Source organism: Sprattus sprattus (genome assembly GCF_963457725.1).
Source record: "Sprattus sprattus genome assembly, chromosome: 14".
Classification (NCBI taxonomy): domain Eukaryota; kingdom Metazoa; phylum Chordata; class Actinopteri; order Clupeiformes; family Clupeidae; genus Sprattus; species Sprattus sprattus.
Window position 1 is genome coordinate 16,867,365 of NC_137912.1, and position 72,089 is coordinate 16,939,453.

The 72,089-nt window shown below is 41.5% G+C and overlaps 2 protein-coding genes across 2 annotated transcripts; one reads left to right on the forward strand and one right to left on the reverse strand.

Annotated features, from left to right (window-relative positions):
- Positions 1–9,526: 9,526 nt before the first annotated feature.
- atp23 (ATP23 metallopeptidase and ATP synthase assembly factor homolog) lies at positions 9,527–13,113 on the reverse strand. The gene is made up of 6 exons (XM_080851025.1): positions 12,907–13,113; positions 12,589–12,634; positions 12,425–12,506; positions 12,116–12,253; positions 11,637–11,720; positions 9,527–11,099 (listed from the first exon to the last, which is right to left on the reverse strand). The coding sequence occupies exons 1-6, from the start codon at positions 13,055–13,057 to the stop codon at positions 10,896–10,898; spliced, it is 705 nt and encodes a 234-aa protein (XP_080707151.1). The 5' UTR covers positions 13,058–13,113; the 3' UTR covers positions 9,527–10,895.
- Positions 13,114–15,877: 2,764 nt separating this feature from the next.
- tdrd9 (tudor domain containing 9) lies at positions 15,878–57,942 on the forward strand (the record flags this gene model as incomplete). Its single annotated transcript, XM_080851646.1, has 35 exons — positions 15,878–15,993; positions 16,621–16,688; positions 18,099–18,172; positions 18,482–18,703; positions 21,891–22,013; positions 23,062–23,142; positions 23,734–23,898; positions 25,348–25,451; positions 25,759–25,881; positions 26,788–26,872; positions 26,990–27,047; positions 29,457–29,561; positions 30,095–30,192; positions 30,342–30,473; positions 30,837–30,996; positions 33,694–33,757; positions 34,447–34,510; positions 35,117–35,161; positions 37,013–37,066; positions 37,676–37,792; positions 38,193–38,300; positions 39,706–39,806; positions 41,644–41,814; positions 44,157–44,265; positions 44,804–45,034; positions 50,926–51,015; positions 51,487–51,747; positions 52,483–52,644; positions 54,282–54,352; positions 55,011–55,120; positions 55,338–55,434; positions 55,768–55,906; positions 56,912–57,030; positions 57,312–57,384; positions 57,844–57,942. The coding sequence occupies 35 exons, from the start codon at positions 15,878–15,880 to the stop codon at positions 57,940–57,942; spliced, it is 3,999 nt and encodes a 1,332-aa protein (XP_080707772.1).
- Between the last annotated feature and the right edge of the window lie 14,147 nt (positions 57,943–72,089).

The window sequence follows — 72,089 nt, forward strand, 5'->3', positions numbered from 1 at the left end:
ACACACACACACACACACACACACACACACACACACACACACACACACACACACACACACACACACACATTCACACACACATCACACTCAGATTGGGTTGTTCTGCACCAATCTAATAGACATCTGCCAGATAACCCAGAACATTGATACTGCAAATAAGGTCCATTAGGCAAATGAAATGAGACTACGGCGTTTTGCCTACATTGTGCATATGTGAAGGAATGTACTGATTTTTATGTGATTGTAGAACGTTAAAATGATGTTCTTGTGTGGGTAACAAAAGTAAATGTAACAATTTCTAAAACCTGTCACATTAACAGTAAAACCCCCCACACCAAATCAGCAAAACTATAAAACCATTCTCAGCCTTTGAATCAGTTTTCAATTTCACAAAATACTTTTTGCAGAACATTACATAGATAGTTCACTTTCTATTGATCAGACTTTGAACACTTGTGTGCCTTTTAAAGTCACTGCCCAGTTCCAGTTCCAAAGGTGGATATTGGCTGTGATGTTGAAGTGGTGCTGTGACAAGACCCAAAGAGAAGGCTGGGTACAGTCACACAGTCCCTTTTTGCACCTTGTAAAATGGGTCCATTTCTTTATTTAAATACTTCTTAAACAGCCTACTATTACATAAACATATTTAGCTTTTACTGTTACAACCCTCTGCACCGTAAACGGTCTAGCATTAAGGTGTTGAATAATAATATTTCAGTCCGCTGTAATACACTTTTTTAGCAAACAATTTTGTCTTTTGTACATCCTAGCACTGAAAAAGCAAAGGGTGCACTGTCTATATGTAATGCTTTGGTGTTTTCAAAAGTCGTGAGACATGCCTGTGTGGCCTCCATTGACTTTCAAAATCCATTGACTTAAATGCATTTTATGCCAACAAATCCAGCTCTTTTAGTCAATACCACCACTCTCATGTCCAGTGAGTCTTTTAAATTGGTGTGTTTATATATTCAGTATATTGTAACCAGTTTTGTCAGATTAATCTGTGAGGTGCACTGCTACACAGTTTCTGCAAAAGCCTTTCGTCTAACAAAGACAGGAGTGTTGGTGATTGAAATATTTAACCTTATGAATAGTTGTGTTTAGCATTTGACACAAAAGTTTAATTTTGAAAAAGGATTGTTGTGTTTAGAATGCAATGTTTCTTTTTTGCAGGTTATTTGTGCTGTTTTGTATTTTGTGTGTGAAGTTTTGTGAATTGTGTGTAGAGCTTTGAAAAAAAGAGACCTAGCTTCAGAAAACATGTGCAAGCAGTTGTTGCAAAACTGAAAATGTTCAGTGAATTTTGAGGGTGAAAAAAAAAATCTAAATTGTTTAGACGGAATGATTTAGCCGGTACGATTTAAGACTGAGCAGTATAAATCCCATGTCTGCAGTGCAGATGTGTTTTCTCACAATGAAAACATCAGACAAACACACAATCCTCCAGACCATACCATTGGCATGAGCCAACATGGCAACTGAGCTGTTTTCAGCTTTGAAAGGAATAACATAATGCAGTGAACGTGCGTGAGGGAGGTGGCAAAGGCCATATTACGGCAACAGGAATTTTGCGAGGGTTAGTTTGTGTGTGGATTTGTGTGTATGTTTGTGTGGTTGCGTGTGTGAGAGAAAGAGAGAGAGAGAGAGAGTAAGAGAGAGAAAGGGACAGGTGGTGTGAATGCATGTGTTTGTGCTTATGTTTGTGTGCGTGTGTGTGTGTGTGTTAAAGAGAGAGAGAGAGAGAGAGAGAGAGAGAGAGTGTGTGTGTGTGTGTGTGTGTGTATGTGTTTATGTGAGAATGTGTGTGTGTGTGTGTGTGAGAGAGAGAGAGAGATAGTGTGTGTGTTTTTGTATGTGCTCACGGGTGTTGGCAGGGATCTTACGGCCAAACACACATGAAAGAGGAGTAATCAGACACCTCACTAGTGCTCTTCAACTCAAACAGCACCAACATCACACATCCAGGGAGGGAATGGGCTTTTAGTGGGGGGCAATAGGGGTATCTATGGGGGGGGGGTCACCTGGTTTGGGCACAGTCAAAATTCCACTCTTCCTTTAGAACACAACAGCCTCCTACAGACTGATTCAGTGCTTTTAGGTCTCTGTAGCTCACAGGCTAGGCACAGTGGGAAGGTTAAAGGGTATTGTGACATTGGACACTGTTGCTTGCTTAAGATCTGAGGCGACCAAATGACCACTGATACTGGAGAGAGGGGGTCTGTATGTAGATTTGCAGTAATAAGCTGTACTGCTCTAAATAATGACTCTATTATTTGAATATTATATATGGTAATGATGATCAAACTATTATTTTGTAAAGTGGTGAGCAGCAACATTTGAGCAATCTAATGACTGTACTACAGATTTTACATTCTTTAATAAAACAAACTTTGGCTTTGACATTTAAGAATTCTACAAAATATCACAATCAGCCTTGATATTTGACACACTGACTGCAGACACCATCTCTCATTATGGTGAGGTGCGTATTTCATGCTGTGAAACATTTACAACTATGCATACTTCACATTGCATGCACCTTAAAATATAAAAATGAGCTGTCTTTTGTGTAGCATGTAGTGGGGATTAAATGATTTCTCTGCATCTCTGCCTTTTTGTCCACAAGCGTCTTGTTTGCACTTTTGTGTGTCTCGGCGGTGCATGTGTCCACCTGTGTTTAGTAGCCCATCTATACAGTACAGGTCACCACGCTCATTCTATCAGACGTCAGGAGTGTGACACCACATTCTGTGCCCTGTGAAAAGTATGATCCTCTTCTGGAGGGATCACAGGCCTCCCTGTTTTTAAGGCACTGATAGTATGAAGTTCCATTTTGCCACATATTCCGACACCCCTTGATGGAGTGATATGTCATTTGATTTAACAGTGCTATCACATGTTTATATCTACTGTACTTAGGTCTGCACAAAAACACACACACACACACACACACTCACTCACACAGAAAGACGCAGAGAGATAGATGATGCTAATACGTTTCACAATACATTTATTTGCCCAAATTGAACAAATTCCATTGCCACCTTCAGTTACTTCAGATATAAATGATTTTTTTTTTTTTTAAGTCAAGCCCATCCACGAGAAACTGTCGACTGCGACGAGAGGTTTATGGCAGGTATGCAGGAACTGGCTGCCGGCTGCTGACAGCGGAGGCGCATTCATTGCCCCTACATGCACATGTTCCAGCCTGAAGTGTTGTGGAAACACTGAGCCGCGCAGGCGGCTAATATTTATTGTTGGGTTTTGTGTTACAGTGCAGACTTACGACTTCACCGGACGCCTCTGCATCGGCTCTGACCGTGCCCTAGTAGGCTAAGTAAAGGAGTGGGGAATCCCAGCGTTCCCTATGGGCCACTGCTTTTTAGAAAAGATTTGCTAAGATCAGGTGGCTTTTCAGCACTGCATCGATGATTGATCGGTCTGATTCTTTGAAGCCCTGCCGTTTTTCTTCCTTCTTTGAAAAGCTTTATTCTCCACTGCCAAAAAAAACAAAGAGTACAGTTGAGACCCTGGAGACATCATCCGAGATGTACGTTTTTTCTTTCTCTAGGCAGCCCACCCAGAAGAGCGTTGCCTTCGATATTTAATAAAGTACACAGTTCTCTTCTTGGTAGGTTTATCGGATCATTGCCAAGTTACATATACCATCCCGAAGACATCTCCCTTCCAACCCCCAGCACTCACAGACACGCACATTCCCTCCCGCACCAATCCTAATTAGTGTGATCCAATTGGAAATCAGAGCGAAGAGTTAAACAGAAATGTTCCAATGTGCAGTTAATTTAGACAGCCATCACACTCTTTTTCATAACAAAGATTTTCTAATGTTTTCCAGACGGCCTGGAAAGAGCCAGGGCCTGCAACGGCTCCATCAGCACGTTAGATAATGTCTTGGCAGCGCGGCGTGGATTTCTGAAACATAAATAAAATTATTAAAGAGCCATGCTGGCGCTGGCCCTAGCGGGACCCACGGCGCCGCCTGCTGGATCGGCACACATAGGCCTACTATAAAAAAAGGACACGTACAATTTTTGCCGCTCCTTAAGAAACGAGAACAAAGAGAGCTAAAGCACAAGAAACAAAATAATCCAGAGGAAATGTGTGCGTGTGTGTGTTCGTGTGTGTGTGCAGCGTGTGTGTGTGTGTGTGTGTGTCTGTGTGTGTGTGTGTGTGTGTGTGTGTGTGTGTGTTTGTGTGTGTGTGTGCGTGTGGAGGGGGTGGGGGTTGGGGGTTTAGGGGCAGAGGCAATATGGGCTACATCAATCCTGTCCTGAATTACTGTCATTATTGTAATGACTTTGTAATGTTTGCTTTCCGGGGGCCAATAATTGTTACCAAACCTGGTGTTCAAAGTGCAGGTGGACAAACAGCTCCAACAGAGAGGCAAAACCAAGAGGGGGGAATGGGAGCACCACTTTCGATGATAGTGGGGTTGGGGCTTCATTAGCGGTCCTGGTCCTGGGGCTTTCACTGATCGTATCCACTCTGGGGGGAATGGGACGGGAGGGAGGGCTCTGTTCCTCAGCTCCCCCCTTCAAACAAAAAACTTTCAGGGAAGATATCTCCCTCCACAGGCCCCTGTGTGGTTCACTGGGGCCTTTCTGGACTATAAATCTGTTGCTGTGCAGAGACCAATAATCCCTACTCACTCTCTCACACACACACACACACACACACACAAGGAGAGAGAGAGAGAGGGAAAGAGAGAGCGAGAGAGAGAGAGAGAAAGAGAGCGAGAGAGAGAAAGAGAGCGAGAGAGAGAGATCTCCAGCAAAGTAAAGCCACAAAGATGAGTCGGTGGGGGATCCTATCTCAGCACAGACAGTATCATATATTACAGACACACCATTTCTACTTGTTTTAGAGAGTAAAGATACTTACTTAGAGAGTAAAGATAGTTCAATCTCCTCTTTGCTTCTCTAATGATTTTACTGAAAGTGCTGAGCTACTACTGTGCCACACTGAGGTACAGAGATGTAACCCTGACAGACAGACAGAAAGAAGGATCGGAAGATAGATAAAAAGATAGATAGATCACTTTTTTCTAGATTGGTTGATGAAAACCAGTACAAGTACACTATGGCAAAACATTTTCCAAGTGCTGAGAGTTTGTTTGGATGGCAGGCTCTACTTTAAATCTGTATGTAAAAGCCATGTTTGGTGATGTGACATTTTGTACACTGCTGCAACCTTGCATGACGTTGCTGTACGCAACTCCACCAGCCAGTGACCCGCATTAAACCCTACGCTCCATAAAGTCCAGATGACTGCACCACCCATACCTCCACCTCCACCTCCCCTACACGTGTGCTGAGAGAAAGCATGTGTTGGAGTTCCAGGCTCTCACAGAAACGGTGGAGATAACCTACGTCAGCCCCACGCCTCACAGTTCAAAATGTAATTTGGAACATATAAGTAATACTATAAAGAGATGATACGAAAACGTCCAAGTCTTTGTGACTACCTCTTGATTGCAGGGCACTATTGTCGAGCAGATTCCTGTCCTCAACAAAGCATTTCTGTCTTTCGTTCCTTTCCTGTTCTCCTTTCTTTGATTCTGTCTTTCCTTCCTTCCATCTGTTTTTTTTTCCTTTCAGACCCCAGATGGTCTTTTGGAGCCTCGCTCTTCAAAGTCAGTTCAGACAGGCTCGCATCAAAAGGACAGATTCCATGGCTTTCAAAGTGTTGTAATTACCAGACGGCAAACACATATGCTGGCCATATTGCATGTGTCATTCCACAGTGCACGTTTTCAATCAAACTACCACAGGAACATTGATTCTTTGACACCCTCAAAAAGCTGCTTAGACAGAATAGGGAACAAAAAAAGAAGTTTGACATTAAACTGTTTATTAAGTGAAAGAAACTTGTTTTCCGTTCCAGAGGGAGAAATCCTCCCTGCCGTAAAGGAGAGTAATTTAAGAGCATAAAAAATAATTTGATCACATTTAAGTATGGGACTTTAAACCATGTTTACAAAAAAAATCTGAATTTAACCATATTTTAAATGCTTTCATAAAATGTCCCTTCAGAGATTCGGGCATGACATCTTTTGGCGTCACAGATATTTATTTAAGTTTTTCTCAACAGCATAAGAATACTGCTCTTGATGGAGGGTCCTCCATGTCTGTTTCTCATTTGTTTTGGCACATGCTCAGAGGTAGTAAAAAAACAATTCAGACTCAAGGCTTCAGCGAGCCAACTGCATAACACACAACATGAACAACCCGGATAAGGACGGGATGGTGGGGGTGAGAGGAAAAGGGTGGAGGGGGAGAGAGAGAGAGAGAGTGAGAGAAAGAAATAGAAAGAGAGGGGGCTGCCTGTAAAGAGGGAGAGAAAGAGGGAAAGCAAGGGAGGCTGAGTGAGGGTGAGGGAGAGAAGGAAGGAGGGAGAGGATGAGGGTGAGAGAAAGAGAGAGCAAGAGGGCAATCAAGGGGGTTGGGTGGGAGAGAAGGGGGGAGAAAAGTGAAGAGTGAAAGAGAGAGGCAAGGAGGAAAGAAGAATAAGGGGATAGGATTCGACAAAAAAGAAGAGAGAGAGAAAGAGAAAGAGAGAGGAGCGTGTAGGGAGGGAAGAAAAAGTTAATAGGAAGGGGTGAAATAGAAAGGCATGGAGAAGAAAGAGAGAGAAAGGGAGGAAATTGGGGAGAAAGGGAGAGAGAGCAAGGGAGTGGGGGGATAATTCCTGGTGAAAAAGTCACAACCCAGTGTTTGGCCACATGTGGCCTGTACGTGCTTCTCCCTCCCTGGGCCTGAGCCTGGGCCTGCGCCTGTCTCTGATGGAGCGCTGCTTTGAAACCGTTTCCATGCACTCGCCAGGCAAACTTGCAAACATCTGCATTTTCCATTAGAAGTGGTTTCTGACTGCTGTGTGTGTTTTTTTCAGAGGTGGGGTTTGGAGAAGAGAGGAGGGGTGGAGTGCAGTGGAGTGTGTGTGTGTGTGGGGGGGGGGGGATGTGAAGAGTAGTTTGACGGGGAAGAACCAGACAGAGAGAGAGAGAGAGAGAGAGAGATAGAGAGAGAGAGAGAAACCTTAAGGCAGTCACTCAGCTGTGTTGAGTCTACTCTGACAAAAAGATATACATGAAGACAAAACTATATAAATCAAGATAAAGGTAAAAATATTAATTAATTTAGAATTAAGCTGTTCTGTCATTTTCGTGACCAGCATCTTGGCTTTGGCTTGGCTTGGCTTGAGACGGTCAGATTGTCCTGTAATCAGTTAAATGTTTACTTAAAAGTCTATTGTTTCCCAGAGGAGGAACAGCCTTATCAATGGATGACTAAGCACTTCAACAAATATTTGATCAAGCTCTGATTGTTTAGTCTCCGTAGTCTATCAGTGTGGACACATGCGTCCAATTTCCGATTTCAGTCCGATTTAAATTGGATATTGGACACATGTGACTCCCCAGAACTAGATTCATTGTGTCCAGCTTGAGTCCGACTGGACTCCGATGTAAACCCCTGGACACACGATTCAATTCCGCTGGGAATTGGACTGGGCGCGCATGTGTCTCTCGAAACTAGATTGAAATTGGACAACAACAACTTTTGCACGTGCTTGAGATCGTGCCCACAGACATATACATGCATCCTATATATGTCTATGATATGATAATCGCTGCTAGACGCTCAGTTCTTGTGCTCCCTCTCATTCACGTTGAAATACTGAAAGCGAAACTGAAACTTATAAACTGCAACGCAACTGTTTGGGACTGAATGCGCTAATTCAGTGAACAAATATTTTCATATTACTTTTTCACCAGTTGTTAGTCATGTAATCCTTTCATATCGATGTGAATCAATCAATACTAATACAAATTTAACTGTGGTGTGTTTTTGTTTCATTTCACAACGTATTTACTGTATAATCAACGGTAGCAGATGTAAACATTCCGCATTTGATTTTTTTTTTTTTTTTTCCTGTAAGCAGAAAAATAGAACTTAATTTGGTTTCCTTCATCTCCACAGGAGGCTTCCCCCAACAACCCCCCACTTGATTGTTCGCACCGAAGGACGTTTTTTTTTTCTCCCCCTTCTCCCTCCTTCTTCCACAAACCAATAACCTTGTTGAACAAGTGGGAGACTGCGTGGTGCCGCAGCCAACAGCCCCAACCAAATTCCCACAATCCAGTCTGCTAATCTTTAGCCGCTCTAATTGGGTAATCAAGTCGACTCGCCTCCAGAGTGCACATGAGGTGTGATGACCTTTCTGGAAAAAGGCACGGGTTTTCCCCCCAACTCCCTCATGCCTGCCTGGGACAAGGGCACAGCTTTCTCAGCCCTGTCCCAATGTGCTTAGAAAGCGCTATATTTCTTTAACTTAAAGGTCCACTTTGTGGCAAGAAAACGCACCATCTTAACACTAATTCAAACTATTGTGTTTTTGAGAGGTGCTGCACGTGTTGCTATCATTGCTATTACGTATTAACAGACTTTGTGGTAAGATTGACAATTCAAAGTTACAGTGACAATTCAAAGTTACAGGGCCTTGTACTGTGCCTTGTACTGTGCCATGTACTTCAACAGTGATCCCTGGCACCTTCACCAATGGGGATGCTACTGGCTGCAGTCAAATACAAACCGAATGGTCAGAACTTCTTTCTCCTTCTGGTAATGTCACCATCTAGTGGTGAAGTGCTCAAGCGCCTGTCCCCATCATAAGATAAATAGGAAATTAGTGGGTCATTTTTTACATACGAAGATAAAAAAAGACATGAACAAATTCACATAGAATTCCTGACACTGCAAACCACTGTTTGTTTATTCATGCCTCCTCAATCACTTCTTTACTATATTTAAACTCACAATCAAGTGTTCTTTTAACAAACAGTTGAATTCAGACTATTGACTGCTTAATTCGATTTAGTATGTTGACTTGAACTTTTTTAACTGTGTATATCAATCAGCACTCAGCATAATGTATCCTATGAAGCAGGCATTTCTAGAAGCACTATTAGTCCTGACCATGGAGCTCTTTTGTGACATTGAAACCATTTATTCTGGATAAAAACATTGTGATTTTGCCCTTCTGTTATTTTTTTCCACTGTGTATATCAAGCAGTTGTCAGCATAGAAGCCATGAATTTGGCACTTCCCGAGACATAGTGCAGCTGGGGCTGTTGTCCTCTTCTGACTGCCCTTCCGCAGGCGCCGAGCAGCTAATCCCCACCCTCGCGTAGCATAGGTTAAGCCTCAGCTCCTCTCCTCCGTTTCTCCATGAAGAGAGCGAGGGCACAGTGGCGTGACAGAGTCCAGACACCAGAGGCCCTTCACAGTCTCCACAAGGATTCCACAGGGACCAGAGGTCACTCTTTCAACTGCCATGCAAGACAGCTGATGGATTTCTGATCAAAATGTAGCCATGCCTAAGTCATATGTGCCGGGGGGGGGGGGGGGGGGGGGAGGGACTTGCTCAGTACTTTTTAATGTCACTGTCATACTTTTGCAGAAATTTAACACACATCACAAGTAACATCTAACTTTTATTTGCTCTGAAAATGCTCAAACTACATCATTATTTTCAACCCTCTGTTCTTTTAAAAATGAATTTAGACAAGCTACGTTACAGACTAGATCTCCCTAATGATTTTATCCTTTATACTTAACTTATACATAATTGTAGGAGTGCTCTGCCAATTGTTAGTCAAGTGCTTAGTTTCATTCGAGGGTACTTGTGTCATAGCTTATATGAGCGTGCTATTCATCTCTTTGAACAGATGAGTGGAGTACTTGTAAACCTTATCTGCAGGGACCACTACAAATAATTGTAATGCTGATTCTTCAGGGAAAGAACAAAATACTTCTTACCGACATAGATTTTACATCAAAACGTCCTTTTGCATTGCAGTGTATACCATCTTTAGGTTAGTATAACAGTTTTCCATTTGAAACAACAGCACGGGTGCCAACTGAAAAGGCACATCACTGTCTGGACTGCTAACAGAGCAAGGCCAGGAGCTCATTTGTATCAATGCTGCCATCTAGTGGTCAATATTGGAGCCAATTTAAGGACCAAAAATGCCAGACAAATCAACTGCTGGTAAATCTGATGGCACAATTTAGTCATCGAATTCCACTGAGTTTTATTAATTTAAGCTATTTAGAATCTAACTGACCTGACCCCTGTACAACTCAATACATGGTCTTCAGTTGACATAAACATCTGCACTGGTAAGTTGCACAATCGTATTTTAATAAACACTCCATTGAAAAAGAAGACCCACATTAATGCATTTAATTTCAACACGAGTTGACGCTATAAAATTGCCTCTATTAACAATATATTTCTTTTAAATCAAGAATGTGGTTAGAGAGAGAGACAAAAACGAGAGTGAGGGACCGGTCCACATGGTCACCGGTATCCGGTCTAATGAAGAACCGATTTGTTCTTGTCTTATGCCAGCACATGGCCTATAAAACATCACCCCTGCCTTTTTCATTAACTCCACAGGCCACATTACAGAGGTAAGTTCTTTCATTGTCTGCAGTTGTCAGGCGTGGTTCACTGATTCTTTATAAAGAAAATTCATACCATTACAGCTTAAGGACCAGCAAGATACTTTTTCAAACACTTCAGCTTCATGGAAAAAAGTCCCTTTTTTCATTAATCAACAAAAAACCTTGAAATATACTGCACATTTAAAATGTTCACTTTCATTGCCAACTGACTTAAAACGGAGAAATGACTCCACTGGTTCTTTCCATTGAAGAGGATGCTAAGCAGTGCTCATCAATATAGCTTCAGACAGTAAGCACTCTCCTTGGAGGGAGGTAGCAGCAGCCGACACGATGCAACTTACGCACCCTACAAAAGCACCAAATGGAATTGAGATCATCAGTCCACCGCTATAGGCTTCACAGAGTATGTTATAAGTTGGCGTAATACCGATCCCGGCTCTCGTAATGCCGATTGGCAAACTTGGCATCTTTCTTGCTGTGTGGGATGCGTTCGAAGGGGGCGTGGTCATTGAAGCAGCTGACAAAGACCTCGTCCACCACTTTCTCCGCCTCCTCGCGACTCACCTTCCGCACAGCCAGGATGGAGCGCAGGGCCCGTCCACGAACACATTCCTAGGGGACAGGGAGACACGTCAACGGTTACAGCTAACAAGATGTCCCAATGTAGGAAAATATAATCAGAAGCCAAGGGAACTAAGTCATTTTTGCAGAGTGTGAAGCAAAGTTCTCCTCCAAGTCCAATATTTTCACATCAGAACAGCAGACACTAATTAATTTACTCTACATTACTTTTTTAATTCACTCTATTTCCAACTCTAGTTCTTTTATCCTATACTGGTCGGACTATGTTTCTTTATGTGAAAAGGACAAAACACACACAAATTGACATTAGAGGTAAGGGGCCATCTTTGCTAGACTAGTAATGGTTTTCACTTATTTGGTAAGATGCAGTGATTTTCCAAAGCAATATATAAGCAAGTGACTTTGACATAACATGCAAACTAACATTATTTCACAACAATTTAGATACTTGCATCTGCCCTCAATTTTATACACACACACACACACACACACACACACACACACACACACACACACACACAGCCAGTGTTTCCACTGATACATTCATGTTAGCTTGTAAAACTTTACCTGGTGGTGCTGTTTGAGGCCAAAGTTGAGCCTGGACAGTTCGTTGCTGAAAGAGCAATCTCCACTAAGATTAGCTGCCCGGATCTGAGAAGGGCAACAACAACACAGTGTTTAACGGGCCTGTCACATCATGCATCACCCTGCATCTTCCATTGCTTCAATATAATGGCATTACGGTCTTCTTAAAAGAATATACAGATGTACTTTTGGATCGTCCACCACGCCATACAGATGCCTACATTTCAACATGACAATATGTTTCATGATAAACAGTTAGTGTAGCCAAGTGAACATAACAGTTATATTATATATATATAGTTAGAAACACAGAGTAAAGACTACTTAGTTGTGAGGTGTCTAATAATATTAACTGTTTGCGTTTGTGGCCATTCAAAAGCCACATGAAAATTGGAATGAGACATTAAACTTCACAACTCACATGATGAGGTTAAAGCCAAATTCAAAGAAAAAATGTTCACCTCTGAGCAAGCTAGGTGTTTGAAATTGTTGAACCAGTCAACATGTGCTCGACAGTGGTCAAAGGCATGAATGAGCTCGTGGGTTACCACTCTGTTCATGTGGGCCTGCTGGTGAATGTTGTTCTGGCACAAGACTATCTAGAGAAAGAGACAGAGAGACAGAGAGAGAGAGAGAGAGATTTTATGATGTTTGTCAGCGCCAACACATATATTCCCCTGTGAGGTAATTACATCACAGCGGTGACATTCTTCATTGCAATTCAATAACTTTTCATTCGTCTTATTCCAGAGTATTAGCCATGCTTTTACCTGCGACGATGTTGCGTCAAAACCTCCGCTGACAGCACCATCGCAGTCCTCACAGGAAAAATGTCGGTCTTTAAACACCTGGCTGATTGGAGAAAACCATATTTGCCACTGATGCACAACATCTAGAATTGATATGAATTGACAACAGAGCAAGCTATACGTACCACCCTGCATTTTTCATTGCTCCCAGTAGAAGTTTAGCGTATGGACCTGTTAGAAAAAGTGGCGTTCAATTCACCTTGATATCAACCAATAACATTAGCTAAAACATTTCCCCTGGCTAACATTGTGGTTAGCTTTACAGCTTTTATAAATCATGCCATATTTCAAATGAGCAAAGTACTATTTTTTATATCTATTCCCGAACATGCTCCAAACAGTCATGCACATGCTACTGTAGTACAGTACGACTGACAGACGTGGAACCTGCAGAAACATCAAAACTAGCAAACTAGCTAGCTAGCTGAGATAGCTTCACATACTTGTTTCCAAGGCGAGATGGAGCATGACCTGACACTTATGATTAAAAGTGAACAAGGTTGCTCCTATCGAGTCTTTTCTGTATTTGGGAGCATTTCTCTCGGGGAATAAATTGTAGCCATAGTCATCCTCTTGTTGTTTACTTTGATCCATTTATATTGTCCAGCTAGATAGCTGCGCTACATTAGTCAGTCAGACAGCAAGCTAGCAGTAGGTCATTCTGTGTTTTGTAAACCACGTGGGCACCACTACGTCAGAGGTTAAAGGCAAAGTTTCCTTTCTTAACCCTTTGTTGAACACTAGGCCGTATCCTTTGTGTACATGGGTTTAGCTTTCGACCTCTAAAAGGCTCTTTGAGATTCTAGCATTATTGTGAGTTTACTAGTATGTGAACATTCAGAAAAAAAAATACTTTGAGGAGTGTATCATTACGGTATAATACATATGTGTAGTCACAGAGCAAAGAAAACCATGTCCCAGTACACAGACAGTGTCTAAAAGGCAACTAGTTATTTATGAACTGTGTTCATTAGAATCCTCTCCATGTTCTTATCGTCCAACATATCCCCTCAATATGCATCTGTCAATTCTGATGAATCCTGATAGGTATTCCACATAGGCGACATGTCTACAAACCGGGGGGAAATAAACTCTAAGGTAATTAAGACTAAGTGTTAACTCTGAGTTAATTAAGACTAAGTGGTAAACTTCCTATGTTGGAGCCCTTTGGTTTCATTCTCTTAACAAACCAAAGCCATAGGGTTTATCACTTACTTTGTTTTAACTTAGTTTGCTTGGTCCTTAAACCAAGTTGGAATACCCCAGAGAGGAACACCTTCACTCTGCCTTTAAACTTTAAAGATAATTTAGAACCACTCAGTACTAAAATGTTGAAATTACCACTTTTAATGGTTGTGTGGCATGATTTTCTTGTGTGTTTGATTTTCTGCTCAGAATGAGTGAGGGTTGAGACCCATTGGTTCCTAGAGCAGAGGATTTCTTCTTCCAACACCAATGTTACAAAAGGATTCAGATTTAAACACTATGCAACAATTTAACACTTTTTGAGGTATGGTTTTATTGGCAACCAGTTTTGGTACAATTGTCAAATTCATTTTGATAGCATATGGTCATGTGAAAGACAGATAAACACATATGTCTTCCCCACTAGCCATCCAAGATATGCCCTATGTAGTTCTGTGTAACGGGCTGGAACACCCTGCAAAAACGGAAGAAAAGCTTTCACACCCATGGCATTGCCATCTATACTGCCAAAAGACACCAGTTCGTTTGTTGGCAAGCTTCTATCAGTGTCAGCTGGGTTGTTGGTGGTGTTTGCATGCATTTTCGGTAGTTAGCTTACTAGTTTTGGAACAGAACTCTGTATTGCTGCTTTAATTTATTTTGCTGAATAACTGTTCATGGTTCTGTTCAATAACTGTGTGTGTGGAGGGAGCGAATAATTGTGAGAAAATCATAAGGCACACAAGAGATTAGGGGGCATCGAAACTACTTGTATATGTACATTAGTTATAAAATGCTCTAGTTCCAACAGGTGTAATGATTCTGTAGCCTTTTGGATTTAGAGCCCAATTTTAGAATACATTTGCACTATGTGTTGTATGGCAAGATGGTAATGTACAGTCATGGCCAAAAGTTTGAGAATGACACAAATATGCATTTTCACAAAGTTTGCTGCTTCAGTGTCTTTAGATATTTTTGTCAGATGTTACTATGGAAGGCTGAAGCATAATTACAAACATTTAATGAATGTCACTGGCTTTTATTGGCAATTACAAGAAGTTAATGCAAAAAGTCAATATGTGCAGTTTTTGCTTTCTTTTTCAAGACCTCTGCAATCCGCCCTGGCATGCTGTCAATTAACTTCTGGGCCACATCCTGACTGATGGCGGCCCATTCTTGCATAATCAATGCTTGGAGTTTGTCAGAAATAGTTTTTTTTTGTTTGTCCACCCGCCTCTTGAGGATTGACCACAAGTTCTCAATGGGATTAAGGTCTGGGGAGTTTCCTGGCCAATGGACCCAAAATATCAATGTTTTGTTCCCCGAGCCACTTAGTTATCACTTTTGCCTTATGGCAAGGTGCTCCATCATGCTGGGAAAGGCATTGTTCATCACCAAACTGTTCCTGGATGGTTGGGAGAAGTTGCTCTCGGAGCACCTTGCCATAAAGCAAAAATGATAACTAGTGGCTCGGGGAACAAAACATTGATATTTTGGGTCCATTGGCCAGGAAACTCCCCAGACCTTAATCCCATTGAGCATTTGTGGTCAATCCTCAAGAGGCGGGTGGACAAACAAAAAAAAACTACTTCTGACAAACTCCAAGCATTGATTATGCAAGAATGGGTCGCCATCAGTCAGGATGTGGCCCAGAAGTTAATTGACAGCATGCCAGGGCGGATTGCAGAGGTTTGCATTAACTTCATGTAATTGCCAATAAAAGCCAGTGACACTTAATAAATGTTTGTAATTATACTTCAGTTTTCCATAGTAACATCTGACAAAAATATCTAAAGACACTGAAGCAGCAAACTTTGTGAAAATGCATATTTGTGTCATTCTCAAAACTTTTGGCCACGACTGTATACGCTTAAGGAGTATTAACAAAAATGAACCAGCAGATGGCGATAGCTTGCTAAATACCTTTCAGGTAGGCCCACTTGAACATTTTTGCGTTTAAGGCCAACTTTGTTCAGTTTTACAGAGGAGAATTTAGAATATATGTCACATCAGTTGAATCTTAATGGGATATGTACAACTAAATGTATGTTTAAATCCATTTGTCCCCCTTTCATAATCCCACCACCTGCCTGTTGCTGCATCAGGTCAAAGGGTAAACTGCACAGTTGAGGTGGCTGCCATCGGAGGACAGTCAAGACAGTTGGAAACAGATTAGGGGGCTTAAAGAAAGCAGTAGTTGTAGTATTACAAACAGTGAAATATTTAAAAATGAAAAAAGCAGTGACCGCTGGCCAGATTGCAGATTGGTTCGCTATCGGAACACAGTCTGCCAAACAAAATGCTGAAAAGGAAAAGAGAGAATCCAGCACAGAAGCTAATGCTAGGTAACGGTAATTTTGATTACTCATTAGATCATGTTAGGTAGCCTTACCTTAAAATATCAGTAATAACACACGCCGAATAATATGCCACGTGAACCAATAGTCAAAGTTAAATTAAGATAAAATAAGAATTCGAAATGTTGGATGAGGTTTTGAAATCCATAGGTTAAAAAAATGATAAACCTGTCGACGTAACAATTGTCTTCATCTGGTTTTGAAACATCGACCACGTGCTAATTTCACCAACCCTGTGATAACGTTAGCTCGGTAAAAAAACAATTTATCTTGCTATTAATTGCCATGTTAAGGTCATAATACGGTTTTAATGATGGTATCTAAATAAATGTGGGCGAATTGGTGTTTGCTGAACTATGGTTGTGTCAGTAAGGGTACACAGGTGTGCGATGCCAGGTGGATTATGTGAGCTACTAACGTTAAAGGTATAGGGTAACCTTGGCTATCGGAAGAAATTCGATTTTAATAAGCTAAATATTGCAATATGTACCAGGTGCCTGGTAGTCATTAAAAAAAATGAATTTACAAGGTGTCAAATTATAATGTGTGACTTGTATAATGAGTAATGAAAGTGTGGCAAAACCTGGTAATGGTAACTCTGGTATGTGTGTGCAGCCCTGGTGACCATGAAGAGAGGAATCATTCGGAATGCTTTGATGGAGTGAGGAGACTAAGACTTGACAGTAAGTTAACAGCACAACATGCACTGGTGCAGATTTAATTTTTAAAGAGAATGGATATTTCACTTAACTTACTGTACAGTCCTCCTGGCAAACACAAGTTATTATTGACCATATATGCACATCAGTTACTATTCAGACATTTTTGCTGCTTTAACTGCGGTGGAGGATTTATCTCTGGGGATTGGTATTGCATCCTATACCAAGGTGACGTGCAGCCTTCGATCTACTGATCCAATAAACCTTTTTATCAATTTCGGCAAAACTTGGTTTAATTTGGACTAAATTAATTTGAAGTGGTAAACCTCCTAATAGAAGCGCCCTACGGCTTTGATTTGCTAGGATAATGAAGTCATAGGACTCTTCTATTAGAAGGTGTACCACTTATTCTGTTTCTAGGGTTAATTTCACCAGGTTTGTCACTAAACCATGTTCTCGGAATACCCTCCTAGCCCTAGAAATGGGAAACCGACATAATGACTGGACCCAGCAATAAACAGATATTGCCAATCAAAACGGTGCGTTGGGAGCATGTAAGGGAAGGGTGTAATGTTATTGGCTTTTGAGCACAAACCCCAACAACTTTTTGCTAAACCGAATCGTGGTATGCATCTTTAATTAGCATGACCGTTGCTCTCCTATGCACTCGCACTGTGTTGTGTTTAAACATGGACCCAATGCTAAGAGACGTAGAGCATCCCTATGTGAGGTGGCAGGAGGGGCTGAGGTTACTGAAGTGTAGTCTATTAATCTGTGCAAAGGCCATGATGGAGATGGGGAAATAGGGTCTTCTGTCTGTGGCTCTATGCCAGGGGTTTTCAACCAGTGGTCCGTGAAGGCATTGCAGGGGTCCCTGACTATGCAATTTAACAATGTAGTTTCACTTCTTTTTTTTTAACAAGTAATCCTCAGATGCTTCTTAGTCAGAATGTTGGTCCCTGGGTCACAATCAGTTGAAAACACCTGCTCTATGCCATGGATACGCTAAACTGTGTCACTGACTCAGGGGAAAGGGGTTTATAACCTGTTTGCTGGGACTGCCGATCTGGGACTGAAGTCTCATTATTACACTGGTTAAATATGAAGAGCAACCAGAGAGCCAATCAATTCTATGAAAAATTCAATCAATGAAGTTATGTGACAGATGTAACCAATTACAATGAAGATGTTAAAGGAAATGTATAATCAATGTTTGTGTGTGTAATTCTGTTTTGGGGTATAAAAGATGATGTAGGGCTATTTATTTATATCACTGCTTCTTACCATTGTACTGGTAAGGCTTTGATCTAGTGTCTGCCGAGCTGTAATAAACTAAACTGATGACGCCCTGTGCTTCAAACTCTTGAAAAAGTTGGAAATAGCCATAAAACCCAGCTTTGTTGAAGGCTAGCCTTTCGTCTTTTTAATGCCTAGGTTCATCTGACCCCCCGCCCGTCCTGACCAGCGTTGAGTATCCTTCCCTACCAATCACCAAGGACAGACATGAGGTATATAAAATAAGACTGTTTTGTGACACAATTAAACTTGGTGGCAAATACTGTGTGTGTTTGTTCCCTAGCTTTGTCTTAAAGGGAATAACTCCATGGTGATTGACACATTTTCCAGAGTTTCTGTGTTGTATAGAGAATAACTTTGTGTAGATTGTTGTTTATGTGTATAGCCGCCTTCACCTCTACTAGTGTATAACTCGTTGGTGACTGTCAGTGTGTGTGTGTGTCCCAGCTTAGTCTCTTAAAGAGAATAACTCCGTTGTGTGTGTGTGTGTGTGTGTGTGTGTGTGTGTGTGTGTTCCACAGCTTGTGTCTCTAATAGAGAATAACTCAGTTGTGATAATCCGCGGGGCCACGGGTAGTGGGAAGACCACCCAGCTGCCTCAGTTTGTCCTGGACTACTACAATGAGAGGCATGTGCCCTGCAACCTGGTTGTCACTCAGCCCCGCAAAATTGGCGCCTCCAGCATTGCCCGCTGGGTTGCACGCCAGCGCAAGTGTGCCCTGGGTAGTCTGGTGGGCTATCAGGTATGACACAGTCTGCAGTTTTGGAGGTTGTCTTATTCTTACAGATGTCCCACATAGGGATGTCACAAGAACCGATACTTACGGTACCTTTCGGTACTAAAATAACAAAACACCGACAATACCCATTTTTTTAAAGCACCGTAGGTACCGTGATGCCCGGTGCCAGCTGTTAGAATTGGTGCTGCGCTTCTTCTGGAACTGACGGGGGCAGTATACGCTTCGGTGTTCCGGTCGAAGTTTTGTCATGTTTTTCACACGCAGATCTGCCATTTACTATTGTAAACGATGAAACTAGTGGAGGTGGCCAGGTCTGAAGTTTTGCCAGACTGGAAATGGCGTATCGTATCAGGCTCATTTTGGAGGATAATTATCATATCTGGCAACACTGGGTAAGCGGTCGACCAATGAGCGCACGCGCAAAAAGGTGGAACGTAACGGAGATACCCTTTCCAAAAGACGTAATATTAGTTTGTGAGACACACAAATATCCGATGAGGCTAAATACTGGACACTTTCGAAAAGAGGATATGTTCGGGTAAAACAGGACGTCTAGTCACCCTACTTTTGAACATTATGCAAACGATGCTACCGTGTTCTTCAGACCAAGGGAGATAGTACTTTCAATTTAGCAAAGCACCTGAAAGACAGTCATCTGTATTTGTTTAAAGAACTCAAGGATAGTTCTGATTCATATTAACAACATCCAAATAATGCCGTTTTTTAAATCTGTCATATAGGGCTGGGCGATATGACGATATATATCGTGAGGACGATAGAAACGTGTCTATCGTGACCTTTCTCCTCTATCGTTTCTATCGTGATAAACTTATTTTTTCACTATTACAGCTAATATACATTTTAATATAATTTCACATCCTAATATAACATTTTGCTTTTCTTATTATGCAAACTCTAAGTTTATACAACTGTAAAAAAAGAATATTAAGATACATTTTAGAGAACGTGGTTTTGCGACACGACACCGCTTTACATTACGCTGCTTTGCATCATACGCTTGCGACATGATTGACGGTGAGAGCCCGCGAAATTTAATTCTGGTTTAAAAAAAAAATGAATAATGGACGCGCTGCAGGAAGGTGTAACTGTTACCACAGCCGCTGTTATACAATTGGGCATCGACACCCATTGCTAATGACAGCGTCATTACTTTATTGCAGCAGTGAAAATCAAGACATTACAGACGTGCAAATGCTGGGGTGGCCCATTCAAATCAACGGAACTTTTTTGAACATTTTGGAGAGCCGTATAATACGAGTATAAATATAGCCATTTATTAGCAGATTCTGTTCCATTTTTCTCAATGATGGTCAAATAGTTGTAGTTTAAGATGCACTATTTCGTTAGTTTAGATTTCTTTTCAGTATTTCAAAAGTGAAGGAGCTGTGGGAGCACAAGAACAGTGAGCATCTAGCAGCGATTATCATAGACATAGCATATGTGTATATGTCTTTGGCGTTTATAGCTTAACTATCTAGATTCTAAGTAGCATGGAGGTTTTTTTTGGTACTCCACGTAGATCATAAACCCTTGAAGATAAAAATGAAATTGGTTGGGAAATGTAAACGCTAATATGCTTTTTATCCAGATAAAACGCAGCTCCATCGTTTACTTGCGTTTGTTTACAGGACCATCTTCACTGTTGCACCAACGGGCTGAAGCGGTCAATGGGGCGTATGTGTAATGGCCAACTTCTTAATTTTCTTATTTTTATACGTGGCCATATAAGAAAATGTTTTTCTCATCATTATTGCTATAGCATATGAACAAACATTGAAAAGAAAGTTTTTTAATTAAATTAAACTTGATTTATCTTCTGAAAGTAGGCCTACATTAAAGAACCACTAAAAGTCACAAGCACTGGACTAAATGTCATGCACTTTGTTTTAATCTTACTATTTAAAGATTCAATGGAAACGTTCAGTACAATCTGCGTAATTGTGGTACAGGTCGTGATGGATCACACTTTTAAGTACACCCCTATCCAGTAAAGCAAGAGGGCATATCGTGATATATATCGCTATCGTGATATAAAATAATCCATATCGTGATATATGTTTTTTTCCATATCGCCCAGCCCTACTGTCATATTGAAATACATGGTACATGATGTTTAAAATGATGGGCACCTGTGTTACAATGGCTAATGTTATGTACATAGTTTAGGTAAGCTATGCTGTAGTTTTAAAGTTAGCCTATAGCCTACCTTGTTTAGAATTAGATAGAGAAAGAGAGCATGTATCTTGCAAGTATCATGACTAAACTAGGGAAATTCACAGAATGTCCTAGTTTAATATAGTTACACATACATATGCAATTGGTTTGACAACACGATTACCCAATTTATTAATTGATTTCGATGCCATAGGCTCAATGTAGCCGATGTATAAGACGATTTGCGAGTGACCGCTGGAATTTCGCCGCAACCACACTGAACATTTCGATTTATTTTGTATTAAATACGTCCTTTAAGAAGCTCAAAACTCATGTTCATCCTGTTAGCTGAATGATTGCACTGTTATATCCACGGTTTTGTTGTGCACTGTTGTTGTTTTTGCACAGTACCTTTTGAAAAGATGCCTGAAAGTCTGGAATGTGTCTGGGGTCACTAGTTGTTGCACTTTAACCCTTAATTGCACTTTATTATGTTGTGCTATGCTATATTGCACATGTGTTGTATGTCTTATGACATTTAGCTATTTTCACATATTTTAATAAAGAAGTTCATGTTTCAAGTTCAAGTACATGGATCTTGGAAAATCCTTTTTTTTTTTTTTTTACAGTGGTATCGAAATTGGTATCGAGAATCGTGTTATTTTACTCGTATTGGTACCGACTACTGAATTTTTGGTATCGTAACACCCCTAGTCCCACAGTCCTGTCACTGTTCTGTCTGTGTGCTTTAAAGTCCAGGTATTTGGAAGTTTATGAGCATGTAATTTGGTTTATTTTATTTGTGTGTTAACAGTGTAGGAAAAGAAGGCTCTGAAACACGTAGACATTACCAAGACCAGCTTATGTTGCTTACAGCAGCTTATTAGCAACTTGAAGGTTTTGGCATTGTTTGGGAAAGGGGTGGGGGCTGAGGATAGAAGAATTATTTAGCCCCTATAAATCTGAAAGAAAACCTCAGAGCATTACTGAGACGTGTGTGTGTGTGTGTGTGAAGGTGGGCCTGGAGAAAATGGCGTCAGAGCACACCAGGCTGATTTACATGACCACTGGAGTCCTCCTGCAGAAGCTGGTGGGGGCCAAGAGCCTGACGGAGTACTCCCATATTTTCATAGATGAGGTATTGTGGAAAACCTATGGGCAACACTGGTGTGAGACTGAGGAAAAGTTACAAGCAACACAAGCACAAAAAAGACAAACAAATCCAAAGCTCTCCTTTATTACAAGCTCAGCACATGTCACACATACAGTCCCACTGTTTCAGTGAAACACACGTGAATAACAAACATATGTTGAACAATATCCTATATGCATCCTTTAATCTTCCTGTTTTTGTCATCTCATGCTCCATCCCATGGTTACAATTATGTGTCATCAGCTATGTATGTGACACATGTCTGCCTAAAGGAAGTCCCTATAGTGCTGAGTATATATTCCTTATGTTGCGTATTAGAAGGAATTGGTGTCCGCACCTAAAGGTATGTTACATACCTCATACTCAGGGACAGAAAGGACCACCTAAAAGTCAAGCTACACTCTTACACACACATTTGTTTGTGTAAGTAAGTTGGTTGCCAGCTCATTCATAAACAGAAGTGAATGGACATTGGTTCATTATAAGGACTACACATCAGACACAACTGACAGTTGAGCAGCTGTGTTCAAAAGAATTTTCAACGTCTTTGAAGTTCAACATTTTTGGCGAACTATTTCTCTGCTTTTTAACACTACGAATAGTAACAAATACATTGTAAAAAGACACAATGTGTTAAGATATGTTATTGTTTTGGCCGTGTAATACGCAGGATAATGTATAGAACGGCGGTCATTATCGGGAAAATAAGCCCCTTCAGGGCGAAGCAACACCCCTCCGCGTCAGGGTGCTGTTTGCCCTGTCGGGGCTTATTTTCCCGATAATGACCGGCGTTCTATACATTATCCGTTACATATTAAATTGTATATTATGTGTTCACTCAGAAATCGCATGCTATTATGCCTCAGCATAACATTAAAGCACTCTGTAAATGTGCACTAAAGTTAGTCCATACAGAAAACAAATATTAAAATGTAGCATGTACCTCAAAATAAATGAGAAATATCTAGTATCAATCTAATAAAATCTATCGAAATTATGTCTGTCACAAAGTAAATTTTTTGTCCTGCGACAGGTTCACGAACGAACAGAGGAATTGGACTTCTTGCTGTTAGTCATCAGGAAATTGTTGTTCTCCAATTCCCGACATGTGCGGGTAAGTCCAACATACACTCTCTTGTGCACACACTCACACACACACACCCCCCTCCACTGTCACCCCTTCCCTCCTGTCCTCTACATCCCAGTACATCTGCCTCCAAAGCAGTCAGAATTCTCTACACACACTGGTTTAAAGCTTTTGGTTTGTGGTTTGTTTGATGTAGAGTATGATTGTGGTGTAGAGTATGATTTTGGCTGGTCTGGTGCAGAATTGTTAGTTGCTGGTCTTTCCTCTCTGCCACAGGTTATTCTGATGTCTGCCACCATTAACTGCAAGGAGTTTGATTGTGGTGTAGAGTATGATTTTGGCTGGTCTGGTGCAGAATTGTTAGTTGCTGGTCTTTCCTCTCTGCCACAGGTTATTCTGATGTCTGCCACCATTAACTGCAAGGAGTTTGATTGTGGTGTAGAGTATGATTTTGGCTGGTCTGGTGCAGAATTGTTAGTTGCTGGTCTTTCCTCTCTGCCACAGGTTATTCTGATGCCTGCCACCATTAACTGCAAGGAGTTTGATTGTGGTGTAGAGTATGATTTTGGCTGGTCTGGTGCAGAATTGTTAGTTGCTGGTCTTTCCTCTCTGCCACAGGTTATTCTGATGTCTGCCACCATTAACTGCAAGGAGTTTGCAGAGTATTTTGGCACCCCCGTGCTCAGCCAGCTGAACCCTGCCTATGTGTTTGAGGTGGAGGGGGCGCCCTACGCCATCGAGCAATTCTACCTGGACAACCTGCGTGGGCTCATCCCCTTCACGGTGAAGCTCATGATACCACCTTTACACACACACACACACATATATATACATACATACATACACACATACATGAATACAGACAGAATCACACACACATACACAACACTACAGTGTGTAAAAAAGTGTTTTGTTCTCCTTTCTAAACATCCATAAGATCGCATACGAAGTGGTTAAGAATAAATAAATAGTCTGTTTCAAAACATTTGACAATAGGGAATACTTTTATTTTCTAGGGATGCACGATATTGAATTTTAGCCGATATCCGATATGCCGATATTTACAAGCTCATTTTGGCCGATTGCCGATGCCGATATATACATCTCAGCTTTTTAATTATTGAAAAGTCTCTACTGTACTAGAATTAATCTGTTATTATGCTAGGGTATTGCTGTAAATACAGGACATTACAGACTTGAGTATCATTTTAGACATAGACATTCACTCATGAAACTGAAATGGTTTCAAATATGGCAGATTTATTTATATTTTCACGTCACAATTTTCATACTTGAACAGTACCTCCTTGAACTTGAACAACTACACTATGGAAATGCAGCTTGGCTTACTTGGCAAGCTAACATTGGTTAACTGACTTACAGTTTAATAACGTCCCTTGTAGGATTTCTAGACTAATCTATGTAACGTTATTGCCAAGTTAACCAAATAAATTCCATATATGGAAAAGTAAGCCATGTACAGATAGGTGGGCTCGTGACATAACGTTTCACGTCGCGTCAAATGAGGCATCTTCAACTTCTCTGGTGTCACGTAGCATGCTTGGCTAACTTGGCAAGCTAACCTTGGTTAACTGACTTACAGTTTAATAACGTCCCTTCTAGGATTTCTAGACTAATCTTTGTAACGTTATTGCCAAGTTAGCTGTATAAATTCCATATATGCAAAAGTAAGCCATGTACAGATAGCGTGGGCTTGTGACATAACGTTTCACATCCCGTGAAATGAGGTATCAACTTCTCTAGTGTCACGTAGCATGCAAGCTAACAAGCTAGTGTTGTCTAGCTAACTCCGTAACTTATAAACGGCTATTAGCGCGACAGGTAATAAAGCAGGTTGTAAAGCGTCTACAAGTCAATGCATGCAACCTACGTTATGGCCAAGCTGCATCTCCTCCTCCTTCTCCTGAAAAGTTTTCTGACAAATAGGCATTTTGTCATCATCCTCTGATACTGTGAAGTACTGCCACACAGCCGACGCTCATTAACATTTGCTTTGCGTGCGCATAATTTACACGTCAACTTAATTTTTCATATCTGCAGGTACCGATAATTACGTTTTGAAGCCGATATCTGCCGATACCGATGTCGTGCCGATATTATCGTGCATCCCTATTATTTTCATGCCTGTGTATGTATTTTTGAAGACCGTGTGTGTGTGACTTTGTGTGTGTGTGTTTTTTGTGTTTGTGTGTGTGTTTGTGTGCGCGCCAGGCGGTACCCATGCACTGGGATGAGCCTGGCATTAGTTTGCAGATGTACAGTGTAGCCATCAGCCTGATCGAGAGCTTTGACACCATGGAGGAAAAAGACCAAAGGTCAGGAGGTCACAGGGATTCACGCTCAAAGAGGCTTATTCTAGCCACTGTATTTCCCTCATAATCATCCTAAATACTTCTTGGCATTTTATTTGAATTTTTTTCTTAACTCTTACTGTATCATTTATGGTAATGGTCACTCATACTTCTGGGAAAGAAATGTAACAACAATGAAGAAAGATTGTGTCGGAGGATGAATTAACATTTTGCTGAACCTAAGTGCTCAGGTTTTGTCTGTGTAGTCTAGTTTTGAAGCAGACAGGCATGAATGTGTGAGTTTCAACTAGATTGTGTGTGTGTGTCCCAGTCGTAAAGAAGAGACCAAGGGATTTGTGCAGCTGCCAGAGAGGGGCAGTGTTTTGGCTTTCCTGCCTGGCCTTGCTGAGATCCAGTACATGCAGGACGCTCTGTCCAAACTTGGACGCAAGAGGTGCGTGCAGTGTGTGTGTGTGTGTGTGTGTGTGTGTGTGTGCAAGCTCAAGAAGGTAAATAAATGTATGAAACCGTTCTATCTGGGAGGTGGCAACTGGACTGGGTGGTGTATTAGGGAGAAGGGTTTCAAATCGCTTCTGCCTTCCTTCTGCCCAAACAATCCTTTTATTTGAAATTAGTGTTTACACAATACATTAATCATTAGCAGTGGTTTCCCAATATGGTAGTAAGACACGCACATGCAGATGGCTAACCTTAACATCTGCCTAGCAACAAATTCGTTTCAGGTAATGGAGCAATCCTATTTTCTTATCATGTCATAAACATTCTTGAGGTAATTGGTTTCACAGGCATGCTGTATTGATCAGTTTCTGTGGAAATGTACTGCCTCTCAAATAAAATCAGAACACAATACCCACAGCAGTTTAGAGCATTCCCTTTTAGTCTAAACATTCATGATAAAATATAGAATACTTTCTTTCACACATGCTCAAGAATATGCGTAGTTCTCCCTAGTGACTGTAGCACTTTGAGTGCAGCCGTCTGTGTGGTTTTGATTTTAATGTTTGTTTATTGTAAATACATGTTTCATACATGGAGGAATGTAAAATAATCCCCCTTGTAAATAAATAAGAATATATTTTTATATGTAAGCCACCATCTCCTGCACCCTTCTTCCCAGCTACACCACCCAGTCCAGTCGCCACCTCCCAAAACAACGTGGGGTGACCGCTCAGTTCGTCACATTTACTTTATTGTCATTGTCACTAAAACGACGAGGCAGCACCAGACAGCTTAAAAAAACTTAAATTGCTGAGCACACTAACTGCCACAACTAAATTTAATAAATAATATCACACATAATATATGTGTGTGTGTGCACGTGTGTGTTTGTTTTGTGTAGGTTGCAGGTCTACCCACTCCACTCCACAGTGACTCTTGAAGAACAGAATGAGGTTTTCTTGAATCCTGTGCCTGGATACAGGAAGGTAATTGTGGGCAGATGGGAACCACAATTAAAAAAAAAAAAAAAAAACTACATGTGAAGACATCTAGGTCATCCTTTCTAAACTCGTGTCCTTTTTTGACGTTTGTGTGTGTTTCAGATCATCCTCTCCACTAACATTGCTGAGAGCTCAGTCACTGTTCCAGATGTGAAGTATGGTAAGTGACACTGAGAAGAGATTATTCTCCGTCATTCTGTTTGCACAGCTCATCACTTTTGTGAGTTCTTGCTAACTGGGTCATTTTCAAATTTTTATTTTCTTTTGTTTTTTAATAAAACTCTGATTGGAAGTCATACAAATGGTTTGCTGCAGGGCTATGAGTGAATAGCTCAGATTAGGCTGGCTCTGTTGCACAGAGGGCCCTATGTTGGACAGCGAAAAACAGCTGGTGAACAGCTGAAGAAAAAAACACACAAAGAAACAGCTGGTGAACAATTGAATGCGCCAATTTCAAACCACCACTGCCCAAGTTTAATTTATGTATCTCTATACATACATTAGCAAGGAAGCAGGAGCAAACCTGTGTTATGCGTTCATGCAATTAATATATACACATTTCAGCTCCTACATATCCTGGCTGGCCTTTAAGAAATAATAACATGTTTGTCTAAAAGGTTAAACTCCTTGAAATGGTAGTCATATTTGTCCAACTTAAATGAAATGCTCAGTCAGTAGAAAACTAATGTCATCCATGATGTCACAATGATATTTCTTGTCATTTCTATTCACGTATTGTAGTCTGATTACACTAATCAGACTAATCTTGTCATGACTGAGTTCTGATCTTTTCTTGTGCAGATTGGTAATAAAGGAAGCTCTTCTGATACTCATTTTACTGCAATTTAAAATGTGGTTTCCACTTACCCAACCAGCCCTTAATTTCTTTTTGCGACCACTGTATGTCATCAGAAATGAAAACCAAGTGCACTGTCCTTTTGTAGATTACAGTATTCATGGATTAAAGTTTTCCGTCCCTATGACGGATTTCCGTCAACTCGGCTCGCATAAGGCCAAAAATGAGATCGATGCAGATCCGAAGAGAAACAAAATAGGGAGGGGGGGGCACTGATATGATTTGCAGCGTCGGAAATACACGAGGGCAAAGGGCAAAACTGCCTCAAGAAATGTAATTTTGCCCCTAAAATGTATAAGAGTAAATTATAATTTTCTGTAATAATAATTTAATGAACTTGCCAAAAACATCGTAGCCTATGACCCGGTCAGTTGCCATAAGAATGACGGCGCGCACTGATACGAACAGAGAGAAAATAGGGCCAAGTGATAACGAGGTGTGACTTTTTCCACTACCATGTTTTTGGGATGCAAATATATCACTCTTTTGAACACATAATGTTTTGGGAAGAGAAACGTTTTATTTTGCTGGGTCTATGTTTTGATTTTCGCATTGACTGATTGTTGCGTGAAGAAATGAACGTTCTAACAAAAAATATTTGGAGCGCTTCCTAATCAGACCTGGCTGTGAGTGCGAGAGTGAGTGAGGAGAAATGAGGATCAGCGCAGTCTCTGTCACCAGCTCAGGTTCTAAAATATAAAATTCATACACCCAGCGACTGTCAAAAATGAAAGCTAGATTGACTGGGTGGAGGAAGACGATGACGAAGAGAAAAAGACCCGGTTTTGTTTTCAAGGCATGTTGGAATTGTGGACAACGAGTTGCCCAAATCCTTGTCAATCCAGCACAGGTACATTCTTCTGCTGACTCCATCAAGGGGAGCAAAAACATTCAGAAATACATGGCATTTCGTCACCAAGCACCAAGCGACACACATCGCCTACGTTGAATGATAACTAGTAATAATACTTTTAGAAATGATTTAGTTCGGTCTAGTTTAATGTTAGTTAGCTAACGTTGGCTACAAAGGCTGGCTTGCATGCTAGCTAACTAGTCTAATCTGTATTTCCTGTAGGCCTACTATGGTAGGTACATGATTAAAGGTAACACAAAAATCCATAAATATAATGTGTTATTATAAAAAAAAGAAAGAAAAAAAAACGATTGTTAATAGTTTTTTTTTTTTTTTTTTACCTCTAATAAGATTGTATAAGTTGTTATTACTATAATAGAATACTTTTGAATATGATTGTCTAATTTACGTTGTCTGTTTGGTTTTTGTTCAAAAAATCTAAGAAAACACTTTGTATCTGTAGACTAATGCTAATAGTCTTATTATTGCCATTTGATGACAATTGTTCATATACTGTAAGCCTACATAAGTGTGTTTATTATTTTGAACAAAGGTTAGGCCTAAATGTTATTTCACAAGTTTCTAAAAGTGCCCCCATTTTTTTTTAAATGCCCCTGGATTTCAGAAAATCGTTTTGTCATGTATAGCCCATTAACAAGAATGGTGAAGTCTTGCAAAAAATATTGGTTTTATGCCCTAGCTTTGAACTAGTAAGTGATAATATCGTGATAATATGAAGATCAAATATCAAGGCGGTATGCAGCCACGACCCAAAGTGAGTGCCGATTTTTTTTTCAGTCCGATGATTTTTTTTTGCTTTAATCCCTGAGTATTAATTACAGTGTTTGTGTAATTGACAGTAATTGATTTCTGTCTGGCGCGGCACCTGGTTTGTGACAAAGACACAAATTACCGCTCTCTCCGCCTCACATGGTCCTCCAAGACAAACTGCAACCAGCGCAGAGGTGTGTGTTCAACCATCCACTCTTCAAATCACAGATTTTCACACTGTCTGGCTCCATGTATTAGTGTTGTAATTTAGTTTGTTTCATATGGGCTCAAAGATAGTTTAACGTACTGCATTCACTTGGGACGTGGGAATAGGGTCTGTGATTTTGAAAGGGCCATACTCCCCTTGATCAGCCAAATTTAGGTAAGAAGTGCATTAGAACCGGCTTGCACCAGTTCAAGTGATGATCCATCTTTGCGTAGTTCAGACATAAATAGGCACCACATAAATGTAATGAGTTGCACCATACAAATAGTTTTAGCGTAACACAAAGTAATACATTTAATTTTGTTTTCTCCTAATCCTTAGGTGTAAGGTCCATCGTAAATAACATCAGTAGGAAGATGCAATTTAACAGGGTGTATAGCAAGTTTCGACGTGAGGTTTAAGATACTTTACACCCAAACTCGCGTTCGACTGGTGCAACTGATGGTGCCGATCTGAATGTTCTGTGCGCACCACTATAGAATGTTTTGTTTGGTGTTTCAGGGCGAGCTGGACGGGTCTCCAAGGGTTACTGTTACCGTCTGGTCACTAAAGACTTCTGGGAAAGGGAGATCCCAGACTTTGTTGTTCCCGAGATGCAGGTTATTATTATTATATTTCTGCCATTTTTGGCACACTGTGTGCTCCTGTGTGTATATATGTGGTATACAGTACAGTTCACTCGACCTTTCTGAAAAAACACACCTGTTTAGACTAAACAAGCAAACTGTGTGTTTGTGTCCATGTCTAGCGTGCCCCTCTAGACAGCATCCTGCTGAAAGTGAAGCTGCTGGACATGGGTGACCCTCGGACTCTCCTCTCCACAGCTCTCTCCCCTCCCAACCTCAGCGACATCGAGAGGACCGTGCTGAAGCTCAAAGCGGTCTGTGTCCTGCTCCTAATGACAACTGTCGTGGAAACACACGTCTTAGAATTAAAAAGTCATGCGCACCGGAGCAGACACTCCAACAGGGTCCCTGTTCATTTCCCAGTCTGTCTGATCGGGGTCACGTCAGCAGGCTGTGTCATACCAATCCCCCCCCGCCCCACAGTTTCCCAGTCAAACAGGGTCCTGTCGAGCATATGTAAACATTTATAAATATTAAAAAAGCTGTAATTTAACCTAGATAACTGATACATAGATTAATGTTAAACATTTTCTCAAGGATAAAGCATTAAGTCACACGTACAAATTTTAATAGGACCATGCACAATCTTAAGTGCATGTGTGTGTCTCTGTGTGTAGATGGGTGCCCTGTCCGTGAACAGTCCCAGTCAGAAGCGCTACGACGGGGACATGACGTTTCTGGGGCGTGTTCTTGCACACTTACCTGTGAGCTTGCACCTGGGCAAGATGATTGTTTTGGGGCACGTGTTTGGCGTTCTGGACGACTGCCTGATCATCGGTACGTTTCTTATCTCTCTCTTCTGCCCCTGTGTTCTCTCAAACTCAATGCAAACGACACTGTGCAAACACAAGGTCATATGAACACAACCATTTTGGAGCTCGCTACATTTACCACCTTATGACTCCTGCCCCATTGAAATGTTACTGTGTCCTTGTGTCTTGTCTATACAACTCTATGCTGACTATGCAAGGACTGGTGAATCTCTCCAACTCTTCTATTTCCTTTTTGTTAGGTGAAAAATCCAAATTCAATGTCTCAGGACTCCGGAGTTGTAGATCAGTATATTTATTCAGTAACAATTGCAATTGTGCTCACTTACAGCTGAAGAGTTAGTGCTAGGATTTGTGCACTGATGAGAGTTATCGTGTGCTTTCCCAAGTGCTAAAGCGTTCAAGTGCTTACACAGTTAACAGTTCCATTTTATACTATTTCTTTCCTCCACATTGGGTAAGAGGTTTTTCTATAGGTGGACTCAAGTGTTGCTTGTTGGTCATCTTTTGAGAAACGTACATTTCCTCTCCCTAACGTGCATTTCTTCACCCTGCCCAAACTGTTCTTGTTACCTCTGACTTGCACATTTCAAAAGACACTCAGAATAACCCCCAACGTACACTTCCTCTCCCCAACGTACACTTCCTCTCCCCAACGTACACTTCCTCTCCCCAACGTACACTTCCTCCCAACGTACACTTCCTCCCAACGTACACTTCCTCCAAACATACACTTCCTCCCCCTGCTTTAGCTGTTCCTGTTTTCTCTGCCTTGCACATTTCACATGACACTCAAGCAAATTTTCAGCACAGCATTTTCTATTCTATCAATTTTCAGCTACTACTGCTTACCCACTAATGATCACAATGGTTGTTTCTTGATTCTGTATATACAGGTGGTTTGCCACAGCAAGAGAGTAGGCCTCAGCTAACAGAATAAACAAGCAGATTCAAATGCAATAACAATGTCCTCATTACATTTCCCTATCAATTTCTTTGTGGCTCATTAACACAGCACAAGGATGAAAGTGAAGCCATTTCAACATTGCACAGGGTTTATATACTTTAGATTTACCTAATTATGACACCATAATTGTTTCTAATGTCAGCAAGAATAGCCACACTCGACTTGAAGTCCTTGTGTGTCATCCCAGCTGCACTTTCTAAAATGCAAGGATGTCAGTTTTACACAGGGTCGGGCAGGCACATTTCGACCCCTCTTATCACCTCTGAGCTCACCCAAACATATGCAGAAGGTCCCTCTCCTTACGCATATAACTCTTATGCAGACTACATGGCGTCAGCACCTAATAATCTAAGTTACACACCCATAGAAAAGCCATGTTCCAGCTTACATAAGCACATCATTTATGAAAGGTAATTATTAATACAAGGCACTTGATTCATACATTCTTAAGTCATGAACAGTGTTTTGAAATGATTTATATCACTTTTCTTTTAGTTTTGGTTGTTGTCTCCTGTGTGTCCCTGATTTGACCCTTCTGCTGAAGGTAATTTTCACTACCACTAGACTTGGAGACTCAATCAGGCTCTGGTCAAACAGAGAACAAGGATTTATTTTTGCATCTGCAGATGGAGGAAGTATGGCTTCACAAGAAGATTCACCAGCGTCTCTGACTACATCAGAGAAGGCTGAGCCTTAACTATTGTAAGATAAAATCAATATATCATATAAAAGAACAGTGAGTAAGGTTCACACGGGAAAAGTATAACCACAGATGACCAGAGTCATAAGTCATTATGGATACCAACCTGAGCATGTTTCTCAATAACAACTTATGCCATGGTAAGATAAGACCGAACAACAACAGTATTTCACCATAATACCATATGGCACACTAGATAAAACTAGAAGTGCTGATGTTGAAGCTTGTGATCAACTAGACTAGAGGGGACTAGACTATATGAAACCATTGCACAATTAAGGATGAAGGGAGGGGGCCCTGTTAGGCCCAGAGTGACATCACAGAATTAGGAGATAAAAGGGTGATCATTTCTTGTGTAGAGGAGAAGGCCTTCTCCTCTACACAAGAAATGATCACCCTTTTATCTCCTAATTCTCCTTAATTGTGCAATGGTTTCATATAGTCTAGTCCCCTCTAGTCTAGTTGATCACAAGCTTCAACATCAGCACTTCTAGTTTTATCTAGTGTGCCATATGGTATTATGGTGAAATACTGTTGTTGTTCGGTCTTATCTTACCATGGCATAAGTTGTTATTGAGAAACATGCTCAGGTTGGTATCCATAATGACTTATGACTCTGGTCATCTGTGGTTATACTTTTCCCGTGTGAACCTTACTCACTGTTCTTTTATATGATATATTGATTTTATCTTACATTATCTCAATAGTTAGTATAATATTATAGAGTATAATATCTTTCACCCCGGGAAACACCTGCCACTCTAATCCAGGCAGTTTCTGTCGACAACTGTTTCAAAAGTGTTGTCGACATAAGTATTAATCAAGCTTTAAACTCTAAGAAGCTGCCAGACACCGAACAGAGGACCCTATTATCTTCAGCCCTGTCTCCCCCATACTCCCTCCTTCCCTGCCTTGCTCACGGTTGCCAACTATTTGAGCAACAGAGGCAACTACAATGTGTGCCATTACTTTGAAATGCTGTCTGAACACATGCTAAGACATTGACACCACCTCTCTGTGCCTTTTTCTCTTCCCAGCTGCTTGTGTTTCAATAAAGAGCTTCTTTAATGCACCTCATCTACAGCCCTTGGCCGGGTACCGGTGAGTCTCTCACTCTCACTCTCACTCTGACTCACTCAAACTAACGTTCTCACTCTTACCCACTCTCTCTCACTCCCTCTCTCTCACTCTTACTTTCGCACTCACTCACAAAGTCTTTCTTTCTCTCTGTGTCTCTTTCATTCACTCTTTTCCTCTGAAAAATTAGATTCAAAAGAAGCTTTATTGGCCTGACCATAACGCTCTACAGTATTGTTAAAGCATTTGGGTTGGGTGTACTGTATACACAAGATACATCAGAAGGGGAAGGGGAGAAGTGGAAACAATAAAACTATTTAAATAAAAAATCATCAAGGGAGTAGGATATTAACAACAAGAAACATGAACTTATGTGAATTTATGGGCTATCCCTTTGTCTCTCTCTCTCACTCACTCTTTGTCGCTCTCTCTAATTCATCAACACAAAATGTTCTCATGTCGTAAGACTGATTTCTACTGTATCTATTGTTCCCTCTTCTGGTTTTATCTGTCTGTGTAGAATAAATCAACATCCGATGCGTTCATTGTTTTAAGGCTTACTCTGAAATGGGCCTAAGCCTGAATGGGCCTAAAATACTCGTCACTGGGCCTAAGCCTGAATGGAAACTGTCGTTCACCCAACAAAAATAATTCACCTCATTTCTGCTTTAAGTGATCTGGTGATTTGGATTGTGTTATGAAATCTCCCACAGGAGCAAGCTAATGTTTGCAAATGCCGTTCCCAGTGACTATATTGCCTGCCTCAATGCCTTCAAGGTAAGTGCTATGTGTACCCCCCTGCCCCCCGAATATGCAATTGTTTAAAAACATTCTACTAGGTCCACAACCGTGATGTAATTATAAACATACAATGTTCCATAGTACTTCTCTGTACAATCTATTTGTGCCTAATGTAAGATAATTTTAGTTCAGTATAGTTTTATTAGGAAGAATCCATGATCTATTTAACTTGAGGGGCCCATCAAGTTAAATAGCTCATGGGATCATGGGTTCGCTACCCTAATGTATCTGTTGTTTGCAGAAATAGACATAAATGTGTCATGTGGTGTGAAACATGTCCATGTCCTAATAAAACTACTGAACTGAAATTATCTTCCACTAAACATTACACATTACACTGTTAAATTATTGATGTTTTTAATATTTTTGGTAAGTCTGATCACATCCTTCTATCACAGCTACATGCTCCACATTATATGGCTCCTGTGTGTTTGTGTGTGTGTGAGAGTGAGTGTGTGTCTTTGTATGTGTATGTGTGTGTGTGTGTGCGCGTGGGCCCTTCATTTCACATGACCGCAAAGGTATTTCACCCTACAGTGATGTTTATGATGTTTAAATGCTGTGCGTGATTTTGTTTTTAAGACATGGCATTCTCTTAAAACAAAGGGCGAGTTCCGGCATGCCAAGGTAAGAGTGCACACAGTGGGTTACTGCTGAAATGAGTATGCTACAATGTTATTGCTCTTATATGTTTGTTGACTCTCAAATGTCATTATTTGTAAGGCATTGAAATGATGATTTTTCTCATAATATATTTATAGTTTTATGGATCTACTTCAGTTTGTATTGTTGCTGTCTCATATGACATATTTGTGTCTTGATCTAAGTATTACAAAATATTTTAATTTGTGTGAGAAAGGGGAACTGGGCAAATAAAAACGTTTTTGTAAGACTTAGATCAAGATAAAAAATATATAAATATAGAAAGAACCAACTAATTTTGCAGAAGTGTCACAAAAAAAATGGGATCTTGGATGCAGATGTTGCTTCATGGGGAGATCTTATGATTGTCTTACAAAAGTTTTGCTCATGTAAGGAACCACTTTCCAGACCAACGACTGAACTTTTGAATTGTTTATTGACTGAACTGTTTATTATCCTACATCTGGTATAATGCTTAATCCCATGGAATTTGGTGTTTACACTGATAAGGATCAAACAGTCACACAGACAAATGGAGGTATTTGTCACCTCCAGAGGGGGGTTACCTGCAGCCCGCAGAGACCAGAATTCCCATGTTTCTGAGATCTATGTTAAAACGAATTTCTTCAGCCGCAGGAATGAGAAAGCTGTGCCACTCGGACTGAGCCTATTCAAATGAACCCAAACATGACAAAGATATCATCTTAATATGCAATACCACACTTAGAACCCTTAATTCCATTCCCCTGTCCTTAATGTAGCCCTAGTGGGGGAAAGCTGTATGTCCTGAAGCAAAACAGTCACATGATAATGCGATAGTGAGATGCAAAGTCATGAGAGTTAGGCTCTCAGTTGCAGGGTGAGAATCTTCAGATTGAAAAAAGCAGATGGCCTTCAATTTTCAATTTCTCATTAGGTGAGGTTTATAGATCAGGTTCCAGAACTGTATTGTTATCGCTACCCCCTGTCTCTGGGAACTCTCTCGGTGCTTTCCCCCACTAGGGCTACATTAAGGACAGGGGAATGGAATTAAGGGTTCTAAGTGTGGTATTGCATTATAAGATGATATCTTTGTCATGTTTTGGGTTCATTTGAATAGGCTCAGTCCGAGTGGCACAGCTTTCTCATTTCTGCGGCTGAATAAATTCGTTTTAACATAGATCTCAGAAACATGGGAATTCTGGTCTCTGCGGGCTGCAGGTAACCCCCCTCTGGAGGTGACAAATACCTCCATTTGTCTGTGTGACTGTTTGATCCTTATCAGTGTAAACACCAAATTCCATGCGATTAATCATTATACCAGATGTAGGATAATAAACAGTTCAGTCAATAAACAATTCAATAGTTCAGTCGTTGGTCTGGAAAGTGGTTCCTTACATGAGCAAAACTTTCGTAAGACAATAATAAGATCTCCCCATGAAGCAACATCTGCATCCAAGATCCCATTTTTTTGTGACACTTCTGCAAAATTAGTTGGTTCTTTCTAGAATCTAGATGGTCACTGTATATATATATATATTTTTTATCTTGATCTAAGTCTTACAAAAACGTTTTTATTTGCCCAGTTCCCCTTTCTCACACAAATGAAAATATTTTGTAATACTTAGATCAAGATACAAATATGTCATATGAGACCGCAACAATACATACTGAAGTAGATCCATAAAAATATAAATATATTATAAGAAAAATCATCATTTCAATGCCTTACAAATAATGATGTATCTTTACTTCATGGCTTTGGTCCTCCATAGCATAAGAGCTTTATGTTTTGTAAATCGCAGTCCATGTATGCTGAATTTCTATATTTAATTTGTATTTACCCATCGATTCTAGGATGAGCTGGATTGGGGGAAGGAGAACTGCATTTCCATCAAAAGAGTCAGAGAGGTACAAACACACCTGTGTCTTGAGGAAGGTCAAACAGTTGACCTTTCAAAAGGAAGAACATCAAAAATCACAATAATAGCCTTATATTGGTAATTTGATGGAAAACATAATAGGGAGGTTTCTAAAAGTGGCACCAACCTAGAGAGGAGTCTTAGGCATCGATGGATATTTGTATACTACTTTTGTGTTGTATGTCAAACTAAAATAAGCCCAACATCTTAGAATGCATTATTATATGGAAAGCAAACAAGGATAGGCACAGCAGCAAAGCAGTCTAGGTATGCAGAAACTGCACCAAGAAACATCCAGTCCAGGTCAGAAAGATATAGCTTTGGGTCCAGCAAAGATGAAGAAAGCTTTAATAACAGAAAACACATTCATGATAAAATATATGAATACTTTCTTTCACAACTTTATAAACCCAGAAGCAAAAACACTCATAAATGTCTAAACGTATTCATAATGCATCATTGCCACTGTCACATATAACTGTTAATAAATAGACATAACTGTACTCATAACGCTTTATGATGCTCTAGTATAGGCCATACTCAAATATAGAAATGGAAGCTTGTAACCATTTGGTTTATCTGTGTTTGTGGTTTTCAGGCTGCAGAGTTGTTTGAGGACTTGAGGAAGCGTGTGGCCCAGTTTAACATGCACTCCAACTCCAGCCACTCCTCCCTGGACTACACCAACCTGCACATGCAGAAGTTCATCTTACAGGTGTGTGTGTGTGTGTGTGTGTGTGTGTGTGTGTGTGTGTGTGTGTGTGTGTGTGTGTGTGTGTGTGTGTGTGTGTGTGTGTGTGTGAGTGAGAGGAAAAAAACGAGGGAGGGATGGAGGGGGCAGTGTTCATGTGGGATTCAACTTTAGGGAATGGTAAGTATCAAACCTTAATTGATTATAATAAATTATAAAATAACAAAAAATCCCAGAAACTGACCCCTGCTATCTGTTGGCTATTCACAGTCCGAAAGCTCATTTTGACCTTGTCCCTTTGGGTGCAGGAGGACATGCTGGAGAGTAACTGGAGCTTTTGTTTTTGTGTGTGTGTGTGCGTGTGTCTGTGTGTGTGTGTGTGTGTGTGTGTGTGTGTGTATGTGTGCGCTTGCATATGTGTAAGGTGGTAATTGCCGGAGCCTTCTACCCGGACTACTACCTGCAGGGTGAGCTCGATGACGAGCTGGCTGCTAAGGAGCTGTCTGGCTATGACCCCTCCACCACAGTAGTGGTATGTGCACACCAGTTCACACTGACTTAACTGCAGTGCTACCTCCGCATTTGACACTTGTTTGGTATTTTCTACCTGCGTGCTGGTTTAGAGAGGAGTCAGACCTGGACGAAGCTTTTTGTAGCAAGATAAGTTTACTTGGTAAATGATGATACAGTACAACCACCAATGCAATGCAGTCAAGAATGATACATCAGCTTTACACCGATAGCTGGAGAAGGCCTTCTGACCAAATACAAGAAATGTCCAAGCATTTAAAGCTCAGTTCTGTGATGTCACTCTGGGCCCCGAAGCCACCCCCTTATTGATCATGAAATGGTTACATATCGTCTGGTCCACTCTGTACATAGTAAAAACACGTTATTCTTGTGGGATTTTCCCTTTACAGAACTTCTGTATTTCATCTGCTGACACTCCTCTTATGTAAAAACAATGCGCATTGTCTGACACTCCACTTATATTTTTAATTTAGTTTAATTAGGTGCTAGACTTCCAGGCAGAAAACACCGTTAACACTCCCTTATCCCACTGTCTTTGCCTGTGAGAGCGCCCAAGTGGCATAGAGGCCGAGAGCGGTATTGCAGACAGATAGAGCTTTAAGAAAAGTTATAGACTTCACGAGAAACTGCCATTGACAGCGGTGAGAGCGCGTTTAAGAAACAGTTAAAGAGGTGGAATCTATCTCAATATAAAATTATTGGTCTTGTATTGAGATTATACCGATACAAAAATGTTAGAAAAGATGCATCGCAATTCATCCCACATTGTATCCGGTGCACACTTTTTTGATCCGGGCCATCGCATCGTGAGCTTTTATGCCGGTGCATCGATGCGAACCGGTGAATCTTCCCATCCCTAATTTCTTGTGTTGATCAGAAGGCCTTCTCCGACCACTGATGTTCATGTATCATTCGTGTCTGCATTGCATTGATGGTTGTATAAAAACGTCCTCTGGGCCATATTCTTCCAGTTCCTGTTGTGTTTTTGAGATAATGTTTATCCCCTGGTTGCGTCACTCACTGTCTGCACCTAACTACGTGGGAACACAGACAATGGTAGAGAGATCCTGCCAAGTACAGAACTGTAACCAGTTCAATCATATCATAGCCATCCTTTTTACTCAATTAAGATAAATGTCTAGTAAGACTAGTTCAAGGAGCATGTTAGCCTAGTAAAGGTGAAAGGCATATGCTGAGGAACAAGAAATTCTTCTCAGACCTACAGCTAGATTAAACTACTCACTGATATGTTTTGTTGTTGCTGCTTAATAATATGAATAAAAAGGGACACATGTTTGTGTAGAATACACACCACTGGATTAGTGACCATTAGGTCACATCTACAGTACGGAGCTTTTTGAGTGTTTGTGCGCAGTTGACCCTGTATGACCCCCGATCTGTCTTAGATTCGCAACATGCCACCGTTTGCTTTCCTGTACTACAAACAAGTCCAGTCCCTGTTCCGTCAGTGTGGCCAGGTCAAGAGCATAGCCTTCGACAGCACCAGGTAATGTGTTATTTCAGTTTAAGTTAACATTTGCAGATACAAAGACTTGTCCTCGACTTCTCATCAAGAGATGAGCGACCTCTTATTGCATATGTAAGGGATAATGTATAGAACGCAGGTCCTTATCGGAAAATAAGTCCCGACAGGGTGAACCGGACACCGACGCGAAGCGGAGGTGTCTTGCTTCGCCCTGAAGGGACTTATTTTCCGATTAAGACCTGCGTTCTATACATTATCCCGCTTATTATACGGTTACTTGCCACAACAAAACAAAAAAACAAATACACTTAACACAGTGTGTCTTTTTACAATGTATTTGTTACTATACGTAGTGTTAAAAAGCAGAGAAATAGTTCGCCAAAGACGTTGAACTTCAAAGACGTTGAACATTCTTTAGAACACAGCTGCTCAACCGTCTGCTGAAACTCCATTGATAAGTTAGTGTGGAATACTTGGGGAATGATACGAAAGACCTATATCAGAGGCACAAAACCCGTTGCCATTGACAGCACAGCGGTCATTATATGCAGGTCATTATATGAAAATAAGTACCTGCGAACGTTGGGGATGGCCCATTCAAATCAACGGGGCTTTTTGGAACGTTCTGAAGAGCCGTATAATAAGATCAAATAAGATCCATTATTTATGGAGTAGCTTTGATTTTACAGAATAACATCATTGGCAACTAGAAAATGCATTTCCTGAAGGAAATACCAGTGCATGAAATGCAAAAGTTAAGAAAGAACGAATAAAAGAAAAGTGAAAGAAGGAAGGAAGAAAGGAAAGAACAGTAAAAGAAGGAAAGAAGAGTTGAAGAAGGAAAGAAGAAAGGAAAGAAGAGTGAAGAAAGAAAGAAGAGTGGAAGAAGGGAAGAAGCAAGGAAAGAAGAGTGAAGAAAGGAAATTAGAGTGGAAGAAGGAAAGAAGAGTGGAAGAAGGAAAGAAGAAAAGAAAAAGGTAAGAAGAGTGGAAGAAGGGAAGAAGAAAGGAAAGAAGAGTGGAAGAAGGAAAGAAGAAAGTAAAGAAGAGTAGAAAGAAGGAAAGAAGAAAGGAAAGAAGAGAGGAAGAAACAAAGTAAGGAAAGAAGAGTGAACAAGAGTGGCTCTGGATAGACAGTAAAGAGAGAGTGAAAATATTGAAATAAGGAGAAAAAAAGAGTGAAGCAGAGAGATGGAGTGTGAGAGAAAGTAGAGTGAGAGTGATAGAGAGAAAAAAAAGTAGAGTATGGAAGGTGTCTATTAATATTCCTAGTTATACAGTTGAATGGAGAGGTACAGAGAGAAGAGGACCCTTGGAGGCTTGCCGCAGGTGTCAGTGAAGCACAGGTGCAAGCCAGTTTAATTACCCTATTATGATGTCATAATGGCCCAATGTAAGTCAATGGGAAAATTTAGATTCGTTTTTCTTTAATAACTTAAAAAGTATAAAGTTTAGAAAAGTGAAAAATACATAGCATAAGTGTCCTTTACAAGACCTACGCGACAAAGTTTGAATGAAGTTTCTACGTTTAGCGGTTCGGGCTGAATTAATCGCAGAAAAAGGTAACAAGAATAAGAAGAAGAAGAAGCCTAGGAATAACAATACAGGGCATTTCATGCACTGTAATAATTGTTTGAGTGTGTGAAAACGTAACAACAGATGCACATCCTTTCTCAGGGAACTGATGAGAAACCGTTCACAAACGAGTGAGGGAAATGCTCCAGAGACTTGACCTTGCTCCACGAACATTCCGTTGCTCTAGTACTGAAGTTATAACTGTGTGTTCACATCTGTGTATGCATGATCTGTTTGTATAACTGTACCGTGTGTGTGTGTGTGTGTGTGTGTGTGTGTTGTAGAGCATATGTGGAGTTCAGCCGGTCAGCAGGAGCGGGTGTTCTCCAGGAGGTGTCTCTGGCCCTGCTGCTGTCTCAGAAGAAGCAGGAACTGAAGCTGACCGTCTTCTCCAGTGAGGAGGTGGAGACTCACGCCGGGGAGATGGCCATGATCACACACCTGCGCAACGCACGGTACACACGCGCACACACACACACACACACACACACACACACACACACACACACACACACACACACACACACACACACTACCCTGCGCTATTCCTCGCACACAAAAACACACTTGCACAATGCAAACTACACGACTCACACTACACTGCTAACAGTGTGTCTGTACACAGGCACGTGCACAGACATTTTGGGGGGCAGGTGGTCATACTAAAAAAGAAGGGCAACCATCGCAGAAATTATTTATGAAATAAAAAATAATAAAGGAAAAACACAGTAGGATATTTTTTTTTGTTTACAAACTAACTTAAATTATCATGGGTTCCTCTGGACCAGGTAGGGTAACAGATTCTCCCTCTTTTGTTTTACTAGTTGATGGCCTGATCCAAGATAAAAGAGAGCTGCTACCCTGAGCTGCTTACTGCAGCTCCCTGTGCTTCTGCATTTGGAGTCACTCATGTCCCCTCACTTTTCAAAACAAGTCGTTTCGACCCCCCCACTTTTGCAGTCAAAATAGTGCGTGCGTGACTGCTGGTCTACTAGTCCATTATTTTTTCCATTGCTTCACAATTAAATCTGTTCCACTTTATCAGTGGGGAATACCCACAGCAATATAAATCCAATCCGCGTTTTCCTGGTGTACTACGCAGCCTCATCACGCACGCAGATTCAACTGTCATTCATGTTCATTCATTCTCTGATTTGATCGTCGCGCTAGAAGCAGACCACAGAAATGGACATACGGATTTTTTTTTTCGAAGAAGAAAAAGTAAGTCAGAGTTGCCCAAGTTTTACCCGTAGTGGACAATTAAGGACCACCCAATGGACATTATCTGGCTATAATCGTATTGTTATTGCCATAACAACCGTGAGCTAATCTGGCGTTAACGTTAGCTAGCTAATGGCAGTTTTTCTAACGACAGCAGCGACTAAACACACACTCACCAAAGTGATTTTTTTTTTTTAATGTGTCACTCATTTGTATACCTCTCTTTGACTCACACACGAAAGATGATGTCAATGCCACAATTAATAAAATGAACATTGGTGTGCTGGGCATGCTGTCAAGCTTTGTCATGTATGAAAACTATTTCCCCTACGTTAACCGTTTACTTCTGGCAGCTTCCATCCTTAAAGACTATGGGTTTCAATACACATTTGGCCATTTCTGACCTGAACAGTCATACTTTAATGAGGTGGTCAGTTTGAATGTAGCCAACATAATTATCAGGCTACCAAACCTATATCAATTGTGAATTTGATATGCTGATAACATGATTTACATCTCAGAGAAAAACATGGTAAAATGCACCAGAATGCGGGAAATTGCATCTACGTTTTTCAAAATTTTCTGGGGGGGGGACCCCCAGACCGCCCGCTTAAACATGTCCCCCCCACTTTCAAATTGGTGCTGACGCCCAAGGAGTCACTCTTTTCTTGGCATTATGCTGCAAATTTTGTAAAGGAGTTAAACAAATGTTGTGCATTATAATCAAGAGTGACTTACATAATCTCTATAAAGCTGACAACACAATACACACACATTTGTTTCACTGTTTTCTGACAGAGTTGAAGCATAAGCAGCATTACACTAATAATATACCACAATATACCTCACCAGACTGTCATGTAGCTCAACTTAAGACTACCTTTCATTTCAGAAATTACGGTTTTACAAAACTAGTGAACTTGTCTAATTTGTACAACAGTAAAACTGCCTTTAAATTATCTGCCTGCCTGCCTGTCTGCCTGCCTGTATCTCTCTTCCTCTCTCACTTCCTTAAACATGACCAATGCATCCTGGGCTGTTGTTTATGATTGCAAGGCCTTTATGGCTTTTAGTTTGTTAGCTCGCTAGGTTTTAGACTGAAGCTGGTAATGCTCTGCAGACACATTTTATAGTCTCATCAGGATTGCTTGACTGTCTCAGGATATGCATCTGCAAGAGAATCGCTTACACAGGACATTCCAGACAGCAGGATTCATCTGTCTTTACCACCAAGATGTTATCATTACCTCAATTTCTTTGTGGATATTTCAATGTGATTTCAAGTGAAAAATAGTCCATAATACTATCTTCTATTTTGTCAACGAAAATAAAGAGAGATTTTGGACAAGTTTTAATTTTTCAAACTACATTAAAGTCTTGTTTTTTTTTAATCGACAATATTGCATGTTGTATAGTCCAGTTAGTGTTTACTGACGTTGCTGCCATGTCATCATTGTCTTGCTTTAGTCATGAAAGAAAAGGTAATTGACAAACATATTACGTCATTTTTAACTAAATTAACTCAACTATACAGCAAACAAAACACCAACTAAACCAACCTCTCTCTGTTCTTCAGAGTCAATGTAGACTTACTGAACCACACTGTGTCACCTGTGGATTTCTTGAGCAACATTAATCCAGAGAGGCTCCCCTCCAATCGGGTCTTCATCGTCAACATCACTAAGGTCTGTGTGTGTCAGCATCCTGGGTTCGTGTTCGTGTGTGTGTTGGGGGGGGGGGGGGGGGTGTGTATGACATTGGCTAAGCAAATGTGTTGGGTCTGTCTGCGTGTGCAATCTGGGGTGTTTCTTTAACTACATAGGATGTGGGGGTGTTATGCCTGTCCGTGCAGGGTCCTGATAACAGTGGACATCGGTCATGTTGTCTTTTCAGCTTAGACAACTGGCTCTTCATATTCTGGTACCAAAACTGAACCCCAAAAGATATTGGTGATGATTTTTATACTTCCTGAGTTTAGTTCCCAGCTAGGAATTGGCCATTGAAATGAATGAGAGTGGTAATAGGTAACTCAGTCCAGGACTTTATAATGGTCAGGTTCTCCATGGTGTTATCGTTCTCCATGGTGTAATGGGTCTCCATGGTGTAATGGGTCTCCATGGTGTAATGGGTCTGCATGGTGTAATGGGTCGCCATGTTGTTATAGTTATCCACGGTGTAATGGGTCTCCATGGTGTAATAGTTCTCCATGGTTCTGCCCTGCAGGTGATAGAGGTGGGGCACTTCTGGGGCTTCCAGGCAGGCGAGGCGAGCGTGAACAAGCAGCGACAGCTGACGGCAGACATCAACGCGTGTGAGCTCCAGCCACTCACCTCCTCACTCTACCCCAACTTGCTGTGCCTGGCCCCCTTTAGCGACGAAGGGGAGCTCGATGCTTCCCCACGCTACTACAGGGCCAAGATACTGCACGTACCCAGCAGCTCTGCGGAAGTGGAGGTACACAAACATACACTGCTACTGTAGGGCCAAGATACAAGATGTGTAGACACACACACAGGCAAATCTACTACAGGGTAAAGACACTGCATGTCCTTGGCGGCTCTGTGGAAGTACACACACATAAACACACACATAACATAGATATGTGTTCATACACACCCAAACTGCTACTACAGGGCCAAGATACTGCATGTTCCTTGTAGTTCTGTAAAAGTCTATAAACACACACAAACATGCAGAGCTTCAAGGCAAAGATACTGTATGATCTTGGTACCTCTGAGGAGATGTGTGCACACCAGAGGAGGCTCTTCCATTGAGGAAACGGAGGAAGAACCTCCTCAAACTTTTTGAGAATGTATTTTTGTAATTGAACTGACTAAACTCCTTTAAAAATGCAGTTTGATATCAGTATTTAATACTATGAATATTATAATTTGTTTCCCTGAGTTAAAATAACATTAGCACCCCCTATCGTAACAAGAAATTTTCGGCACGGAGGACGGCCTCCTCTTGGCTCCCATTGAGATCAATGGGATCTGTCTCTGATACTGGCGGCTCGTGGGGCTCATTCACTTACATTTCCCAGGGGAGGAGGTGTCAGGTGCTGTGTAGAGAGGGTGTGTCTGGACGCTGCTATTGGGTGGGAGTTGGGGGATCCATATAGCAGTCGTATATAAAAGCATCGTCAGGAAGAGAGGGCCTGAGAGTGAGTTTGGACATAATGATCAGTCCTGGAGTCTGCGCCTCTCCGGCATGGGCAGTTCCCGCTCCTATTTCTGGCACAATAATAAACAGACGGAGCTCCATCTGGTGTGTGGCTCCAGAATAGGAGTGTATGTGAATCCCAGGGCAGGGACTTTGGCTTTCTACAGCGTCTCTGACACAATGACCCTCCTGCACCGAGTCGAGACCACATTCACTCACACTCTCCACCCTGGGTTTGTGGTAGGCTATCAATCATCAATGAAGCTGCTGTGACCGACATATCCAGATGCTGTTAGCACGTACATCTCACACATCACATAACTTAACACATCACTCACACGTAAGGATCTTGCAGCTGGGCCTGAGAACCTTTGATCTTTGGGACAACAACAGACTGAAGCCATTCCCACGTCTCTGGACCCCAGCTATTACATTATCTGTACCTCATGCAGTGTCACCACAGTAGACATAAGACATTGTGTGTGAGAGGTTTAGATGAGCTCTGTGTTGCATAACCTCACTCTCCCAAGTGTTTAGTCCCTCTGTTATTGCATACCCTGCCTGCTATTTTGTAGTACTGTAGTCCACAAAAACACCCTGAAACAACTTGTATCTCACATACTTATGCCACCAACGGAATAAGCAGGGCAATGGCAACCAGGCGCACAGTCCTTCCTCCCTCACTTTAAAAACCACCAGCCTCCACTGGTGCACACACACACACAGACGTGTACACACACACACACACACACACACACACACATGCACGCACACACTGCGTGCTGGTTTAAGAGAAGAGTCACCGGACGAAGCTTTTTTGTAGCAAGATAAGTTTACTTGTTAAATGATGACACAATGCAATGCTGTCACAAATGATACATTAACATCAATAGTTGGAGAAGGCCTTCTTCCCAACACAAGAAATGTTCAAGCTTTTAAAGCTTAGTTCTGTGATGTCACTCTGGGCCTCTAGAGGCCCCCTTTCATCCCATGATCATGCATGGTTTCAAGTCTTGTCACTTATCCATTTTGTAGAAACAACAGCTTATAACCTGACTTTTAATGTATCCATTGGTTTCAGAAATGGCTCATATGAAAGCTAAAACCCTCCCAAATTATGTTTAATATACTAAAATAAATGTGCTTCACTGAAGAAAGATTGATAATTTAATGAACACAGAAAGGTCAGATTTTGCCAAGACAAAAGTTTTGTCGCCTACAGAGAGTAATGTGAAAATTGAACAAATAATTTACTTCAAATACATAAATATGTTGCATAACATCAGTGAATTAAGTAGTGGTGCTGTGAGATCCATATTTAATATCTTGTATGACTTCCATGGGCTTGAAGAACTGCATCCATGCGGTTCGACAATGATTCATACAATTTATTGATGAAGTCATCAGTAATAGCAAAGAAAGCAGTCTTACATGCCTCCCAGAGTTCATCAAGATTCTTTGGTTTCGTCTTCCATGCTTCCTCTTTCATTCTACCCCAGACATGCTCAATGATGTTCATGTCTGATGACTGGGCTGGCAAGTCCTGGAGCACCTTGATCTTCTTCGCCTTGAGGAACTTTGATGTAGAGATGGAAGTATGCGATGGAGCACCAGCCTGCTGCAAAATTTGACCCCTTGTATGGTTGGGAATGTAAGAGGTAGCTAATACTTCTTGATATTTTAGGCTATTGATATTGCCTTCCACCCTGCAAATCTCTCGCACACCCCGTAAACCCAGACCATGATTTATCCGTCACCAAACTTAATTGTTTTCTGGGTGAATCTCGGATCCATGCGGGTTCCAGTAGGTCTCCTGCAATATTTGCGGCGGCTGTGATGTAATTCAACCGAAGATTCATATGAGAAATCCACCTTCTGCCACTTTTCCAGCGTCCACGTCCACATTTTTTTAATTGTGTTTTGTTTAGTGCTGGTTTCTGGGCACTGATTCGATCATGGAGGCCATTTCGAGACAGAATTCTACACTACTGTCCTGGTTGACACAGGGACTTGAGGTGACCAGGCCTGTTGGAGCTCTGTGGAAGTGGAAACATTTTCGAGCCAACAAACGGTTCTCCCGAGCAGTTGTCTTGCAGGGTCTGCCGGACCTGGGCTTGTCAAAAACCTCTTCAGTCTCTTCAAATCTTTTTCTTATTCTTTGTACTTGACGCTGAGACACATTGGAGGTGTCAGCCACCTCAGCAGTTGATCTGGTCTTCAGCCTCTTGATAATCAACGCTTTGGTCTCAGGGTGAATCTTAGGCATGTTGTCAGGTCAAGTTGCAGTTGATGTGAAGGTCTGGTTTGCTGGGGTTCTTTTTATACACACCCACTAACTGATTGATTAATTATTGATCACAGGTGAGGCTGTAATCTAGGATTGGGTGCATCATATGACAAGGCGACAAGACTTTTGTCTTTGCAAAAATTGCCTCAGTGGGCTTTACCAAGCTGTGAACGTTAGAATGCTTTTCAGCAGTTTCGTTTGGCACCAAAACATTATTTCAAAAGCTGTTGGGATTGAAATCAGCCATTTCTTGTAAAAAAAAAAATGTATTACAAATATATTTGAGGGGCACTTAAGGTCAACTTGTACCCAAGCGACAAGACTTTTGTCAGGGACTGTACACAGAAAAAAACACAAGATGTTTTGGTACTTTTTCAACTGCCGGTCTGCACATTATAATGTCAAGTGTTTCTTCCTGTCTGTCCACACCACCCCCTCTCACATCGTTAATCACCCTTTCTCACACAGTTGATGCCAGTTGGCCTGCTGTATTCTTGGTTTTCACATTTTTCTGTTTTAAGTATGCTATAGTTCATTCAATATATTTGATTTTGTCTTACAACACACACAGGCAAAGCTACTCCAGGGCCAAGATACTGCATGTTCAGGGCTGCTCTGTGGAAGTGGAGATGAGCACACACACACACACACACACACACACACACACACACACACACACACACACACACATGTGTACACACACACACATGCAAGCACAGACACATGCACCCCCCCCACACACACACACACACACACACACACAGGCAAAGTGGAAGTGGAGGTGAACACCCACACACACATGTGTACAAACGCACACACATGCGTATCACTTACTTGCATGCACACACCATAACACCCATACACTGATATTCATACACACACATGCAAGCACACACACATGCACCCCACACACACACACACAGGAAAGTGGAAGTGGAGGTGAACACACACACACACACATGTGTACAAACGTACACACATGCGTATCTCTTAATTGCATGTACACACCATAACACCCATACACTGATATTCATACACACGCACACACACCCACACACAGATGCACACACAGATGCGCACATACACACACACTCATGCATGCACTTTAGCACTAATGTTGATGAGATCAGAGCCGTGTGTACTGAGGAAGTGGTAGCAGGCGTACACACATGCTCTGGGTTTCACTCCTTGTAGCATAGAATAATAATTGCAGGTCCGTTAGACCTGTCGGTCATGTTAACTTCTTTAGTGTGGTGCAGGCACAGGAACTACCTCAAAACACTGCAGTTCCTCCACAGAGGTGAACACATATGCACCAGACAGGCACACCATTTCCAGTCATCATCTGTCACCTAGAAACCTTTAGAAGTGCCTTAGGTGTCTCAACTTTAACATGGTGCCGCTTTCAAAATCCCTAGACTTTATTTTTAAATTCAGTTAAATATAAACTACCAAGAGAAAATTCTTGCTTTATTGTCCAAAAGATTTTCAATATCTCTAGACTTTTTTTTGCCCCCTTTGAGTGGACCAGCTAAAGAAACGCCATCATCATTAATCATCCTGGTGCCAGAGGATCCAGGCAGACCAGGCTTAACTGACGTCTTAGCTGTTATTTATGACAGGAACAGGAGTGTTTTTTCAAAGAATGGCATTAGGGAATGTGAATGGAATAGGAAGGCCTGGTCTCATGCCAAGCTTTTCTTTAACCAATCATAGTCAGAAAAAGGGAAAAGCATAGTAAAGAAAAAACACAGTCATCAGAAATCGTAATAACATTGGCATGATGTATAATATATTAATGTAGTCTATTGGTTTTTATACCACACCTACAGTGGAATGTAAGTTAAACCAAGTAGCAAAATCATGGCTGATGATGAAAATTGAGATGAAAATGGACTGATCTGGGAGCTCATTGGTATTGTATTGTGTCAGGGAAACTCACCCTTTATTATGTAAAGCTGAAACAATTAATCTGATTCTCCTCTAAAGAAATGCAGCATGTGGCTATTAGTTCAACTCTGACCAGACTCTGGGATGCCTAATTGCAACCAATGCATGGGGCTGTCTGTGAGGTCAGGTCACTGCAACAGTAGCTTCTAGCTGTCCAGGACACGTGATGGTTGCCTAGGGCAGGAGAGAGTGTGGCTTATGATACATTGTAGGCCTCTAGGGAGATAACATGGTCCATGGACATGTTTCACACCACATATGACACATTTATGTCTATTTCTGCGATGTATCATAAGCCACATTGTCTACTGTTGCAGTGACCTGACCTTCCCAGGCCTGCTTTTCCACTCAAAGACCTTGGTTTCTGAACAAGACATTTCAAACATTGTACCTATTCTTCCTATTAAAACTATACTGAACTGAAATTATCTTACATTAATACAGTGTCTGCGTCATTGTTTCCAAAAGTGTCTAGTTCTGTCCATCTACAATCAACCCCTGATCTTTCAAATTAAAATGGGATCAGCAGTGTTTCTGAAGGTCTGCATTTTAGGGGCTGGAAAACGGCGCAGTAGTATGGACCCCAGGTGTAAATGTGGCAGAATTGATGTGATTTAAAACTAAAATGGATACGTTTGGATGTAGCCTTAAATAGAACTCTACTGATTTCCTTGACGTTACTCCTACCCCAACCTAAATTGCTATCTGCGCTGCATGCACGCCTCCTTGTGTAGACGCCTCCTTGCGTAGAATTTAGTGCCACATTGGCGGGGCTTAAGATCATGAAACTCATCTCTTCCTCATTTGGCACCTCTGGTCCCAGGGCCAGCAGTACATCTGGGCCTATTTATTGTCCCAGCTTCAGCTTCACTCCAAAAGGCCCTCATGCTTAAACCGGATGATGCGTCCTTTAAGAGACAGATAACTTGATTTTGTGTGTGTGTAGGTTTTCTTCCTGGACTTTGGGAACACTGCTCGAGTGTCCATCAACAGTTTGAGGGAGATGCCATCAAAGCTTCAAACACTACCCTTCCAGGTAGATGACTGCTGACCTGTTCTCTGACACCTGTTCCTTGCATTTCAAACACACACACACACACACACACACACACACACACACACACACACACACACACACACACACAGTCTGCCTCATACTTATTCTCCATTCATATTTAGTAATGTATGAGACCAATTCAAGAAGCTTTTTTGCACACTTTTGCGGCGTGTTAACCTGTGGCTCGTTTAGCTCGAGGAGACTGTCCAAAACTGTAGTTACTTGATCATTTAGTTATGGTAGTTGATGATGGATCGATTCTGTGATCACTGTATTCCCCTTTTTTTACTGAAAATCTGCTAATTTCTGTTTCCTCATCCTCTGCATTTCCTCTTCTCTCTCTTTTTTTTCTTTCTGTCTTTTCTCCTTCTCTCTATCTCTCCCTATCTCTTTCCATTTCTTTGTCTCCCTCTCCCTTTCTCTATCTTTCCTCCCCTCCCTCTCTCTCAGGCTCTGGAGTTTCGTTTGGCCTTCCTGGCCCCATCAGCTCAGTCGATGATCTGCGGTGAGCAGTGGAGCCGGCGGGCTCGGAACCGCTTCTCCACGCTGGTGCACGGCCGTGCGCTGGCTGCCTCGCTCCACTCCGTGCTGCACGGTGTGGTGCGAGTGGACCTGCTGGTGCCCACCGAGATCGCAGACAGCGTCAGTGTCACTGACATCCTCGTTAAGGAGGGCCACGCCCGGCGGGCCCCCGAGTGCTTCGAGTCAAAAGTAAGTGCCGCTCACATTGCGCCATTGTTATCACTGACCTCACATAGGGTTTTGTAATTTGTATCATGATTGATGAAGGTCAATTCACCCCCAGCCATCCTGTAGCGAAGGGATAGAGTACTCACCCCACCCGGACTTGAACCCGGGTCTACAGGGTGGCAAACACGGACTCTGACTGAACGTGAATTGTCAAATACATAACATGCTAAACCACTGTTCCCCAAAGTTCATTTCTATGGCGTTGTGTTTCTTAACTGGGCTAACCCGAAATTAAAACAATGTCAAGTATCTTTGAATAAAAGACTTGACTTCAAGAAGTTGTTGGATCAGGATAATATATGGATAGTAAAAGTCGTGGGCTCACAAGGCCAGCCCTTACCCAGACAAACTGACTATTAGTCTCCGGTTTAGAGTCTAGATACCACGAAAGAGGCCCCATAGCATGACCTTGTGACTCCCCCCGCTGTATCTCAACTCTCGGAGACGAGCACATGAGTCCGTCATTTCCCTCGGGATAAATAAAGTATCCATCTATCTATCTACAGCAAATTTAGTGTTCTAATAACACTGCCTTAATGGGCCAGTCATTCTGAGGTAGAAGGTTCTCGAGGTAGGAATTTCCTCTGTCCCATCCCCACCCAGTGCATCTAGATCTTTGACCTAGTCTGACATATAAGAGTAATGTCATTTGCATTCTTGGTGTGTGTGTGTGTGTGTGTGTGTGTGTGTGTGCAGCAAAGTCATGAGGCACTGATGACCATGTATGAGGACCTGGCCAACGGCACCTTCTTACAGAGCAGTGCCAGCCCGTCCTGGACTGAGCAAAAGCAGAGAGATAAGCTGCACATCAACAAGCTGCTGGACCCCAAAACCAGCCCAGGCAACCCCAAGGGAAAGGTACCCATGAAGGATTCATGTAGTAGGCCTTCTCTTCTGCAGTTTGTTAACATATAATAACATGTACATTTAAATTTACATTTTTTTCCGAGATGCTTCTCTTTTCACGCAGTGTGAGGGGCAATTCACACTAACTGCATGCCTGGAAATTCTCAGTTGAGACTATGTAGAGAGAATGATGAAATGCTTCACTGTATAAACAGATGTTGGCAAGATTAGTAAAAGCAGAACTAATGACTCAGCAGAGGCTTTTGCTTGTCACAGATAAAAGAGCAGTTTTACAAAGACCGCTCTTCCTGTGCAGGCCCAGATTATAGAATATTGCAATACAATTTGAACTGGCCTGCCTGCATGTTGTGAGACCACTGCAGATGATTAAGCATGTGGTGGTGCGTTTGGTCTTCAAAGGGCCACATGTTACTCCTCTTCTGGTCACCCTGCTAGAATACAATTTTAAATTCCTCACTCTCAGCCATTGGATCAGCCCCAGCTCTTTTTAATGCCTTTTTAACTCAGCACTATTCACTTCCCTGATGAGAATCTGTGTCTTTATAAGTATAATAATAATTTAAAATATCAAAACTGTTGTTGTTGTTAATAATAATAATTGTTATTATTATAATTATTACTGATTGTTCACATTTTAATTATTCAAAATTACATTTGTTGTGTGTTTTTTAAGTCGCTTTGGACAAAAGTATCTTCTAAATACCTTCACCATAACCATAATCATATTCATGATCACTTGTTGCCAGGTAAATGATGCAGTAGTAGGTAGTGGCAAAGAGAATTGTTATTTTCTAAAAGTTCCCTCCCCTAATGTCTGTGCAATTTCTTGTGAGCAATCTCTCACGTACACAGGGAGTCTACTTTCAGTTGCTCTCATCAGAAGCAAACCACAAACATCTCTTTGAGAAGGAGAGAGAAAAAAAAGACAGTGAGATAGAGAAAAACAAAAGACCTTTATCAAAAGCAAATTTAACATCATCATTTACTACAGAGTACCTAACTTGAATACGCATTTGGTTGTTTTCCATTGCGGTTTAAATAAAGAAAACGATTTTTTAAATTATGTTTTGTCTTGAGTTCATGAAGACAGGGAAAATCGTGAATCATTCATAACAAAACAAAAAATCCAGATTGGCCTTGAGGGAACATGCTGACCTTGCCTTTGGCCTACTCTAAAAGAATAGAGGGATCTGTCGAAGTAAATAAGATTTCCGTGCAGTTTACAGTCAGTTTACCGTCAGTTTTCCATGGAGACACCAGATTGTCCGAACTACGGCAGACTAGATATGCAAATATGAAGCATGTCTAAACTGTGGCTTCTTATAAAGAAATGAAAACAGGCTTTCACAGGCCCTATGTGTTGATATTTTATTATTTGACTCATAACTAATCAGGTACTGTTCCAGTGATCATGGCAATGATGTCTTGACTTTTTTTTTTACTGTCTTTTATTTTATTTGTTTATTTATTAGGCCCACAATTTGCATCCAAAATCTATTGAATCATAGTGAACACACAACACATCATATCGCAAATATTGAATCAAAAACTGTAGTGTTTTATAGTCATATTGTGGTTCAGAGAATCAGAGTGATTCTTGGCCCACTGTATCTGTTTGTCCCATCCAGTGCCTGGTGCATGGCCCTTACAGCCCCAATAAAATCAAGTTCTACAGTATGAGCCATACTTCACTCTTCAGGTGAGTGAGTGTGTGTGTGTGTGTGTGTGTGTGTGTGTGTGTGTACAGTATGAGCCATACTTCACTCTATTAGTGAGTGTGTGCGTATGTGTAGTTTGTGTGTCTAGTGTGTGAGTATTTTTCTCAACTTTTTACTAAAAATACTTCAACCGTACGTGTCTTCAGAATTAGTTCAGAATAATTATCCAGCAGGGTTTAGTGTAAAAATGGTTGATTTGCTAGTAAACGCGAAGAGAAAAACCAGAGTGCATCCCATGATTTACATTCTTGGTTCTCTCACACACAATGAGACTCCTTTTCATGTTAGAACAACTATGGGCCCCTCCTATTGGCTGTACCCATTTTATTTTATGGAGAGGGCCTCTGGATCCGGAAACAATCGTATCATATTTGGGCATATCCTGCACCGGTTTCTGACCTAACGCTGTTTTTTGAGAAATGGCCTTGACCGAAGTTTCACCCGGCCTTATTTCATCTGCAGACATTTGTTTTCAAGCCCATTCCTGAGTGTATTTTTTATTTTTTTTAAAGCTTATCAAACTTCACACAGATATTTAACAAAAGTGCACACCATCTGATCTACTTCAGTGCTTTGTTAGACTACCATAGAGGTAACATATTGGATACATATTTACTGTGTTTCTGTGTGTGTCCTCAGGCCTGTTCTCCTGGATCAGGACAGCATTAACCAGGTGGCGATCAATGACAATCCTCAGTATACCCACAACAGGATGCTGGTGGCAGGATCAGTGTCTGTCAGTGCCTCAGGTGTGTGTGTGTGTGTGTGTGTGTGTGTGTTAGTCTCCGTGCATTCACTGTGTTAAGCCTATGTTGGTCATTAGGTTTATGCCTCCTCTTCAAAGAAATGTTTACATTCTCTATGCCTGCGTGTGGGTCTGCACTATTTTTGATGTGTGTATGGAAAAATAATTGGAAACAAAGTATGTGCGTGGATGTGTGTGAATTTGTTTGTGTGTGTGTGTAGGCTCTGGGATCCAACTAAGGGAGACCACTCTGATGCCTCACATCCTTGGTCTACCTGCTCTCATCACCATCATCTTCTGCCCAGTCATGGAGCTACGGTGGGTTGCCATAGAAACGCCCCTCAGCTCGACGTGTCCGTCATGGACCATGTATAGAGGAACACAGGAGTGGAGAAAAACAATTCTAGCTTGATATGCATAGTATAGAAACAGGTGTTCCGTATAAAAATGAAAAAGATACAGGAAGTCTTTGTATATTGTTGTGGAGTAGAAATATTTTTAGTTTCAGCGTTCCATAGTCATTTCATCATTTTGCCATGATAAGTGTTAAAGAATTACGATCCACTGTGCAGTAGTATTAAGCCTTTTAAAGGAATGCTATAGATGGAAATGAATCAATTGTGTGTTTATGTTTGTATGTTTTCTCTTTAGAACTGATGAGGAGCGCAAACACTTCACTGGTGCTCTCTGTGGGCTTGGCCCCACCGTCCAGTCTCAGGACGGTCTGCTGCCAGACAACGACATTGAGACCACCTTTGATGTCAGGATCGACACAGACGATATCTCTGAGGTCTCACTCAACTCCGCTCTCTCTCTCTCTCTCTTTCTCTCTCTCTCTGTTTCACTCACATTCACTTTCACACACACGCTCCCTCTTTCTCTCTTTTCAGTCTCCCGCATGTAAGATAAAATTAAGCATATACCCATAGCGTGACAAAATAGCAATTAAGTTTACAGGAAGCTGGTAAACACCTGGCAGTTGCAGCAACAACAGAGCTGTAACTCAGCAGAAACAACAGAGCTGTAACTCAGCAGAACACGCAAAGCTGTAACTCACTGGTTAAGACAGTGTGAGGAAAGGCCCAGCAGGCTATATTGACAGACAATGTAAACAGGCCTGCTGGGCTAGGGAGGGAAAAGGCTGTATTGATTGAATAGGAGGAAAAGGATGGTATTAATATGACAGGAAGAAGGACTTGAAATCGTGAGGTACACTGCAGTTAAAACAGTTAGGGCAAATGTGCTAAAATGGGCAAAAGCCCAAACCACATTTGCAGGGAGTTCCGCTGTGCACAAACACAAAAGAACACCAGACAGACTTGATATGAAACTGTATCCCATGATGAGAGGAGGGGGGCTTTTTAGTTGCTGACCAAGGAGGATGACATCACAGAAAGTGGGCCAGAACTAGAGGTTAAAAGCCAAAGCCTTTGGGGTAATAGTCAGAAGATCTTCTCCAGCCATAGATGTTGAATGTACCACTTGTGACTGCATTTGCATTGACGGCTGTACTGTATCTATTGAATACCAAGTAAACTCATTCATTGCTACAAAAGAAGCTTCGTCCGGTGTCTTCTCCTTAAACCAGCACAAGGCATAAAAATACCTAACACGCACACACTCATATTCGTTATAAACTGACAGATAATGATGATGATGATAATTACATTGACATGGTGTATACATTTTCAAAATGATAAGGATAATTTTGTCAACCAAACTATTTGTGGTTGTCATAGAGTAGTAAAAGTAATAAAAGTCTGATATCGGCCTGTCTCCTGTTTGTCATTTTCAGATAAATAACTTGCGTGCAGCGATTAATCGCTTGGTTTGTGAGGGCCCTAACGGTGTTCTGCACTTGTTACCAGAGAAGATCAGCACATTTCAGCAGGATGCTAGAGACCGACTCATAAGGTGCTCTCTCTCTCTCTCTCTCTCTCCCTCTCCCTCCGCCCAAGTTTTTTTTTTTTATGTGAATCTCTGTACATCTCAAAGCATGTTACTCCTACCCATTACTCCAACTTATGTTATAACCATTTAAGATGAATAGCTTTTTAAGGCAGCATTGAGAGCTCTGTCACCTCAGTTAGCACAACATGTTTCAACTGTTAGATATTCCAGGTTGTCATTTATAGACATGTTTTACGGATTGTTTTGTTATTTGCAGTTAAATGGTGACTGTTGTTATTCAACAGACTCTTCACCAGGTCACCTCCTAGAGAAGACACAGAGCCCATTTACCACCAGAAACCCAAGAAATGGAATCAGGTGTGGTAATATGTGTCTATACACAGGCTATCACCCGAGAGGCTACAGATTCCCTGTCTGGGTGCTGCATTCATGTTTAAATACATAGCGTCACCTAAATACAAACAGTTCAGCCTGAATGTCTGCACACCCCTTCCACCTTCTCCACATTGTATTACATTACAGACATATTGTACAATAGATACGACATTTTTTGTCTCAAAATTCTACACAAAATAGCCCATAATGACAAATTGAAAACGCTTGTCCGGCTTGACTGTAGGTCCCAAGTCACATACCTCCCTCTATCTCCATAACAGTGGAAACAAATAACAAATAAGTTTCACAAGTAGGTTGGAAACAGAAGTGCAAACTATAGACTGAATACTGAATACACGTAGCAGGACTGGTCAGTGTAATAGATGCATTCATACTGATGACATTGCGTGTGTGCGTGCGCGCGTGTGTGTGTTTGTGTAGGTGGAAGCCTCTAACCTGATGGACATCTCAAATGAAGATGAAAAGAACAGCAAAGGACACCTGTTCCAAATGCACTCCATCACAGTCCTTGGCATGTGAGGGCGCTTAGCCCGACTCTCCCGTGCCACCGCTGCATCCAAGAGCACTGGCACACCGTTGTTTGTGTGTTCATGTGTGCGTATGTGTCGTTCGTGACCATGTTTTCAAGAGACTTAAACACAAGACTTTTAATTTATGCTTTTAGGCATCAGAAATGCCATTGTTGATGAGTGTCTACTTTGAGTTTACTTTAAGTTAAGCAATAATCGTTTTCAAAAGTTCAAAAAAAGAACCATCATGTTTTTTTTTGCTGAAATTATGTTGTGTCATTCTTACTTTGTTTCATTAGTAACTCAGGGAAAGAAAAGACATTCTTTGTTCAATAATTTGACCAATGTTTTGGTCAAGCAACTTTCATTTGTGTGTGTGATCAGCATTACCAAACAAATTATGGTAAGGGAGTTCTACGTACAGAATGTCTACATAACAATATATGTTTGGAAACTCAATCGATTTTATGTTCCCATTTCTTTATTTCTAGAAACAATAAAATGCATTTGTCATTAACAATCTATTTTAACCAAAATAGCTATGACTGATACACAGATCAGAGAGATCTGTCTAGAAAACGGTGGACAATCTGTCAAACATCCTGGAGAATAAGGTGGGACTGCTGTTTTTGTCCACGGAGACGGTGACTCCGAGGGACCCGTCCCCTGAGCCCGAGTTGTCTATGGTAATATCCTCCAGGTGGCCGCGGCTTGCTGTGACCTCCTCATTCAGAGAAACAGAGGAGCTTTGGCCTTAAGTACGAACCGAAACAACAAGGACGTTTAGCTTTTTCTCAGTTGAAAAGCAAAAGCACCAAGACATAGGTACTCCTAAAGCATCTGGTTAATACTCTTATAGTATTATAATAGAGTATAGTTAATGAAGGCATCATTTATCAATACTAACTACAAATTGTTCAGTTCAAAGCAGCTATAAGCCACACACTTTTCAGTCTGTATCAGTAAGCTTAATGACATCAAGCCTTTAGCGTGTGTACTTTTTTTTTCTTTTTTGCAACAGACACCATCATTGCAATCACCATCCATCATCTAACAGACCTGCTTCAGGGTTTGATAATGCTAACCCATGATCATAACTCATTTAAACTCACCTCCATCACAGTATTCAACAGATGCACTGGTTGTGTGGTGGGCCACACCCCAATCTGGCATCACTTGGTTGGTTCTGCAGAAGAGCTGATTGGCGAGAGATGGATACTTTATTGATCCTGAGGGAAATTAAGGTCGTCCAGTAGAGAGAGTAAAATCATACCGTGAGACATCTCTAGTTACATCAAATTAAGCTGACTGTAGTGAGTACTTACCTTCTTTGAAGAGTGCCTTCCCCTGAAGAAAAAAGAGGCTTTGGTAGAAATCTTTCTCTCACTGTTCTTCCCTGAATAAGGAATGCTGGCCTCATGCTTAACATTAGCATCCATCACTTTCCTGTTTGAACTTGAGAGATTTGCCACCCTCACATTGTGACACTGCTTCAGCAGCTCATCACAGAGGAGATAAACCAAGCGCTTGCTGAAAGAGAGTCGCTGAGCACAAAGGGCCCTTTTAAGTTCTTCTTTGGTGACAAACTCGGCCAGCAGCTTCCTGTAGACGACCCTGTAGACCTTCGGAATTGCCAATTTTGGGGGATAGGCTTCACTCCTGGATAGGCCGGACATGGCACAGAACTCAAACAGCACCCTGTTCGTGAGCATCAGGGAAAGGCCTGGAATGCCCAGGAGATGATCTCCCTCTGTCGCCTCGCTGACCTTCAGCAGCAGCTTCACCACCAGGGTCGCCACCAGGCACCGGTAGTCTTCACCCTCAAAGTTGAGGCTGATAGCGTGTGGTGGCCCTAGCGAGACACTGGCGATGCTGCCACTGGCCAGGCTGGAGTGGGACTGTAAGGACGCTGATGATGGTGAAGGGGATAAGTGATCCGCCTGCCTCTCAGGTAGCGATGCCATCACATGTCGCGCCAACACCACAGTGAAAACCTCCACCACATCAGCGCACACCTTAGCCGAGGGCCTAAGGGAAGTCTTGGAGAAGCAGGCACCTTTCTCATTCTTTGCCCAAGGCTGGGGTAGGGCAATCAGTAAGTCCCGCAGTAGAGATCGAACAACCTTCTGTGTGTAGGCCAGAGTGATCTCCAGGCCTCTATGCATTGCTAGCCCCCTTTGACCCCTGTTTTCTCCTCTAGTCAGTGAAATGACAGGATCAGATGCAGATCTCTGAATATGGAAGGGGACTGAGGTTTTTCTACAGGAGATGACCTCCTGGAGCTGATCCACCAGGTCTTGGATGAAGGGTCGGAGGACACCACTTGAGGCAAGGGCCTCGAGCCTCTCCTGAGCAGCTCTGGCATTATCCACACACAGAACCATTCTCTCCATGGTGCCCTTCAGAGCGTCCATAGCAGGGGATGTGCTGGATACAGACGTGCGCCCACTGTCCACACAATGAAGCCCAACAGAGGCCATGTCAGTCGGCAAACTCCCGCAGGTGAGGCCACCAGCATGCGTGTAAGTTTTAGCTCTGGCCTCCAGTTGGAGGACCACTTTGGATTTACCATCACCAGGGGAAACGCCTTTAACACTGACAGAGCACAACGTGTCAGAGAGTCCTCCACTGGTTGTCTGTGAATGCTCAGATTCACTGAAACTCGGCGGAAATCCTCCGGATGCACCTGACTTACATTTCCCCATCTGAGTTTCCAGTCGAGTCACACCAATAGGTGTGGGGAACCAGGAATCACCCATGCCGTTCCTGTCCTCTTCAGTGAGAGCAGCTCTACTGGAGTTTTTATCCTGGTGAAGACGGGGCACAACACCATGCCGCTCAGGAGTACATTTAGACACCGAGGTAAAGGTGCCAGGGTCTAGGGTCTCCAGGACCTGATCCATCCTCACTCTGGTGGAGCCAAATAATTCAGGTGAAGCGCCCATACAGACCGGAACAGTAGCCCTCATCCTGTTGACCTCCACCATCGCTTGAGGGAGCACCAGCTTGGCAGATTGCTTGACCCAGGATGACAGAGTCCATGCCAGCTCAGACACAGGCACCTGCCACAAAGCAGCACAAGTACTGTTTTTTAAATACTTTCAAATTTAATGTAGTTTACCATGGCACATAGTTCCAGTACAATCAACCTTGTAGAGGTTGCAATTTACCGAAAGATGTCAGAACAGGTGGCTAAAGATATCCAAGTGACACTGTTACAGAGAATGTACAACCTTATCTGCTGTAGACCTCTGAGCATCCCAATGTTCAGACTGGCATAAAACATTCATCAACAATATATTTCTTCCTGATATTACTGAGTGCATTACAAGACATGTAAATATGCTATTTATTGCATATTCTGCTTTGAATTAAAATATGCAAATGAATTTATACATTTTATTCTTTTTCTACAACTGTCAGCAATCTTTGTACTTACAGAATTTTCCATGCCATCCCAGAGAGATTGGAATCGCCTGTATAAACAGAAGGGGGGTTAGGACAGGAGAGGAGTCCTAACAGATAGTGACTGTCACCATGGTAATGAGGAGAGAAATTGTTGAAAAACTATTGCTTCTGTGCCATTCAATGATTATAGGTGAAAATATATTTCCTTTCACATCTGTCCATGCCTGTTTCTCACTCCTTAATTCATACTCTTTCCCATCCCGTTTATTCAAGATGTTTTTATTTTGTTATTTATTTATCTTATTCACTCTTTTTCTTTCTTTCTCTCCCTTTCTTTCTATCCTCCTCTCTCTGGCTCTCTCTTTTTTATTCCTTCCCAACTGTCTCTCTCACCCTCTCTGTCATTCACATTCTATTTCACATATCTTATAAATCAAAATATCAAACATTAATTCATTGAAAAATATATATGTCACTTTTTGTCTTTGACATACTGTACAACAAAGCAAAGATAATAAATCACAATCCTACACTACCTCCACAATCCTACACTACTCCCACAATCCATTACTACGTCCACACTCCTACACTACTCCCACAGTCCTTCTATTCTCTCTCTCCTCTTACTGTCAACCAAACATACTCACTCTTTGGAAAGGCTCCGCAGCACACTGATGATGAGATCCCTGTCATCCTGCTGCTGGGAGGAAAAGAAGACTGGGGAGTCCAGGGTGTCCGTCCCCTCGCTGGTGCAGCCCTCCGCTCTCTCACCTGTCCTCCTCCTCCTCCTCATACCTGGACAGCCCTTAGCTTTCTCACCTGAGCACTTCTCTAGCCAATCCTGGGTCAACTGGAATTCAGTATTCGCCGGATTGGGGGCAAGTGTGGCTATAACGGAGATAAATAATAATTCAATAAACATTCAATCAATTATCATTCAACTGATTATCATCAGACATTGTGACATGTTTTAAGTGAGACTGACACTTAATTATTTAAGAGTTGGTGTATGTGCTTGCTGATGCCTGTTGTCTCACATGGTGTGCCTGAGTGTGAAACTGGTGACATTTGGGGGAAGGGGTGGTGCTCTGTCACAATGTATACTCTATATATCAAAATAAAACATTTTGCAGAGCTGAGCTAAATTTTTACGACATCTTCACTGTATAGGCTACAGTTCACAGGGTATAAAAAAAAGAAAGCAAAGAAAACGTGTGATACCATTATCACTAGGCTATTAGAAGGGGGAATAGGGGCCTACACTCTTAAAACCGCCGTCACCCAAGGAACTCCGACATTGTACATGTTCTTACCTCACTCCATGGCTGGTCCTCTTTTTATGCATCATGTTTAATCTTTAACTTAAATATATAAGAAAACATAGTATAGTCGGCTTACTAAACACATGATTGACCCTTAAGAACTAGCGATAATTAACTTATTTAGAGGTACTACTTACCTATAACTGAACCAGACATAACGTTGGTCAAAGCTGCCATACTTGCTCATGTTCTTGTGTTTAGAACACAGTGTCAAAATGTCACAATAAAAAAAGTAATCTGTAACCATGGCGATAGAACTCTTTCTGAGAGTTCGCTACCGCAATATGGATATAATACAGATGCATGCATGTAAAATGCTAGATGCTTAACATGTCTGCCACTTTGTCTTTTTATTGATCTTTATAGATTGGAGACCCCTTGTATCTGTCATTTAGGTTGTCTGCTGTATGTGCGAGTAAAAAATACGTAAATACATTTATTTTATACATTTTTATTTTGTAAATAATAATCTTAATGGGTTTAATACAACTTGGAAAACACGAGGTAGAGATATAGCCATGGCTAATCCTTCCTAACCATGTCAGTATTACTTTGATGTTTATGTTGTGATGATTAGTAAACTATCTGTTTTCGAGTGCAAATGGAAATTGCAGTGTGCGTTGCCATGCGCAAATGGCCAGTCAGCGATCTGTGCCCGGGGGGGTGGAGGGGACCTTGTAGATAATCGTGCCCCATCAGACAAGCAAAACTATGCTCCATGGCATGGACCACCTCGCGGGTTGACTGGAAGGATAAAGACTGGAAGACTGGAATAAAGCTTCAGATCATCGCACTCAGTTGTCTGCATCTCATTGGAACCGCAGCAATATTAACATCAGCATTGATGTTTCATCACAGTACAGTCATTAAGTTTGAAGCTAAAATAAATAAAACACAAACATTTAAGGATGGTGTTGGATGTGTGGAGATTATTAACAAAGCATGAATTCAGTGCCATCCATATAGACTAGGTGCAGGAATATGTAGCCTACTCAACACAGTTTGCTTATATTCAGTCAATTTATTTATAAATGTACAAATTAAATATTCAGACTCTGAATCATTTGGTATAGCAGCCAATAAGGTCAACAGAAATGTCACTTAAGGGTACAAATGTTCTGGTAACAAAGATTTCTTAGGCAAAAAAAACATCAAATTGTCAACCTTATCCAGAATGTTGTTTCAAAGATACTGTAAATATACATTTTTAAAAATCGCACAACGAGAATCCATCCATAGGTAGAAAGCGTGCCAACAATGATGCCAGAAAAAATATTGTGGTCAACAACACAAGACATAACTGAAATGCATTTTTAAAAAGCAAATTTTTAAAGTTTCCATAAGAAAATCAAATCACTTCTGCTAGGACGGCGGAGTCAACAGGCTTCTCGTGTCTCCTGCATGGCACCTTGGGGACATTGGTTCTCAATGAGTCAGGATGCAATGTCAGCCATACCTGGTTAATTCCAAGGGAACCTGCAAAAAACTTTTACTGATAGAAACTTTCTCTAGAAACTAACTCTTTAGCTTTTCTTTCTTGCACAAGTTTCTTCAACTCAATTATCAATGGTCCCATATTCGGCTTGACTGTCTGTGACAGAGTAAGTAATTTAGATTTGTTTGTTACTTGGTCTAAACTCTGATGAACTGAAGAAAACTTTCTTCGTCCCCCTAACCCTAACCCTTCTGTTTGGTAAGACGGTCTTCTTGATTTCACATTGGTTGGCACATAAGTGCTCGACCAAGTTTTACGGACCCTTTCCTTTGCAGACCTCGTCACTGATGAGTGAACAATGGAATGCTGGGGTAATGAAATATGGCCAGAGATTGGGTCATGTGATGACCTTTCTTTCGGTACCTCTATATTGTGTGTTCCATAGAGATTTAACTGCACATGGTAGTTCTCATCTGGACTTTTTCCAGACCTTGAAGTGCTATTGGGCGTTTTGAGCTCACATTTACGCTTTTTTAGTTTTACTGAGGACTTGGTAATGTCCTGGGTTATGAACAATTCTTCAGTGGCTTTCTCTGTTGTTGGTTGCTGTAGAACAGTGCAGTGCGTTAATTCTTGCCGATCCAAATGTTCTTCAATCCTTTTGCTCATATCCCTTTTTCGTTTCTGTGGGGGTACTGGCTGGGTAGCCAGGCCAGAACTGCTGCTGCGCATGCCATGATCTATGAGTAGACGATCCTTCTTTTGTTCCTCATTTTGTCCTTTTACCCGTGAGCCTGGCTTCTTATCGCTAGGCTTCATTAGCTTTCTGACTGGTGATGGTGTTACGGCTAGTCTGGCTATCACTTGGGGGACATTACATTGCCTTTCCAATCCATGTGATTTGGTTAGTTTATGGACTGCTTGATCTTCACCATCATGTTCAAGCCATTCCTTTTCATCATTTCTGACAAAACCCTTTGTAGAAGGTGTGACACAACTGTCAAATGCCGTGCGATGGTATGGATGCGGCATCAACCTTGGTCCGTGCACACGCTTGGGTGGTGAAACACAACCTTTCTGAAAGATTCCTGGACCATTGAGAAGCTGTGAAGGTGCCATTATACCACATGATTTCTGTGCATTTCCGTCGTCATGTGGGAGACACCTTGGGTCCCTTGTGTCCTTTACATTCAAGGCTTTTGTTTGACAACTATGTGGCCCTTTTTCAAATAATGTCCTCTTGCCTTTGTCATTTAGTTTTTTGTCTGCTACAGGAATGTGCATGTCAATCCCTTTAACCAACTTCATTAAAGCAGAAATCGATGGCACATCTTTACACAAGTCTTTAGTCTTAACATCACCCGTTTCTGCATGGATTCGCTGTTGGTTTGCACAACCCTGTTGAGAAGAAACAGGCCCAACCTCAACCACATCACCTGCATGACTGTGAAGTGCGCCAGGTGGGGAAGTTGAAGACCCCTCTTTACGATTTTCATACAATATCTTGGAAAGTGCCTTTACCTCCTCTGGAGACAACACTTCTACCTTCATTTTTGGAAAGTCTTGATTTAATTCTTCACCAATGCACAGTGATGGTGAGGTTGGCTCTTTGTGAGAGAAGGGACCTGTTGAAGACTCTCTGCAATCAATAAGCTTTGTTGTGTCTTCTGATAAAACAGTTGACTTCACTGAAAAAACCCCAGAGGACGTTTGACATTTGGTGTGGTCCTTTTCTGGTTTGTTCCTCAGCTCAAGGATGTCACAGTCATACTGCTTTTCACCCTCAGGGAGGTCTTGAATCTCTCTGAGGTCAGATTTTATAGTATCAGTAACTGTCTCTTTGTCATGAATGTATGGATTCGACAGGTTAGCGTGTTCTGGCTTGTAAACATCAGAATCCCTGTTTAGAATGTAGAATCTGTCCTTTAGCTGGTATAAATCCTCCATTCTCATGCCATCAAAAACCACGGATTCATCAGCCATGTGAAACTCAGTGGCCTCTTGCAATATATTCTGAATAGCAACATCTGCCTTTGCCACCATGTAGTTATAAGAACTTCCACCCCAGTAAAGACCAAGTAAGGTCTCCACAACGTCTGGGCCATAATCACTCTCGCTGCCTTGCTTCACGTCTTCTGCCTCAAGATCAGCCACCAAATCTTTTAGCATCCCAAGAGTATACTTCTCCATACTTCTAGATAAAACATCGGGCCTCTGGCCATCTAAGCCACCCAACTGTCCATAGTTTTGGTTTGAATGAGTGTTGGTTGTCTGGTATTCCTGTGGTGGGATACCGATTTCCTCATTCATTGATTTCAGAGAATCTATGATGCCTCCATCAACCTTTGAGAATTCTGCTGCATCCGATTTCTGTGCGGTTGATTTTGATGAATTTGGTGCACATTGTCCAGCTGGGACACCATTTTGACAGCAGTTTTGATCTTCTACTCTCTTGTGATCAGACGAGGACTTCACAGTGGACCAATCAATAACTGAAGGATGACAATCAGACTCATGCAAGAATTCCCCCGTCTTTTCTCCAGCAAGTGACCAAACACTCTGTATCTTAAAAGGTTGTTGGTCACAACTTTGATCATCGGTAGACTGTTGTGATATCGGAGGGACAATAGCAACAGCCCTGTGAATATGTACATGCGTTTTCAATTGTCCCCGGATTGTTTGCACCAGTATGTTGGTTCCATCAACGCTTGGTCTGTTACTGTTCTTGTCTCTGCTGTCTCCCTTTGGTTTGGAACCACTGAGTGCATCAGTGTTATCCGTGGTGTAAGTATTCCTCATTGGCACATCAGATTGAAATAACTGTTGGATGAATGACTGCTTCTTCTCATTACCCGAACTTGTGTTTGGCATAATAAGTATGCTAGCTGCTTCACGTCTACGTATTGATTTCTCTAAGACCATGTGAATGGCTTTAAGCATTTCTTGATTCCTCAGAAAGACTGGTACAGTTCCTACTTCCTTGAATACTTGTTGCACGTTTTGTTGTGGGCATGCCCCTCCACAAGCAGGGTCATCTTTAGGATTAGAAGCTGTTACTGGGATGCTTGTTCTATTTCTAGAAGTTTCATGACTTGTTCTGACAGCAAAAAGATTGCTTTGGCCTTTTAAAGCATGTTGATGTTCAGAGGAGGTTGAATTTGTACTATTATGAGCATGAGTGGGCTTGGAGCTTTGCATTAAGTCTTGTTGATGATGATGAGGAGGAGGAGGAGGTGGAGGGGGGCAATGGGAGTAGGACGTAGTCAGATGTGCACCACTCTTCCCTGAAAAGGAAGTGCTCCAACCTTGAAACCTGGAAGGGTTAGGCTTTGACTGTAGACTTTGGAAAATGGTGGGGGGAGGAGAGGAGGCATTGTTATCAGATGAGGAGCAGGTAGGTGGTGAGGTAGTTGACCTGATGATGACAGGCTGAGAAGCTAAGTCAAATGAATTGTTGGCAGGAACTGAACTTGCAGACTGTCCAGTAGGGGGAGATGAGGATGCCTGCATCAACGTTTCCCCCATAACCTCTGGGATCTTCGTTTGCTCTTGCACACTCGGTAGTGAAAGGTCATCACTACACAAACCAGCAGTCCCTGGACCAGCAAGAATATGCCCTGGGTTCGCAGCAGGAGTCAAGTCATTCTGCTGGACAAGAAGAGTTACTATACCAGGTGAACAGTTTTGGAGATCCGTGGTGGGCTTTGGAACTTGGTTTGAACCACTGGGATGCTGAGACTGTAAGACGTGGGAGGAACTACAGTCACTGTTTAGCTTAGCCCGTGACTGCAGACACATGCGTAATCGACTTTTTGTCAGTACAGAAACATTCATGGGAACTTGAAGGGTTTTAACAAGAAAGGGCTGTTGTCTTTGCATCCCCGCCACTGGATGTGACTGCACCAGCTGTAAATGCTGGGTTCCAACTGAGAACAGGCTGTGTCCACTGGCATTAGTGCCAGAAACTGGAGCAATAGCCGAGTATAAAGGAATCTGATCTGCTGATGCCATCCCAAAAACTTGATTTCCATGCTGTGTTGAAAGTTGCCGCTGGCTGGCAATGAAAAAAGGGTGCTGGTTCATACTGGGATTTGGAATTTGTCTTCCATTCATAATTCCAACTGGTTGTCTATTGTGGAGGATGTTGCTAGGAGAGCCACAGTGAAGAAGCAAATGTGTCCAGCTGGTATTCCTGCAAAGACAAAACACATTGTGCTTTACATGGCAGATTTGGTAAAAAGATTTGGTGCGCGCACACACACACACACACATATATATATATTATATATGCACACATACACACATAGTTACTGTGTGTATATATACACATAAGACAGACATTTGTGGAGTAATAATATACCTAAATAAACAGATTGCTCATGTTTCAAGAAATCTGCAAGTACTGCAGGCTGTAATGTAAGTGAAGATGACTTTCTAAGCAGTGGGTGATCTTTGTTTTCATTTCCCCCACCATCCAAGGACATCCTGAATTCTTTACACTCTTGATTCTCTCACATACAGTGAGGTTTGTCTTTATTGTGTTGCCAGGTCTGCGGTTTTCCCGAGGAATTGGGCTACTTTTCAAGTGTTGCTGCGGGTTGCATTTTTTGTCTGCTGGTTTGGGTAGACCTATTTTGCATGTAAATTACAATATCTTTAAAAAAAAATCCATATTTTAAATGAAATGATGTATTCATACCCAAATCCTACCGAACAGATCAGCACGTACACACATTGACATGGGACACCCCCACAAACAAAAAAAGCGTGAGGATTACACAGCAAGCTAGCCAAACAAACGTTCTTGCAGCTCGCTAACTAGCTTGCTAACCAACAGGCTAGATAGTATGATTTTAGGAGTTTCTCTTTATTTACTGTAAGGCACCTTCTAGTCAAACAGGTAAGCTGAAACTATTTTAATTCAGTAAATACATAGCCTATTTACACATGTATAAACTATAATTATATTGTAGTGGCTAAAAACTCTTTTTTCTAGTTCGGAATCAGAAGACTGGAGACTGGTTGAAGAAATCTGTAAGTTGTTTTCAGCCACGCAAGCCGTTTTAAAGGCCTCAGTATCTTAGATTTCCATGTGGTCAATTCTGACTGGCTCTGAGCCAAATCCAATCGGAATTCATAAGTGGAGAAGCTAGGATGTTTAACATTCCATATGATCTTGTTTTCGACCAAAATGTCCAGATGGCCTTCATTAAGGACCCTATAACATCAATGGCATAACAGTATGAATCAAAGGCCATCTGCTCCTAATACTCATAGAATCTCCCTTAGGACAAAGAAAATGAACCCAAATGAACCAAAATGAACCCACAATATTGGTCTACAGATTTGAATTGGTCAACACGTTCACAGAGCTATATTTTATTTATGATAATATACTGTATCTAAATAATTAAGGCCTGTTTAAGGAAAACTGCTTTCAATCCTGGCATACAAAACATTTGGTGTTACTTTGTAGATATTACAATACATTTGGCAATGCTGTTGGATCTTAAAAGCAGAGTATATGGTTCGGCAGGGGCATATTTTGAGTTCTGATATTGGGCTGTTTTTTTGGGCTGGTTTATTGGCCATTGGGCCGGTTTTGGACTGGTTTTATTGGCCATTGGGCTGGTTTTGCTAGCCTGGCCATTACCAGCCTGTGACTCCATTTCATTCCGTCTTTCAGTCTGGGCCAACCCAATGCATTTTGGTTTCCGAGATGGGCGGGTGCTTATCTTGAGGTTTAAAATCATTGGAGTTCCCTTAACCAATCAGCAACGTTTAGTAAGCATTCGGTAGATTAAACTCTTCCCAAAGCCAGTTGGGAGAAGAGCTACGACGTCCTTTCCAATCATAAAACTTACAAGAAAATACTCTTGTTCTCCTTTTAATTTTCTGATGTTCTCGATAGTTGAGACAACTTTTCCGATAGCTTTTAGTGTCTTTTCCTCCAAGGCGAGTTTTGCGTCACAGCTCTGAACTGTTCGCTGATTGGTCCTACAAAATTTTGAGTCCTGGAGACGATTGTCAACGGGGTTAGGCCAGACTGAGTATGAGCTTGAAATCAATTCAGGCGGAAATACGTAGGCTGGTGTCACCAGGCTATGGTTTTGCCACACAGACGTGGCAAAAAGTGTGGGGTACGCCCAACCTATCACGTATCGGCTTGCCACACTTTGAGAAACGCTTGTCTAACATGATAAGGACGAGCCTCACTGTTACCCCGTTTACACGGTGGGAAGACGCATATATATTTTCATGGGATTTGGCCTTTCATTTACACGAAAACTGAGGTTTTATCACGGAAAATGAACATTTCTAAAAACGTCACATTATGCGACTTAAAATGCATCACGTCATGTGAGCGTCCTATGTTTACAGTTCGTTTGCTTACTGATCATGGATGCTGTTAAGGTAGTGTTCATTTATACGTTAATGCAAACGCTTTTGGCCTGTTTGTATTTACAAACACAACTGATTCTCTACACCGGAGCAGGAGCAAAGAACTGAACGTAGATCAGCAGTCTTTCTACAGCTTTCACTCCCAAGCAGTGGCGGTTCTACACGGAGGCCTGGGGTGGCCCGTGCCCCCGTAGACATGTCCCTGGCCAACCAAAAGATTGAAATATCCTATGCCTGTTGACTTCCCAGATGCTGTGTATACAAATTGTCATAGATGAACTGAACAAATTTTATTTCACGACGACAAGAATTTGTGTGGGTCATACAGTCTTTCACGATCACTTAATTAATTCCAGGATAAAAAAAACTCCTTTAACAAGTGATCCTGGTTCAAATGCCACACACACCACTAGTATTTAATTTAAAACAGGTTTAATGGGTACAGTTACTTCGGTTCGTCATTAAATATCAGTCTTCACCATACAGAGACATATGTTTTGTGTGAACTAGTTACTAAATGGAGTTTTGTTAAACCGTTGTAGTGAACATGAGACTCGCCTGCTGTTAAATCAGGACCAATCAGAGAAGCTTTGGTTCCCGCCCACACAGTGTCACAGCTATCGCTCGGTCGATACCTTACGGCCTCTGTCTGATATTTACCTGCATGACCTCACTCTCGGCCAGTAAGTAGTTAGCATCACAGTGTGAGACAGCGAAAAAACGAAGTTATTGTTTTTGAGGGTGCGGGGAAAAGCATAGAGAATGTGCGTAACTATATTACAAACCGTCACAGCTGTTCCCTTCCAACGACATGAAGTGTCAAGGTAAAAGTCAGTCGGCAAAAACCAGTACAATACTGTAACCTTTTTCAGGGAGGATCCTTGGATCTTTATGACTTTGATGCAGTGGGTTCATGTTGTTCCACTATTAGGCTGAAAACTGGCCATGGCCTCATCTGCTGTCAAAATAACTGCATCACCTCTCCCTAAAAGTTGCTGACCTTTACCAATTAACTGCAAACTTTTCTATATTGTTATAAGTAACATATGACCTTGTTAGTCAACCCATTTACGTCTTCCAAACAAACAAATAATTCCATATTTGTCTTAACAAATATTTCACCATGCAGAATTAATCAGCTATGTAGGCCTATGCCACAAAGTAGGCAAAGCAAAGAATGTGCATGTCACCATGGGCACAGCTGTGTCATGCTTTTAACAGAGGGAGACAAAGGAATCCCACTCATATCTTTCTGTTTCCTTTAATGGGAGAGCCTTCAACTGCTGTGTGTGACTTCATGCACTTCAAAGTGACACTCCACCAGGACTTTGACGACATTCACGCCTCATGAATTAAGAGACATCTGGCTGGGATTGGTTTACCTTTTATGAAAAAAGTATGAAAACCATGCCATAATATTGATACAACAAAAGTAATAGTTTAGATGTACTATACAGTGCTGGCCAAAACTATTAGAACACTAGACATATTTAAGAGTTCAGTTGTTTTTGTTGAATTGGCCATTAAAATATACCTTAAAAACAAATTCAATATCTACAAAGTCATCATTATGCTCTATAAACCATAGAA

Bases quoted from the DNA above. Each gene is read 5' to 3' on its own strand.
- atp23 (XM_080851025.1), bottom strand. From the start codon at position 13,057: ATGGATCAAAGTAAACAACAAGAGGATGACTATGGCTACAATTTATTC. The intron at 12,507-12,588 runs GTACGTATAGCT...TTCTCCAATCAG, and splicing joins GCAATGAAAAATGCAGGGTG to CCAGGTGTTTAAAGACCGAC. The intron at 11,100-11,636 runs GTAAAGTTTTAC...CCTGTCCCCTAG, and splicing joins GCCTCAAACAGCACCACCAG to GAATGTGTTCGTGGACGGGC.